General features: G+C 39.7%; 3 protein-coding genes across 3 annotated transcripts in view; 1 reads left to right on the top strand and 2 right to left on the bottom strand.

The window, feature by feature from the left end:
- SEMA4D (semaphorin 4D) overlaps positions 1–13,587 on the top strand; it is a 20,929-nt gene extending 7,342 nt beyond the window's left edge. Inside the window, exons 4-14 of the mRNA XM_054397439.1 lie at positions 1–57; positions 777–870; positions 2,197–2,310; positions 3,168–3,319; positions 5,014–5,189; positions 5,293–5,449; positions 6,299–6,521; positions 6,970–7,085; positions 11,122–11,294; positions 11,519–11,562; positions 12,671–13,587. The exon at positions 1–57 is cut by the window's left edge and continues 42 nt beyond it. Coding sequence (XP_054253414.1) covers positions 1–57; positions 777–870; positions 2,197–2,310; positions 3,168–3,319; positions 5,014–5,189; positions 5,293–5,449; positions 6,299–6,521; positions 6,970–7,085; positions 11,122–11,294; positions 11,519–11,562; positions 12,671–13,587 — 2,223 coding nt within the window. The remainder of the gene's footprint in view (positions 58–776; positions 871–2,196; positions 2,311–3,167; positions 3,320–5,013; positions 5,190–5,292; positions 5,450–6,298; positions 6,522–6,969; positions 7,086–11,121; positions 11,295–11,518; positions 11,563–12,670) is intronic.
- An 18,158-nt stretch (positions 13,588–31,745) lies between these two features.
- SECISBP2 (SECIS binding protein 2) lies at positions 31,746–56,649 on the bottom strand. The gene is made up of 15 exons (XM_054397454.1): positions 56,536–56,649; positions 55,916–56,139; positions 54,855–54,942; positions 52,512–52,636; positions 51,505–51,663; positions 47,394–47,495; positions 45,534–45,653; positions 40,725–40,857; positions 38,527–38,696; positions 36,989–37,127; positions 36,424–36,553; positions 35,282–35,502; positions 34,374–34,528; positions 33,732–33,930; positions 31,746–32,936 (listed from the first exon to the last, which is right to left on the bottom strand). The coding sequence occupies exons 1-15, from the start codon at positions 56,588–56,590 to the stop codon at positions 32,827–32,829; spliced, it is 2,130 nt and encodes a 709-aa protein (XP_054253429.1). The 5' UTR covers positions 56,591–56,649; the 3' UTR covers positions 31,746–32,826.
- Positions 56,650–63,159: 6,510 nt separating this feature from the next.
- CKS2 (CDC28 protein kinase regulatory subunit 2) lies at positions 63,160–66,326 on the bottom strand. Its single transcript, XM_054397913.1, has 3 exons — positions 66,219–66,326; positions 64,759–64,886; positions 63,160–63,618 (listed from the first exon to the last, which is right to left on the bottom strand). The coding sequence occupies exons 1-3, from the start codon at positions 66,275–66,277 to the stop codon at positions 63,566–63,568; spliced, it is 240 nt and encodes a 79-aa protein (XP_054253888.1). The 5' UTR covers positions 66,278–66,326; the 3' UTR covers positions 63,160–63,565.
- Between the last annotated feature and the right edge of the window lie 5,426 nt (positions 66,327–71,752).

Below are 71,752 nucleotides of genomic sequence, written 5' to 3'. Positions count from 1 at the left end.
GATACTTTTCTGTACGTGTGTGGAACTAACGCATTTCAGCCAGCATGTGACTACCTGGTAAGAATGTACATATGTTTTGACCTAGCAACAACTGTTTCTTAAAAGAAGCTCATTAAAACAATGAGTTTATTGCCACCGTGAAACACAATTGTAATTTCAGTGATGGGTTATATAGCATTTGAAGCATTTACATTGTCCCAGAGCAAAAATGAGTATGGAAGTAAACTGTTGTGTTCCTTTTTCAAAGCTTATTGAATTAGTAATTGATCTTGTTTAACTAAAAAGATTTACCTTTTCTTAGCTTTCGTGATTATGTAATATGCATTATATAAAAATAATTGCTAAAATTGAAATTACATTCTTTGCAACTTCCATCTGCTATAGAATCTCCCTGAAATTTCTTACATTTCTGTCTCTGCTTGCCTCTGCTCCTGGCTTTGTCACAGATTCTTTCATATAGCAATTAACTTTTCTACCGTTCCTGCTATCTGGGTTTTCTGGGTGCTCTTTCCTGAGGTCTGTCTGGATTTGGCTTTTTGTATTCCTTTATTTTCTGTTCCCACCCCCACAAATCACGAGATCACATTTCCTCTGTCTGTTGGACTTGATAAGATTTTCTGAAAGCACATTAGCTTACTAAAAAGTACTTTGATACTTGAAGCTGATGATATAGTCCATTACTTAGTGTTATTTTTTCCAGTTGCCTTTGCATGAGTCAAGTGACTGAAAGAAAAATTTCTAACATTTTTTGTGGTTTTCAACTTAACTTTTTGCAGAACTTAATTTCATTTGAACTTGGAGGTAAAAATGAAGATGGTAAGGGCAGATGTCCATTTGATCCTGCTCAAAGCTACACATCTGTTATGGTTGGTGAGTTCAGGCTTTACACACCTTATTATAATGTATAAAAATATTTAACCTTTTCTGTTCTCATTCTCCAGTTGCTCAGTATCAAAATGGTGAATTACATCCATATTTTTTGCATCTTTACTGTTTATGTGGATAGGCATTAAAATACGTAGTTAGTCAACCTCAGCATATTTCTTAAGAGGAGACATCAAAACTCTAAGTTGTTTTGGAATCGACTTTTGAAATACTAATTTTTAAACTACATTTTTGGGTGTTTAACCTATTTAGCCTTTGTAGATTCAGCTACTGTCACTTCAGAAAATACAGCAATGTCCTGGGTTCAACTAACATTTTCACAAAGGGGGAAGGGCCACAGCCCTTCCAAACCAAACCAGCCAAGGGGATATTTGATGCCATACTGAACTCATTCCCAGTGTATAAATGGGGAGCTGGCACACACAGTTTGAGCCTGTGGAGCGAGCGGGGCAGGCGGTAGTGGTAGGTTCTGGGTGGTGAGCAGTTGCATTTTATGTCTCTAGTTATATGCATTGTTTTATTAGTATTATTGTCATTACTGTTGTTTCTTCTGTCTTTGTGCTGTTCCATTAAACTCTCCTTATCTCAGCCACTGGAGTTCTACCTTTTTCTCCTGTTTCCCTTTCCCCATCTCATGGGATGGAGTTGGGGGAGGAATGAGCAAGCAGCCATGTGGTGCTTAGTTGCTGGCTGGGCCTAAACCACATGACGCAAGTAGAATTTTTTAGCTATCCTGAAGACATCTGAGAGACAGATTAGGGGAGTGAGCTGTTTATTGCAGTTGTATTATCCCAAGGTTAGACACCACTGAATCTTGATCTGGTGAAACCAGAGTTCATGGTTGTATGGTGTCACAAGATCATAAAAGAGATGCTCAGAGTAACAGGAAACAGGAAGTGAGAACAAACACCCCATGTGCTCCTTCCTAAATTATTGAGTTTGAATAATGATGGCATAGCAAAACAGTAAAACAGTTACATCCAAAATTTCTGTAGCATTTCTGAAAGAAAAATTGCCTGTTTGTACATGAAATGTTGATTTACATGTTAAGTGCTGAAGTACCACAAAAAGAATACTGGTTTTTGCTAGTTTCTTGTGTGAAAGCAGTAATAAACCAAAGTATGGAAGTGTCAGACTTCTGAATGGTCAGCAGAAATACAAACAAAGAAGACACGTCTGGAATGATTTAGAGGAAATCCTTATTTATCTTTCCTGTGGGAAGTTTAAGCTTACATAGTTTGAAATATTTATGTATCCTTTTTTGGTATCCAGTGCATAAGAAAGTCTGAAATATTTGGTTTTATGTTAAAGATGAGGAGCTTTATTCTGGTACTTCTTACAATTTCTTGGGAAGCGAACCGATCGTTTCACGGCATTCTCACCAGAGTCCTCTGAGAACAGAGTATGCAATACCTTGGCTTAATGGTAAGTGGGCACAAGATCTGGCCCAACCCTTCCTTTTTCAGTGCCACAGACAGTGTAAGTGTCTTACCTGGGACATTAGGCAATTGTCTAATGTGTGCCATCAGGAGATTGTGTTGATATTTCAGAATTTTTATCAGCATTGGCAGTAAAACCAGCTACAAATCATACAAGGTTCAACTTGGCGTGGGGGGCCTAGATTTTATTTTTTATCTACTTGTTCACCCTTGCAATAATTCAGCATTAGTTAGATACAGTAAGGAAGAGAATGGTTTTGGTCTCCTAATGGATTTTCAAATTGACCTGATGATGGGTCCTTGTGCTTTCAGTTCCTGAATTTCAAAATTCTCTAAATTTTGTGAATGCTTGCTGGTTTTTGGCATTCTGCCAAAAAATTACCAAAATTATGAAATTAGCACATACTGACAACTGCATTGTGTCTGAAAAAATGTGGGGCACTAAGTTTTGTAATACATGTTGTAACGATACTGTCATTTTTAGTGTTTCCGCTAATACCTGAAATGAAGAAGAGGCAGATACAGGAATGTACCTTTCCCAGCCTATTAGAAAACCACATTTGACTGTGGACTGAAGAATGTTTAAATAATGAAATATTAGATCATGGACATCTGTTGGGTATCTTGGTACTTTCACATAGGGTTTGTGGGTTCAGTAGTTTTCTCTGGTTTTATAGAAATGCTACTGATTATGAAGAGCAAACTATGTGGGCAGGTCAGTGACTGGAAAGCAGGTAAATGCAGTTTGAGGTTTGGGCTAAAGAGAACTTCTAGAGAGGTTTTGAGGGAATCAAAATCAGTAGCCTCATATATAATTAAAAGTTCTTCTCTTTGTGTCTGTAGAGCCAAATTTTGTTTTTGCTGATGTGATAAGAGCAGAACAAAACAGCACAGACGGAGAAGATGACAAGATATACTTCTTTTTCACTGAGGTGTCTGTGGAGTATGAATTTGTTGGAAAACTGATGATTCCAAGAATTGCTAGAGTGTGCAAGGTGAGACAGTTAAGTTTAGTTTTACTAATTGAACTAGAATTCTCTGTGTGTGTGTATGTTGAAAAGCATTTATTATTGTAGACTAAGAATTTATTATTGTAGACTAATAAATGTGGACTAGTGAGTGGTTGATCTTAGTGAATCTTAGTGAATCATCAGTTCATCAGAACTGAGAAAGCATAATTTTACTTTAGGAACAAATGCTTGATTTAATTTTGCATAGTGGTAAAATTTAAGTACACCTGAAAGTTCTTCCCACCTTTGGTAGAAAAACCCAGCAACCACATAAGCCAGTAACAGAAAAAGTGTCTCCCCTGGCTTTTCTTTTTATTTTTTTTAAAGAACTCTTAAGTACAACTTCCTGGGAAGAACTGACTTTGGAGCTGGGCAGATAGAGTATTTGTCAATTAACTTTCAATTTGCTGTATAGAAACAGAACTGTAGCTATGTCCACAGCAGAATAGCTCTTGACTGTGGTATAGCAGATGGGAGTTCCCTGAAGCTGTTAGATCCATGAGAGCTTCAAGGAAAATGATCACCAGCAGCCTGATTCTGTCACTCATGCTGTGTTTAAATCTCAGTGTGTTAGGCTGCTTTACGTACGTACTCAGGAGTTTTCATTTAAAAATCTTGCTGATGAAAGAGGTGGGGTTTTTTTCCAGTTAAAAAATGTTGATTTGACAAACTTCTAAAGTGGAACATATCAGTTCCCTGAGGATTTTTCCTTTCAGCGCAACAGGAAATGTTGATGAGACTGAAATGTTTTATTTTGACTTAACTGTTTTGTATTTCAATGTGGAAGTCAAAACATCAATAACAAGATAGTGCCCCCTGTGATATTTCCAGTAAACAAGCAGCTGGAAGCAGGTTTACATGGGACTTCTTACTATGTCCCACTGACAGCTAGTGCACCCATTAAAGGGGCAGCATTGTACAAAATGATAGCCTTACAGCTGCTGTTTGTTTGAAATAGGAATCAGTGACAAGTTGCAAATCTATAAGCATTTGTACTTAGCTATTGTGATTGGATAATAATTGGGAAATATGTATAATGTTCAGATATGCCCTGGTTTTGAAAGAAAGTAACAGAGCTATAGCTTGAGTACCAAATACTTTGAAAGATTTTTAGTCAATATATATTTAATTATTTAAGTCTTGATACTTAAAGTCCTTAATAAAAATGGTAACTGATTGCAGGATTAAGCCATTGATGAATTTCTTCTAATGAAATTATTAACATCAAGCAAGTTTAAGTGTATAGTGCAACATTAGAATTTAAATCATTATTTAGACGTCACAAAAAAAAAAAACGTTACTTATTTCTCTGAAGGGACAATGCAATACTTCCATGCTTATTTTACTTTCTCTCACAACTTTTTCCTAAGAGTGCGTTGCCCATCTCAATTTTTTAAGTGCTGCTGAAATACAGTCTTTTGTAGGTTTTATATCTCATTTTACCTCTGTGTTGGTAGAAGCCATTCTGCATTTTTTGTTGAATCGACTAATTTTCTTGTGGCTTTTTTACTTTACTGTTGGTAAATATGTTAACTTTAATTGCTATTGCTGTTGATTAAGTGTTATAAAATAGTAAAGCTCAGTAATTTCATACTTCATAGCCATGGTTTTTAATGCAAAAATGCTGCTGAGTTTCCTCACAAACCCCTTTACTTTTATTTTTATTTTTTTTGATAAAGAGGGATCAAGGAGGATTAAGGACCTTGCAGAAAAAGTGGACTTCCTTTCTCAAGGCCAGACTGATTTGTACCATTCCTGATAAGAATTTAATTTTCAATATTGTCAATGATGTTTTTATTCTCAAGTCTCCAACTCTGAAGGAACCAGTGATATATGGAGTCTTCACCCCACAGCTGTAAGTGTGGTGTAGCCTTTCTCTAGATTAAATACTTTTCATCTAAATTGGTTTACTTCAAGAAGCAATAATTAATCCTTTTTCTTTCTTACTGAACTTTCAGGAATAATGTGGGGTTGTCAGCAGTATGTGCATACAATCTGTCTACTGTAGAAGAGGTTTTCTCAAAAGGAAAGTATATGCAGAGTGCTACAGTAGAACAGTCTCATACAAAGTGGGTACGGTACAATGGGGAAATTCCTAATCCACGACCTGGTGCAGTAAGTTTCTGTAATCTTGGATCTAATGGCTAGTCATTGTTTCAGTGCTTAGGAGTAAAGAAAATGGAAAATATTAGATAACCTACTAAAGCTTAATTTTAGTCTGCCCTAATCTGGATAGTTTTTGTTGTAAAGATTTTATAGAAGAACATTCTAGTGAATTATTCTGAACTTTGTATTTAGGAATCAAAGTGGGATTTTTGATTTATAATTGAGCTATTTGCTGGTTTTGTATTTTCATTTCATTATCTTGTTATTAATTTTGTAGCGGTGAAGTAGATGTCAGTATGCATGAGGCAACATGTAATACTTTTTAGTTCAGGTGAACAGAAGTACAGCAATCATGGCATTGTCTCAGTAGATTGAGCAGGTTAATCTTGGAAGGTGTCTGTGCCTATGACAGGGGGCTGTAACTAGATGATCTTTGAGGTTCTTTCCAACTCAAACCATTGAATGATTCTATCGTGCGCTGCAGTGCAAACTAAAATGTTCATAGTGCAGGGTCTCTTTCACATTTTTCTTAATTTGTCATGTTCTCTACAGTTATCTTGTTGCTGCTGCTGGATGAGGTAACAGTTAAAAAGCAGTTAAGAGCATGACAGTCCAGAAAGACTATCTTTCCTGAAATGTATTTTGGGCCCAAACAAAGGTAGTCCAAAACTCACAGTGCATCACAGAAGTCAAAGTGCTACAAGACCTGAGGGACATTCCTTGGCAGAATTGAGTAAAATGTAAAGGTGTTCTTACAAGCCATAATGCAGAAAATAAAACGCATATAGGTGATGTTAATTGTCTCTAGTTTGTGTAAATAAATGATGTAATTTGTTTGTTTGTTGCTCCCCCCACTAGTGTATAAACAATGAAGCCAGAGCCTCAAACTATGCGAGTTCCCTGAATTTACCAGACAAAACATTGCAGTTTGTTAAAGATCATCCTTTAATGGATGACTCAGTGACTCCAGTGGGAGACAGACCACGACTAGTGAAACGAGATGTGAAGTATACTCAGATTGTAGTAGACAGAGTCAGAGCACTCAATGGGACCATATACGATATTATGTTCATCAGCACAGGTGAGTTATGCAGAACTTTTTTTTTTCCTTAAGGCACTGATTCTCTAGGCCTGAAGTATGTTCTAATAAATTCTTGAGATTTCCATATTTCAGTGCTTTGATACCAGCTGCTGTTTTCATTTAAAATGAAGGGCCATGATGATTAAGTGGAGAACCTTAAATGCTTTGAAAAAGTATTGTGGGAAAAAGCCCTAAACTGCAATGGGTGCAGCAAAGTCCCACAAAATAATCCCTAAGTGGAAGTGGTAATTATTTGTCCCAAAATGTTACTTCTTGCTCAGAGGCTCCTTATGATGGCAGGCTTAACAGTTGCAATTGACACAGAGTTGTGTGAAGTCTTCAGATGAACAGCAAGCAGATTATTGAGACAATTTACAGCAATTGTCCAATTTTTTCCTTCTTTCCTATTTCAAGAATCTTACTTAAATATGTTGCTTTGTTGTTTCAGATCGAGGAGCCTTGCACAAAGCCATCAGTTATGAAAATGGAATGCATATCATTGAAGAAACACAGCTTTTTCCAAATTTTGAGCCAGTCCAAACTCTCTTACTTTCATCCAAAAAAGTAAGCGCTATAAACGTCACAGTATTCATCTCATTTTGCTGTCTCACGGAGCATTCTAGTACCACTTTGCAGTGACAAAAGAGGACTGTCACTGTGCACAGAGCCAGGTGCTGTGCCATGTATTGCCTGCTGCATTTCAGTTTGTGTGGCAAGCTACTGAATGTATTGAGAAGGTGGGGGTAGCACTGGTCTTCACTGCAGGTCTTCATTTGGATTCCATGTGCTGCAGCTGAAAGGTGTTTGAAGAGACCAAATTCCAGGTTAGGAGTCATGTAAAAATCCTGACCCCTTGTGGACATTGCAAATCCGTGAGGAAAAAACCCTCGGGCAGACATGATGTATCTGTTCAGAGGAAGGACACCTAAGAAAGCAGTCTTGTCTAGCAGAGACACCAACAATTCTGTAACTAATTGGTTTCTGCTGCCCCAAATCTCACAGGCTCCTGCTTGCTAGATGTGTTGTGAGAACAGTTTCGTTGGTGTGGCTAGGACTGAGGATCTGTGGTGATGTTCCATCTGCCCAGCAGGGCACAGTATGGGATGCAAGGGACGCAAGACTTGCCACAGGCTCCAAACCCAAAAGTTATTCTATGCTATTAAACAGTCACTTGGTTTAGTCCTGGAGTGGTTTTGTGACAGTGGGAGGGTAATCATTATGGGTACTTTGTACACCACTTAGGCTTCTGGCCCTATTTACTCAGCCCTGTGCATCTGTGAATGTCTATGAAATTATTACACTGGCTTGTAGAATCAAACCCCTCAACTAGTGAAGTTTCATCAGAGTTTCTTAAGGCAAGAATGACCCTTTTGAAATATATGGTAGTAGTATCGGCATTCCATAGCTACCTAGTGATATATAAGTGCTCTGGAGGTAGAGATCTAGGGCTACTGCCAAGATACCTTAGAAACAGCTTTTATTTTTGTGTGGTGTTTAATAAAACTTTGTATGCCAATATGGTCAACTCAGCTGAAGAGAGAGTTATGCTGTAATTCTTTGAAGCTCATCTTGTGCACTTATTAGTTTTTCATGCTTACAATAGAAAGAAGCCTTGAAGATAGAGTGTACTTTTGACAAACAAAAACTAGTGATTAAAAACTTCCATGCTCAGATTTCAGGGAAGATGTTTGTACTGTTTTTGTATGATGACTAGCAACTTCCTATATGTATGTGTGTGTGTATTGTATGTTTGTATATAACTGATTGAAAGGTTTTTCTGCTTTATCTGCAAAGAAAACTTCAAATGCCTTGCTTTGGCAGGTTTCAGCACTTGCCCTGTGAGAGAAGATAATGACAGCCAACTCTCCTAATAAATATGCTAATGTCCATTCTTCTAATTGTGGGATCATTCATACACTGGCTTAATTATGATTCCCTTATTTCTGGAGAGTGAAAGGGAAGGGATAGGCACTGCAGCATAATACCAGAGACACACTATGCTCTAGCAGTTTGAGCATCCTCTTGTTTGCCAAGGTTAGTGTAGAAATAGTGGTACTGAATTTATTTGCTCTGATTCTAGGTGCCACATTCTCAGTTCCTCAAGAGTATCCTGAAAGGGGGCAGTGCAAGACATGCCATAGAAGCCACGTAGGAAATGCAGTGTCTTTTCACATAGAAACTTCTCTCAAAGCTTAGGATTGAAACACAACTCTTCTTCCTGTGGGACACTGTAGAGACTAACAGCTTAAATCTTCTGTGACAGAAAATTTCCATGTTGCTAGAAAAGCTTTTGATACAAAGTGAACACTGAAAATTAAAGCAGTGCAGTCTTTTACATTCCCATAAAAGCAGTGATTATTTTCAGCAGTGAGGAGGTGGAGGTTGGGTCATGCCAGAGTTATGAGACTTGTCTAGTTTCAGTACCACTCAAGCAGGGATTACGTTGCGCTCCAGTGTGAAAACACAAGTATCTACATCCTTGGACGTTGATAGTAGAAATCACAGTCAGTTGCTAGTCAAATCCTTCATAGACCTGGTATTGGCATGTATGTAACAGTATCCTATAGTAATGGATTAACCACAAGTGGATGATGGCTTTTTACACTGATGGTGGGTTTCAGATCTCTCTGGAGTCAAGTGTCCTTTCTGAACACACGGTTGCTGTAGTCTACAGGCCCTGCCCGTATTTCTTCACCTGTTTGGATTGTGGTGAGCAGAGTCAGATAAGCCTACAGTAAGTCTTCGTAACACCCACTTGACTGAAATGTGCTTGGAGTTTTTTGCAATGGTCTGCTCAGCTCACTGGATGTTCTCTGAACTCATGGATGTGCCAGCTAGGAACCATGCTGAGAGATCCATCGTGCTGTGTTGCATTGTTTTTTTGGATGCTACCTAGCAGAGTGCTAAAGAGAAGAGCAGCACTCAGTGCATCAAGGGATCTTTCCAGCAGAATGGGAAGTTTTTCCTAGGAGGTTGTATGTCTCCAACACTGCAGACCTCCTTCTGTGAGCACTGCAGCATATTCCAGCACTAACTTAAGCTAAATTTCAGGATGAAATTTGCATTTGACTGTATGTCTTTGAAGCTTGATTCTTTTTCACAGTCTGTCTTCCCAACAGTGCTAGCAGATTCTTTTTTAACCAGTTTTGCCTTCTATCTTCCAGTGTGAAGAGTTTCCCTGAAAGCTATCTGCAAAATTCATGAGATGAATTTGTGATTGGTCTTATAGGCTCTTCTAGAGAGTGCTGTTATTCAGAATGCATCATTTGTTGGCTTGAGACAGACTTCTTTCATGATCATTGCATTAAAAAGCCTAACCTGTTCAGAGTTCTCATGACAAAGCCTCCTTACTTTCTTAGTGAAACAGTGCCAGCAAACCCCAAACCTAAGTTCAGCCCTTAGATGCCTTGGTTGTTGTCTTATTGAGACTGTTTCTGATGCCAAGAGCGAAAGTCTTGCACCACAAATACGAGGTCTCTGGAGAATGTTTCTCAACTAGAAGTCTTTCTTGGCAGTCTGCCTGTTACTTTGGGGCCAAGTTGATTCTCCAGGAGTCATGCTGTCTCACTGCAGACATGACCCCTGTGTACATTTCTGCAAATTGAGATCCATGTGGCTGCAGTTCAGGAAGAACCACTCTGTGCTTGGATGTGACTCTTTGCCCTTGACAGCTATGGTAGGTTGCTGATAAATTTACTTGCTTTTCTGCTCAGGATGAGGCCAGCCAGTGACCAAGATGGGCTGTGCTGTTCAGCTTTGTATGCATGGCCTCTTGAAAGGACTAGAGGGTCAGCCGCTGGCAATTTTTTGGGTTGCAGCACAGGCCCCTTTCTTTAGTCTTTGCATAATAATGTATAAATTCACTGTGTACCTTTAGACATTGGTTTCCTTCAGCTTTGAAACAGGTGAGTAAAATAAGACAGCTGCCTGCCTTTTATTAGAAGGATGTTTGGGATGAGAGCAGTCTTTTTCCTGCCATGCTCAGAGTAAGAATTGTTTGGGATCCCCAGCAGCAGTGGGTCAAACAGCCCCCCTCTTCCTAGGTGTCATGCCAGTGCCATTTCTATCCGGTGCTTCTCCTCTTAGTAACAAGTAGGCAACTGCTTTTGACTCTTGTAAGGCTGGTGCTCATGTGGCTTCAGAGTCCCTGCTATGAAAAGAACTTGAAGGCAGCAGGGCTACTTTGAGTTAACCAGGAGCAGATTCTATATATGGCAAGCCTTGACTGTTCTGGCTTGCACATGCCTGCTGCAGTCCTGTCATCAGCACAGGCTTGCCTTACCTTGTACAAGATTGTCAGTGCATTTGTATTTGTGGAACGAGCCATCGTTAGAATTGGTTAATTTCCATTCTCATAAACTGTATCTATTTCAGGGTTTTGTTCTTCTGTCATTTTGCACTTCCAGCATTGCTGAATATTTTCAGGATAAGTTTCCTTTCCTTTCTAGAACTGAAAGCTTATTCCCCTCATGCTCCAGTTTTTGCAAGCATGTCTGTAGGTATACAACTATTTGTGTTCAACTTTTGAATGTTGTGGATTGTATTGTACAGATCTGAGAAAGTGATTGGCTGTTGTTTGTTTGTTTGGGGTTTTTTTTAGGGCAGAAGATACCTCTATGCTGGTTCGAATTCTGGTGTGGTTCAGTCTCCGCTGGCATTCTGTGACAAGTATGCCACTTGTGTTGACTGTATTTTAGCAAGGGATCCTTATTGTGCTTGGAAACCCCTAGAAGCTTCCTGCATTGATATTTTTAAAGAAAGTGAAATTGAAAGGTAATGGTACCCTTTGATTACCTCTTACAGTTACAGTCAGTATTGCATCAGTCTTGCCCCCTACAGATAACTGACATTTTCTTAAACTTGAATGCTTTCAAATACAGGCTTTTTCCTATCCATCTCTGTCTGCTTGTGCAGTTTAGCTAAGATGAATCTTACCTAGTATGAGAAGATGGGCAGCCTGTAGGAAGTAGTTGTAACACTTGGACTTCCTTTTACAGGAACTGGATTCAGAACATAGGTGGAGATGCGTCGTCTTGTTCTGGTGAGTTAATCCTTGAAGAGCAATTTCATGTGTTCAGGTGGAGTAGTGAAAGAGTTAATGTTTAGTTTGGCTTGGGTTTTGCAGTTATCTGGGCATTCACCTTTAGTTTAAAACGTACAAGATACTGCTTTTGAAGCATCTGTACAGCTTGCATGTTGTCTTACAATGTCTGTGTTTGTGTCCATTTCAGTGTGCAGTGCACAAAGCCCTGAAATGAACAGGGGCACCTCAACAGCCCTCAACAGTGAATGAATGCAGTATTTACCATAAGTACTTAGAGTGCAGAGGCTGTGATACAGCATTTGACTGTATACTGTGAACCTTGTTAAGGGTATGGTTATTGCTGCTCGATCAGGTGAAGTGATCCTAAAAATGCTTGGTTTATGGTGAGAGGGGGACTCAGAACATGATACAGAGCAGCTGAAGTGCCCTCCATAGTGCTTTAAGGCAAGTAACCACAAATCCTTTCTTTATGGTATGTGCTGCTGCCACCAGATCAAGGAGATCTTAAAGAGCAGTTGTGTTACAGAAGATTTGTATTGCAATAAACAAACCTCTGAAGAGTTTGATTTACTTTGTTTTTGTTTCTAATCCAAGCAGGACATGGACACCATAAGAGTTTTGCTTGTTGTTTTTTTTGTCCATTTACAGTGTTGCACTGAGTGTGACATAAGTGCTGGTATTTTTTTAGAAAGGCCTTTAAGTTCAGGAGCACTTCATTCCAGTTATATGTATATTGTGTAGTTGCCGAGTTCCTTAAAATAGATTAGTTGCATACAAAGTGGTACTAAATTCAGCATTTTTTCTCCAAAGACTTGCCTCAGATGCACACTCTGTTTAGAATCACAAAGGTCTCTTCTTTATCTAGAAGCGGAAGCTGTCTTAGAGTTTAAGGTGCCCTTTTAGTCTGTCTTGATATCCTGCAGGCATCTGTAGCTTGGTATTTGGCTGAGATTTTTGCATGCTGTCTTCTTGGCCTTGTGAGGTAATCTGAATGCCATTGTCTTTACTTTTCCATTAAGACCATAGCACAGTCTTGTGAAACTGTACCGATCAGAGGAAATGGGAATCATTGCTGATGTTCTGCACATTTATTTTGATGTTCCAGATAAAGTAAGCGAGAATTCCCTACAGCATACTTTCAAGCATGGGAGCACAGCAGAACTCAAGTGTTCTCAAAAATCCAATCTGGCACAGGTAGTTTGGAAGTTCAAAGACGATGTGTTGAGAGTGGAGAGTCCCAAGTACCGTCTGCTGGAAAAGGCACTGCTCATCTTCAATTTATCAGAAGGAGACAGTGGTGTTTATCAATGTTTGTCAGAAGAAAAAGTGAAGAATAAGAAATTCTCTCAAGTGTTGGCCAAACATGTTTTGGAACTGAAAAAGATCCAGCATACCACGGTGGGCCCCACTGCAGCAGCTGCGTCAACAGAAGGTAATAGTGATGTGCCAAAAGTGTCAGCACTATCAACCGAGGGGTCTACTGCTTACACTTCAACTACTCACGTGGTACCAGTAACAACAGCAAGAATAGTAACAAAGCCTGTTGGCTCTGTCCTAACAAGTGCTGCCTCTAACACAGAGCTCTTCAATTCAATTCCTGATGCGGTCCCAGAAAAGACGATGTTCCTCAAGTCAAATGATAACTTCCTGTTGATGTTTCTCTTCCTCTTCTTTTTTATTCTTTTCTTGTGCCTGCTCTCCTACAACTGTTACAAAGGGTACTTGCCAGGGCAGTGCTTGAAATTTCGCTCTGTCATGCTGCTTGGTAAGAAGAAAACAAAGTCAGATTTTTCTGATTGTGAGCAAAGTGTGAAGGAGACGCTGGTGGAGCAGGGCAGCGTCAGCCACCAGAGTGGGGAGCAGCCAAAGCCGGCCCATGACACTGGCTATGAGACTGAGCCTGACTGTGGGAACAGCCAGCTGCAGTCTGCAGATTTGCAGGCGTCCCGAGAGACCAAGGACAAGCCCTTTGATGTCAAGTGTGAGCTCAAGTATGCCGACTCAGACGCAGAGGGGGACTGAAGGACCCAATCATCCATTTCAGTGGTGAAAATCAGCTGTGGTCCTGTGGCTGGCTAATTGAGCACAGACACTGTGTGTGTGACAGCTGAGCCATAGTGGGGATACATGCTTATGCTGTACAGCAAGCCAATTTGCATTCAGATCTCACAAGATGAGAGAAGTGGTGTTCTTGTCTGCAGACCATAGTATCTTGTGTTTTCTGTCTTTTTGGTTTTCTTTTTAAATGGCCAGTTTCAGATAACCATTTGTTTGTTCTACATTTTCCGCTCACCAAGCACTTCACTCTAGCGAACAGTTACCTGCTTTTTCTTCAGCCCTGTTCTTCCATAGGATAAGAGTAACTTTATAATTCAGTTGGCTTTAAAAAGTACTTCAGTCTACACATATTTTTAGCTGCCAATAAAAAAAAAAAAAGACCTAGTTTCATTTTAATTCCAAATTGGAAATTTAGTTTATCAGATTGGTAAATTATAGACTTTTGTCCAGATGGGACATTTTTTTTTTTTCTTTGCTTCTAGTGATTAGTTTTATGCTTTGTGTTTGGAACACTAGGTCTCTTTAGTTGGCTAAAGTTAATTTTTTTTAACTGCCTTTTAAGTAAGATTTTGAGGTATAATGGGGATAGCACTGGCTTGATTTGTGTAAGACTCTCAGGGATAATCTTGTGTAAAGGTTTTTTTCTTTGCTGCTTTCTAGAAATTTAGGTACGACAGTATCAGTACAAAACATGGAGTAACTGGGGAAGAAGGAGGAAATAATAATGCTTTTCTTTTTTTGCAAACTTTCTTTTTTGTTGGCCTTTGTTTCCTCCCATTAAGCAGCAAGCTGAACATAGTCATATTGTATTTTCTATACAGAACTGGATTTTTTTTTTTCTTAGTTTTCTTTCTGCATTTTGTTTTGTTTGATGAAATGGTACAGGCAAGTAACCGTCAGCAGTCACATGGAGAGGAGTTTTCTGCACTGTTGAAACATAACAGGAATCAAGAAGAATGAACTACAATACTTCAGCTAGTGATTCGTTGGAATGGACTGTTAGGATACAGCCTGATGAGAAAAACTTGCCTTTCAAATTTTCGGTTTTTCTTTCAGTTCAGAAATAATTCAGCCTCTTTTTGTGACAAATCTTTGCAGTGTCACCCTTTCTGGATGACAACTTCCAATCTCCTATGCAACTGGAGACTGAAACTGGAGCTGCTCAAACAATCAGTTGTTTGAACTGTTCATGTGAATCATGGCTGCAAACGTGAAAATGTGCATTTGTTCTCGGCTTGGTTCACAGCAGCACTGTTTGTCTGTAAAAGCATTTTGTGCGGTACAGTCTGGAAGAATTGTTCCTCTCACTGCATCTTTCTGTAATTATTGCTAGGAGTAGAATACATTTTAACAGTAAATAGCAGTACACCTGGGCTGCTTCTCTGTTGGACTTTCACGCAAACATAATGTAGACCATCTTAGTGTAAACAGTTTATATTTTATAAGATTCAGTTTGGTTTTATTTTTCTATTTTTAATTATGTACATATTAATAGAATAAATATTAAAATAAATTGTATTAAAACTTTACTTTCTTGAACTCAACACAGTGACACCACTTTGCATATTGCAAGCACTAATGTTCCTTGTGGTTTCCTTAAGGGAAGAAAACAAAAACTTCTGTAGTGAATTTGAAGCAGATTCTCTCCTCAGCTCTAGGTGAATGAGTTACAACTCAGGGGGGAGGATTTGGAAGGGTGAAAAAAGAAACATGGGTGAAGGAGGAAAGTGCTCCTGTCTAGGGGTGTAAGGGCACTTCCTCTTACTACTCTTCCAAAATTCATTTGTCTTTTTGCATTGTTTCTTCAGTGTGAGATGTATTTCTTACAACTTTTTTCCTTAGTACCCTCTTTTTTTTTTTTTTTTTTTTTTTTTTCTGTCCTCTTCTGTCACACAGCCTCACCTCCTATACCTTTCCCTCCTACTGGTACCTCCTTTTTGTCCTGTGTGGGAAGTGATTCACCTCCTTCACCCACCAGTACCCAGCCTGATGTTTGGTCTAGCACAGACCCTGTAAAGGTCATGTTGTTGCCACCTTTCCTAAGTGACCAGGCACAGCATGTTACTATCCGGGAATCCTTTCGCCTCTTCTGCCAAGCCACAGGTAAGTTGGAGGACCATGGAATAAGACAGTATTTTCTGCATTAAAGATTTATATATGTTGTCACATACTGCATATGGTGTATTTGTTAATAAAAAAGACCATTTCAAGATGATCAGCCTACTGTTACCAAAAATCTGGCACTGCAAATGCTGCATTGTAAGGTGCAGGCTCTGACTAGCAGCCTACTTTAGTATCTAAATTGATTTTAGTAGGATCACTTGCATGCTGAGTCACTGAATCATGATGAGATGTGGATGTTTAGCAGGTAGGTGTTTTTGCTGTCAGTATGTATGCAGCTGAAAAATCTGCTTCACCGAATTTAGTGTTGAGTTGTACAGAAGGAGAAACCTATTTTTTCTGTAGAAATGCAGCATCTGTCCTGTCAGATTTTGTTTGGATAGAAATTGTTTGTTTAAGATAAGTGAGATTCCATAGAGCTAAACAGGTCTTAAAATGTAACTGTATTTCTTAAAAGAGATTAGAGATGGAGGTTAGTTTGTAGAAGTAGCATTGTTTCATACTGGTCTGTGGAATCAGATCAAAATGCAAAGATCTTTATCCAAGTAGACCTAATGGGCATGATTAATATTTCTGTGGTTAAAAACCAAACAGCAGGATCGTGGTTCTTTCATCAAATAGAATTATAGAGTCATTTAGGTTGGAAAAGACCTTTCAGCAATAATTTGTTCACTGTTGCTATAGACAGTTGAGAAACTTGTTTTCTGACATGAAAAAAAAGGAGTAATGATTGTACTGCAGATCTGGAATTTATTTTAAAGTAATTTTTTTTTTTTGTCCAGCAATATTTTTTTAGCATGATACTCATGCGGATATTTAAAAAAATGTCAGTAATTGTAATTGCCTTGCCAGTGAACATAGGAACAGCAGTGTCCTGAAGTCAGCCTGTGGAATGCACTCCTGAGCAGGTAGGGACAAATAGAGGAAGAAACTGTAACAAGAATCAGAGATCAAAGAGATGCAATGGGCAAGATGAGCCAGCTGTGGATACATCTCTGACTTGTCTTGGAAAGCAGTGAGGGAACAGACTTTGTGTTACAGGGGGCAGTTTTACTGCCTTTGGAAAACAAGACATCTGGTTGGTGCACCCTTCTTTACCCAGAGTTACAACTTTATTCTGTTGACTCGGGAGAAAAAATCACAACACACAAACCAGCATGCCAAACTGATGTAGATCTCTTTGCATCTTCCTGAGACCTGTATGTGAGGATGTATAAATTCATTCTGACTCAGAAAAAGATTTTACTAGGGTAAGCTCTCTGTTTGGAATTTCCGCAAATTCTTTTAGTGCTTCTTGATATTTCCTTATATAAACATAGCTGTAACGGAACTTCATTTTGCCCAGCCATGAATATAAGGTAAAATGTGTTTTCAAGGAGCAGAAGGGTTAAATGGTAATGTCAGTGCTAAATGCTGTACCTGGTTTCCTGCATAAAGGAGGCGGTATCAGCAAATGTATGATGCAGATACGTTGACTGCCTCATCATCCAGTCAAAAACCTGAGGCTAAGTTTCTTAATGTTTTGAGAAAGTACTGACTCTTCTTTTTTAAAATTGTTTTTAATTAATTTCTTTTTTAATTGTAAAAGTCTGTTTCAAGCTGTCTGGAAACTTAGCAGATGTTGGTGAGTTCTCTTACCCATCTCTTAGTCGTCCCACATGTTTTAACCTGAAAGCTTGCCCAAGGGCAGTATTTTACAACCTTGTAACTGACTCGTTTCAATATTAACTTAAAGTGGGTACAGCACAAAACAGCCACTTTGCACAACCGTTTTTCCTGGAAAATGAGTGTTTCAAGAAGGGAGTGCTCCTGCCTTTCTGGAAGAGGAAGGAATACATCTCCTTTCACTAAATGCTGTAATAAAATATGTATTTTATATGTAATATTTTGGGTGGTGGTATCTTCAGGCACTGCCAGAACTTACTTAGGAAGTATATTTACAGGTTCTGTTATTCACTTGTTGGGTATTACATTCCACATGTGAAGGCAGTTAAACAATTGAAACACAGATCTGAGAATTTCCAACACAGCGATCTAAACTGGAAATAAAGGTGCCGTGATCTGTGGCTTCCTACAAGGGGGATTCTGTAGCAAATTAGCCACGTACTCATGGCTTGCTCCTTTGTCCAGTGTCTTCCCAGACACCCAAGCAGCTCTTGGCTCAGGGAGGGCTAAGGGGCCTCTCTCCTCTTGTGACCAGTTCACAGTCTGGAGCTTTTCCTTGGCGTGGGCTGAGGAGCCTCTCACATGCGCTCCATTGCCAGGCTGTAGCCTTTCCTTGGCTCTTTTGGGATTTTCCTCTTTCTGTCTCTGTTGCAGGGCTCTCAGCGTCTTGGTTGCCTTGGTCGAGGTGCAAGGCCCAGGTGTGGTTTGCCTGTTAGGATGGGCTCTTCAGCTGCAATTCAGGCAGCATTTGGCTCTTGTTGCTGTCTGGGGGAGAACAAGGCAAATGCCTACTTCTCATCTGGTTTAAATACTGTCCCAAGACAATTAATGCCTGTTGGGACCAGAGAAACCTGGTAGCTGAACCTGTAGAATGGGGCATATCCAAACATGGCCACGGGCACACAGAGTTCACAGCAGTGTTAATTACATGTGCTACACATTACCTGGACCATCTGGACCCCAGGAAGTGTACAAGTCTGCGTGTTCACAGGTGCTTAACCCATTCTCTGGGTTAGGGCATGTTTTGGAGCTTGACCTGCTTCAGGACAATTGCCTACCAGTTTCACTGTCTACTTTCTTGAAGAGTCTCACATCTTCACACTTCTCCAAAGACCTGTTTGCTAGGTATGCAGTGACAAATGTTAGGTTGCCCATGTTCTTTCTCAAAGAGAACTTTTTCCCGTTACAGAATTTTTAATCGCTTTAAAGACATTTGAGGCAGGCCTCAAATAAATCAAACAAAATACCATCTAGTGCAGGTGAGAGGCCCGATGTTGATGATGTATGCACCAGCTTTATAGTTTTTCTGGTATGCTCTGTTGAATTTAGGTATAGTAGAAAAAGATTTCCTCTAGCAGTTTTAGTTCTGCTTAAAGGTGTTTTACTGACACTTCTTCCCCCACCTGTAGTGTGTCCTTGACCTCAGCTTCATGGATGAGTGACATACTAGCATATCCTGAGTATGCTGAGCAACAATTTAAATACATTTATAATCAGAAACAAAGACAAAATGCCACATTCTGTATGTTTTTCCAGAGCAATTTAGACTTAGTGTTAAGCATCCTAACCTCCTACTTCAGTTCATCTGAAACTGGAGATGTACAGAATGATTTTTTTTTTTCAGTCTCATTAAAATAACCTTGGGAGTGTGAACTAAGTTCCGCAAATCCAGCAATATGCTTTAAAGGGAGGAGTTTTTATTTTGTGGAACTATTGAGATGGGGATCTGATAACACCTGTATACAATGCCTGTTCCCTTTCATATGTTATTTTAAAGGGACTGCAAGAAAGCTTCCCTCATCCACAGGGCAAAAGACCCCTCCCTTGCAAGAATCAGAATCGCAAGTGTTCTCACTGGTTTGGGTGAAGCTTGAGGTTACTCCCAGAGGCATGTGGAAGGCTGGGGGAAATACAAGGTAGTGTACTTCACCAAGTGCTGCTGCTGCCCAAGTAAAATTCTAGACAAAGTGCCTGCAGAGTGAGTCCAAACCAGACCTTGCCCAAGTCTCTGTCCACGTGTCTGAGAGTTCACTGTACTGGTGTCACCAAGTACTCGTGCAGCACTTCTCATCAGTAAAGCTCAGAAGTCCCTACACCCCAAGGTGTTTCTGATTTGCCTCTGGGAAGAGGAGCTTATCTGTCAGGTATTGACTTATCTATGTAAATGAGTAAAATTGCTCTCTGGAAGTGGCTTTGTAAGTCATTTGTGGGTGAGTTTTTCTGTATTAATTTCATCACCCATGATGCCCTGGAGTGGCCTGGCTGGTTGACCTGATGGAAAGCATTAAGAGCTTAGTAAGGAGGGGCATGGAGGTGTGCAGCACCCAGGGCAAAATGAATCTATGTAGGAAAGAGCTCTGTGCCAGACAACAGAAGTTTTTTTAGGAGTACAAATCACAGTGTTCAAATTGCTGAATGTCAGTGTCTTAAAATGTGTGTTTACTTCAGTTGTTAGTTTGTTCTACTTTTACACACAGATCTCAAATAACAATCTTCCATGGACATAGACTTGTGTTGCAGTTTTCAAACTTTATTTTTTATTTCCCCTTTGCATTTTGTGACCTGTTCTATAGAATAATCCCCAGAACATCTCCTCTTCCTGCCTTTGTTAGTGAGTTTCTTGAAAATTATGTCTGTGGACAGATACATCATCATTGTTTGAAACTTGAAAATGGTCTAACTGGTAGCCTAGAAAGAAGCAGCTCTCCATCCCCCAGTGAAATCCTTTGCACAAATATTTTAAAACTTTCTAGAATATTTTACATTTTCATTTGGTGCCTTTTAAGATCTACAAGGCGATACTTTGTTGATGCAATATCCTTGACTTTAATCAGTATGGTTGCTTAGTAATCCATGGTTGCTTCATCTTTGTCCTCATACAAGTATACTAAGTTTGTACCTTGATAAACAGTTCCATATCCCACTCTCCACAGACACAGACTTCTGTTGTTTTATCTCACACTATCAGCCTATGACTTGTTTCAGCATCTTTGGCTACCATAATCTGATAGTAGGTATTAATTTGTAATATTTTTTAGTTTTGCATCACTTCCTTCAGTGATTCCTGCACTGACTGACTGTTTATCACTTAAGAGAGACCTTAGTATGATATAACTATACCTTTTTGATGATTTCTGAAATGGCACCTTTTTTTTTTTTTTTTTTTTAACCTGAGATGCATCTAGAAGACAGGATTAAAAAAAAAAAAAAAAAAGGTTGTTCCTTTAATATATTAGTAGAAAATGACTTGGAAATCTTGACTGAAGGTTATAGTATCAAGTAAATGTTTCAGACCTATTTTGCCTAAAAATCACAGATGTTAAAAGTGTCCTTGTTGCTTTAGACTGCAATATCCTAGGGCTGCAATTATTTTACTAGAAAGTTGGCTTTTTTTCTTCTTCTTATCCCTTCCTCCCCCCTCACACACAGGGCCTGTTGTGGTCTTCTTACATCAAACTGCATGCAAAAAACAACAGCATCAAGCACTCTGTGTTAGTGTTATCCTGGATTTGATGGCTTCCTCCACAGAGAATTCTATAAGATAAAATTGAAGGTTAATTTGTGTAAGAACTTTGACATGGATGATGCATTCTAGCATCAACACCACATTTTGAAAAAATTAAGTAGGAATTTCTTTTGCTGTTCAGTTTTATATGTAAGCTAAGAAATACATGGAAAGGTGTGCAGGAAGAACGCCTTTTTCTTAAGCACTATTTTCTTGTAAGGCCTAGAATAAGCTTGGTGTAAACATAATTTAAGCATAAGATGTATCAACTTAAAAAATGGCAGAGTAAGAAGAGGGAGCAGAACCAAAAGTGTCTTATTAATTCATCCTCAAAGGATTCCTATTTTTTTCCCTTGCTCAGTGGAATCTTGCACAGTGTGCAGCTGCCTGCAGACTTGTGCAATGAATAACGCGCTGTGGAGGTAACCTCTTCTGTGACTTGATAATTTATAAATGCTTAACACATGAGACACTGTCTTTCTCCTTGTGAGGAGATCAGTTCAGTTAGGACAGTAGTTGCAAGCTGCAAATAACTCTTACTATTGTAATGTACTCGAAACATTTCAAACTGCATGCATGTTGCTGTATACCCCCTATATGCCTGTTACCGCTCCTTGGTAAATCTTATCACCTGCTTCATATGCCAGCAGAGGGCTCACTGCATGGTTTTAAAAGCTTTTGATTGGTATCTGCAGTTTGAATAAGCCACCATTTTGAGAAAAAAATTTGTCAGTAAGTCTTTTGAGACTAAGGAAAGCAGCTAGTGCATCTATGAAGGAGTACCTCTGTGATGCAGCAGCTTTGCTGCTTGGTTGCTTAGCTCAGCATTTCACTTTACTGGTGCTGCAGGAGCCATTTGCAGAGACAAACTGATTTGGCCAAAAAGCACACATTATTTACATTTGAATTTAATTTCTAGGTTGTTACGAGGACGCAAGAAAAAGCGGTACTGCAGAATCCTTGGCAGCCTTTATGATACCTCTATGTACATATAAAAGGAGATGCTTGCTTTACGTTGGGGTCTTTGAGATCCAAATGTAGTTTCAGAATTACTTTCAGCACATGTTTCCTCAGGAAAGAGATTCCCTTTAGTGTGTATTTGCTTCTATGTACCATTTGTCTACAAGCCTTTACATGACTTTGTAGCTTAGCCTTTCTTTTTTAGCAGTTCAACATAAGTATTTAAACTGTTCTCTTCTTGATGATTTGCAGCTCTGATTCAGTAATGTCTTGGCTTGGAGCTGTGCAAAAGTTCTAACTCCCAGTTCTGCCTACTGAGATGTGATGGGTTTGAACTGGTGTCAAGAGTCTTTGAAACATAAAACACAACTTTATGCTCTTTTCCTCAGACCTTCTTGATACCCCTACCACCTGATTTGCAAACTCATTACTTGTACACTTAATTTTCTTGCCTTCCCCACAAGAAAGAGAACCTGTAGACTTGGAATAATTAATCTTTCATTATCATGGCTGATTAGCCAAGTACTGATTTGGAACATAACTGTCAGCTTTTTAACTATTTCAGAAGAAATACCAGAGCTGTTGTGTTGTGTACACTGTTCCCTCAGAGGAGATGAACATCTCATTTCCATCTCTTTCAGTTACCCTTCTGCTGGATCTGTCTAGCAAACAAAGGAGTAAAAGCAGTGGCTTTTACTGTGGGGAGAGGAGGAGTGATTTCTGGAAAGCATGTTATTCCCTAAAGTACATTTTCCAATTTTCATTGCTTTATTTTAATAATTAACATGGTAGCCTTGTTAACTGATAGGGGGGCCAAAACCAAGTAAACAAACTCCAACTGGAAACATATTCCCCCCTTCGCCCACCCCCCCATCAGTCCCTAGTTCTGGCTTGCTAGTGCTTCAATCAATCATTCTTCACAGGTGACTATCAGGGTTCCAGGTGCAAAACCCTTTTCTTAGACCCCACCCCCCCCACCCCCCCACCCCAAATATCTGTCTTCTTGCTAGGAAGTGTGGATAGTTATGAATTGCATTTTCATCTCACAGGGAAGTCAGCCATTTTCCCAATCTGCTTTTAAATTCCATTCTGAGGAGGCAGATGCTGTGCCCTGCTTTCATCTGCATGTGCTGTGCTCCTCTGGTGACTAACTACTTCACCTTCTGTGTGGTTTTCATTTAAAAGGAAGCATTTCCTGCCCTCAGTCTGCCTTGACAAGGCTGCATCAACTTGCGGTGTTGATGGTACACAAATGGACTAGTAATCTAATAATGGCACCGTGTTTCGAAGGAGTGTATCATGCATTATTCAATATTAATTATTTGGTATACAAAGTAACATTCTTTATTGGAATTCAGGACTCTCTTTTTGTTGGCTTTTGTAAGTGTTGGGCTTTTTTTTTTTCTTTTAATTGTCATCAAGCTATTTCTGTTTTAACTAGAATATATTGCCCCTACTTAAAACAACAACCAACCACCAATAGCAAAATTATAACCCATTCCAATTATCTGATACAGGCTATCTACCTTGTACACTACTTTCAGAAATATGCAAAGATGCCTATCTCATATATTTACAAGCAAGTGGAGAACGATTTTTATTTTTCCTCACTTTTCCAAGCTGTTACCCTCCTGACTGCCTTAAATTTCATTCATGCACTGGGTGGTTGCTAGTAATTTTGCATATTAATGATTGACTAACCTTTTCCTGTGCTAACTTTGATCTCTGACGTAAAATAATCTTTCAGCACCCATATTATACTGTCTTTTTATAACTTAATCCCTGCTGTGGAATGACAGCTTTCTGTATGATATGATCTTGGTTTTCTGAAATCTGGGATATTTAGTTCAGTAGCACAGCTTACAGCTTTGGCTTGTAAACTAGGTAGCAAAGTATTAAATCCAAATGCTTTGTCCACACACACACACACACACACACACGCGCCATTTTTTTTTTAATACCTGCTGCACATTACCAGCTTTGGAGGGGATTTTTTTAATATGCATTGTGAATATAGGCAGTTTTCCCTGAAACTTCCTGTTAAATGTAGATAGCCTCTGGTAGGAGCTTTTTGTCTAGAAATCCCTGGAAAAAAGCTGTTACCCTGCTACAATTTCTCTGTGTAATACCTGTCAGTTGTCTTCACTGGATTTCAATTTGCTGCCAGCTTTCAGAGATTAGCTTAGCTAGGGAAAGCTTTAAGAGGGTTAGGCTTGCTGATGGCTTCTGCTTTGTTTTACCCAAGTCACCTCCTACCATGAAGTATTTCTCTGAATAATTCATAGGGAAGTTTTATTATCCTTTAAGAACCACATTAAAAACTCAGAAAAACAGTGTGCTAAACTAGCAGCACTGGGGTAGCAATTCTGTTTCATTATACAGCTTTGCTGGGTCTACACAGCTCTGCAAGTTGCATTTGACAAAAGGAGATAGCTTGGCTGGTACTCCCTCTTGCTCCCCAACCCCAGCCTTATCTCAGTGAGCTCTACTTAATCCATAATCTCTTGCTTTTAAATTAGCATCTCCAAGCTTTCTTGAAAGCCATGTATCTATTAGGATTTGATGAGTGTATTGCAAACACTTAATTGTTGGTTTGACAGGACACATCAGCACGCTGCTCTGAAGCTGTAGCTGTTTACTTAAATGCTTTTAAGTCTGGATTGATGTATTTATGGATGGATTTTAACCCAAGATCAAATTTACACCAACAGTTCAGTAAACACAGTTACACTGTGGGTGTAAGTTTACAAGCAGCTGCAGTGGTTTAAGTTTTTCGTAGTCTTCAGCTGCTGAAATTTGTCTTTGTGGAAAATCTTGAGGCAAAATCATCTGGCTGCTGAACACATGGTTTGTCCAGACCTGCCTGACTTCATGTAGGCCAGAGAACCTATTCTGTCACTGCAAACTACCTGGGCAGTGCCATTTCACTCAAAGTGCTGAAAGCAAAGGCATAGAAAATGGAATCTCTATGAAGCAGTACCAAGCACTTTCACAGACACTGGAAATGATGCAAGGCTTATGCAGAGAAAAGGAGTAGTTCAGAGAGGGCAGCAAGACTTTGTTTTTGGTAATTGTTAACCTCTCTCCCTGTAAAACTATTAATGTGGTGAAGTTGATTATTTATAATAATGTATTTACTGTGATTGAAGCACTGTTTTCAAAGTTAACTGAAATACCTTTTGTTGTTGCTTAAACATAGTTACTGCTTATCTATACAGATGTGCTGTTGAATTGTCTGCCTCAATAGTTTTTAATGACTTTTTAAAAATCTTTCAAGCATTCCTAAAATGGATGGCAAAGTAAGTAGAGCAAATGTGTGAAAAATATTAATTTCTAAGTTTCCACTAGATGTGTTATTAATTTGTATTATAGTAACAGTAGCAAATGCAGAGCATATAGTTCATACACCTCTAATCCATTATATGGACACCTGAATTTATCTCATTGTAGAGGTGTAGAAAACCTGTATTTAACAAATGTGACTCAAAGTTTTTGCAGGTGAAAACCTTTTATAGTGGTGTGGTTTGTTTTGATGTTGGTTTGTTGTTGTTTTTATTGCTAAAGCAGAGACAGTAGTGGCAGTGTGCCTGAAAATTGGGCATAAGCTGTAGTGAAACATGATTAGTAAAGAACCTGACGAGTGCCTGAACCTAGACTTTGCTGTGGACTAGCTTGTATGAGTGGGGATGAATGTTATCTCTGTAGGGATTTTGAGTGCTTTGGAAAACAAAAATGGGTAAAACTGCCCCATTGCAACTTCTTAAGGGGGCAACCTTAAACAACACAGCTTGCAAAATCGCTGTATTTGTTTTTTGGGTGAAGCAGGTGTAAAACCAGAGCTTTTGGCAGATTTCAGAACAACTGTGAACTCCATCATGAGAAAACAGAGCAGGCTCTCCCAATGTTAACATCTGAAGTTACTTTAGGGAAGTGTCCTTCACTGAACATGCCACTTCCTACCTGGCCCTAAAATGGCATTTTCCAAGCTCTCAGTTGTATGTAGTGGCCCTATATTCCTATGTGTTAGGGGTTGAACGGCTGCATATAAAACTTCTGAGCTTCTAGCTATTAGCTTTACAGTGCTAGAGCTGTAACTCTTCTACACTTGGAAAAGTTCATCCTGAGGTTTGTACCACTGCATTCCCTCCTCTCACTGACCTTCAGCTGAGGTCAAGTTGGTCTTCTCCAAGACGGCTGAGCTTTGCAAACACCATCACTAAATTTTGCTTCTTTATTAATGCTGTGACAGAATTATTATGGCATCTATTACAGATTATAATCCAGTGTGTCTTTCAAAAGGGGTTTCTACTCTTCAAAGCTGATTTTTCTGCTGTGCTTGTGTTTACTCACTGTTCCTCCCATTTGTCCAAATTCCAGCTTCAGCATTAGTCTACTGAAATAACTTGTCCCTAGCTCCAGACATCTCTTTATTTTAGCAACAAGTAACCTATCTACTGTTAATTGTAGAACATTCACCGAAAAAAATGATGGGTTTTTAAAGAAGTAACTGCATGTTAGGCTGTTTTCAGTTCAGTATATGCTTACCTTCTCCACTCAGAGGTGTTGTCAATCCTTGTTCAGATTGTGCCATTTCTATTTCTCCCCTTTCCCTCAGATATAAACTCTAACATGCTTTAACTAAATGAATGTTCTCTATCATTCACTCTTAAATAATTTCTGTATCTGTAGTTTGTTAGTTGTATTTCCAAAGGAGTTGAGAATGTAACACTACATGCTGACGAAGCACATAATTACTTTTTTTTGTTGTGTGCATGTTGTTCTTACTTGCATGATAGCTGTAATTTATTTTCAAGACATTAACCTCAAATCAAACCTTTTTTCTATTGAAAAATGCCAAATTGGTTTACAATCAAAAATGCTTATAGTAAAAGCTGAATTCTATAGTAAGTTACTTGTTTCCTAAAGGTGTATTTGCAAAAGTACTTTTTTGACCCCAAATTCCTGTCTACATCTTCTCTTTCCAAGGCTACTCTGGATCCTAGGCCTCAAGAGAAAAATAGGTATGTTTTAAACATCAGAATTACTGCAAAGTTCTTAGCTTGGCCCAGATGCTTTTCTTTGAAATGAAAAGGCTCCAAAACAGCAAAGCAGACTTCAGTCAACCTTGGTAAAATGTTCTGGGAACAGCTGTTCGTCCTCTGGGCTACTGTCAATCTCTGATTTATTCAAAATCTGCCCTTGCAGGTTAAGACAAATAATAGTAACAAGGCTAAAAGATTAGACTGCTCTTTGTTGTTGGTCCAAGCTTCTTCCAAGTTCTGTCTTGCCTAACTGCCTGCTGTGACTAATGGTTCTGTGCTTTTTCCAATTTTGCTTCTTTCATTATTAGTTCCAGCATCTTTTGACACACTGAGTTCTTGAACTTTTCCAAGGTATGTCTCAGGTTTCAGCTTTGTAACAGAAGCTAACTTGATCAGCAGTAGGCAATATGGTCTACCTCTAGAGGATATCGTATAGGCAGATAGCACCAATGTTCATCATCTACTTAATCATGTCTGTGGATAAGTGCCACACCCCCATGCCCCACCCTTGTGAGAATCCAGACAGAACTCCTGTATCCATACGGACTCATTTGCAACTCTGGCTAAATTAGTAGTGCTAGCTCCTTTTTATTGCAGCAGGTTTTTGCTTCTTAGAGTTTCAGCTGAAGAAACCTAGGAAACATTACAGACAAACATGTTTTTGAGACTAATACTGAAGTCTTCTGTTTTTGTTTTCTTTTCAAAGACTTATCTTGTATTTTCTTACAAAATAATCTGACTCATGTTTTTACAGGTCCAGATGACTCCTATTTTGTCTGGAGGAAGAATGAACAGAAGATGAAGGCATGCATCACTGAGCAATCTCATATGCTGTTTAATGGCAGAGTGCATGTTCTGAGTTGGGTGAAAGATTCAGTATCAGAAAATACAGAATACAAATGTTCATTCATCTCAAAAGTGGGGAACACAATGTCCAAAGTGCTGATCACAGTGGAAGATGAAGGTAGGCTGATTTTGAACATATGCCATGTTTGGCCTGACCCTGGTATCAGTAAAGCTCTGTAATTTTCACCCATAAAACATGTGCATTATCTGAAGATGGTAACTCTTCCTTACTGTGTTAGCAACCACTTCAGCTCTTTATGAAAAGTTTTGCAGCTGTAAAAACCCCTCCTCCTTCCACCCCTAGCCTGCAAATTAGCAGTTATGATCTAGACATTAAACAAAAACAGCTGAAGTAATGGACATGAAGTGGGATTCAGATGAGTACTAAGGTAAAAAAAAAAAAACAAAACTGTACTCTGCCAGAACTCTACAGGGTAACAGAAAAATTAAATTACAAGGCAGATAGGAAAGAGAAACCACCACCACCCAGGACTTTTAAAAATCAGGTAATTTGTAAACCATCTCTAGTTGGCCAAGGTCAGTTTTTACCTCTTCACTTGAACACTAACTGGGCAGGAGGTCAGTCAAGTAACTTCACCAGCTGTACAAGATCTTTTGGGTACCCACAACTGACTGATGCAACTTAAGCATTATTTGCAACTAGCTTTCAACAACTTACCCAAGCCTGGGCAAGGCCTTAGTAGTCTTCGAAAACATAGCAGGAACAATGAAGATAAGAGTATGAATTCTCTTGGAATTATAAAGTAAATATTAATTAGCTGGTTAATAACAAATATTAATTTGTCAAGAAGAGCTCAACCCTTCTTTTTTCAGTAATATAGAAAAGCAAAAGATGTCTTGCCATCACTGCAATTACTCTGAAGTCTGTCTTGGAAGCAGACTAAAGAGAATCTCAATGAACCTAGTGCAACTGTAAAAGAAAAGGAAACAGTAACTGTGCTCCAGGACCATTATATGTAACTGTAGCTAGTGTCCCAAAGGATAAATAGAAAATATTACAGCTGTGTCATCACCAGTGTTACATTCTGCAAGAAAAACTGACAGGCAGAATTAGAATTTTATCAAGATGCAATACAATAGCCCTTCTTAAGATCTCAGTGGAATGAAGACTACCTACCTACATAGTATTACTAAAAAAAAAATTGGGAAATTACAAACTAGACATAGTCAACTGAATCCTGTAATTCTCTATCCCCTCCCCCAGCTTGGTATGATCTAACTGAATCACCTCTAACTTTTAGGTTGCATTTTCTAGGTTTTGAATCACAGATAAAGGCACTGAGTCTGTTTAATCTAGAGGCTCTGAAGCTTGCTATAGAGAAGAGACATGACCACTAGTAGATAATTTATTTCCAAACAGCATGAGAGGAAGCAGAGCAAGATGAAGGACAGGAGGGTGCCTTTTGTTCCTTCTACCTAAATCCTCCACGTGAACAACTGAATAGGTATCAACTTAATTCATCATTACAGTTGTGTAATCATCCCAATTTTCAGATAGCGTTGGTCAGAATGGATGGACCAAAGAATTTTATAACTGGAGAAGTGCCATCAGTGAGCATGACAAAATGATGCAAAACTGGAGGAAAACATGGGTAAGAATTTTTGGAAAAGGTATTTCCCAGATTGCTTTTGGTAACTTTTGGATGTGATGCACGCTTGTTGCACATGGACCGGTTAGTACGGGCAAGCTTTATCCCTGTTTTAATTTTAAAGGCAGTATTAACACATCTTTCTGAACTTCGTTTTAGGAGAGCTGTAACAAGAAAAACAGCCTCTAATGGACAGAACACCAAACAGGCTAGAAGGACAAATGTATGCAAGTTACAGTAATCCCATATTTCTATTAATATCATAGTATTCAAGGAGTTAGTTGTGTGTGCTAGCACTGGCATTGAAACTGACATTCAGGAGAAATACCTGAAGCTTGAGGTGGATATCCTTACTGCATCAAAGAACAACCACGTTACGTGCTACAAGAGGCCACCCATTTGATGCTGGAAACATCTCTGGTTTTCTGATGCCAGTTATTTCATCTTAATGAAGAGCAAAAGTGGTCTCAGTAAGACTTGTGCTGCTCAAACAATGTAATATAATGTATGGCTTCTGTTGTGAATTCATTAAACAAACCAGTTAATTTCAGACTTGAGGATCTTGGCATGTGATTTAGAGAATGAGATGTGGATCACATTTATTACAGGCACTTTGACTCAGCCATTTGTTTTCTTTTAATGTGTTTACCCTTTATACTGTGTTCCCATTGTTTTGGAAAGCATTTCTTTCTGGTGTCAGCAAGTTCATTTATTTAAACATTTCTTTTGGTAATGAAGATTCTGTACTAAATAAAGAACTCCTGACTAATGCTTAAAATACAGACAGATTACAAAGCACCTGAGTTAAAGCAGACTTCAGTTTTTGCAAGTTCTCCTACATTTGAGGTATTTTTAAAATTCTATTGAATTTCTGCTATTTTAAAAAAATTCTGTTGAATCAATTTTGAGACTATTCCTAATGAATAATGTGCAGACTAAAACTGTGAGTTCATACTCAATACACAGTGAAATTTTTTACTGTATTGCTGTTTAGATTTTTGTTCTGTGTCTAATAAAGTCTAAGGCATAAAATCAAGTTTTCTATTTTTCTCAACGATTTTCAACAATGTGAAAAGATTGTTGGAGATCAACAAGAGTTGCCAACTAAAAAAATCTCTATAACTTGAGTCCACAGGGATAACTGCTCCTAGCAATAGCAAGAAGCTTCATATTTATCCTGAAGTTATTGTCCAACTGGTAAGATTCAAATTACACTATTTCCCACACAGGAAAAAAAAAAAAAAAAATCATTCTCCTCACTCTAAGGCTTTCCTGAATGGGTGTCTCTGTTTTTGGTATCAGGCCTATGTGGTCAGATGTGCCAGGTGAGAATTTGTATACATAAACTATTTTCCCCATTTTTCACATTGAAAGCAAGTCATAAAGTAATGCACCAACATTCAGAGTGAACTTTTTCCCCCATTGTGCTGCTCTTTATGACTAAGGGACAATTAGAAAAAGACTTCCCCTGAATTTCCTCTCCTGTTTCTTCAACAGAGAGTTTAGTTCTGTGGTGCTGTGTGGGAAGGTAAGGCTTTTGTAAGATTGAGGTCAGAGTTTAAGATGAACATGGTTGAGCTCTGCCTTGTCTCTGCAGTGAAGCAGTGCAAGTAGAAAGATTGCTGTATTTTTTGTTTAGCTCAACCGTGTGACAAAACATGTAACAGAAGGAGTGAACACAGCTGTGACCCCTTCTGGTGATTTTGGATTTTGCTGTGCTTTAAGAACAGGAAGTTATCGCCCTAAGATTTTGAACAACCTGTAATTTTTCCAAAGCAACTTTTCGTGCTCTTCTACAATAAAACAAAACAGTAAATATGGTCAGAAAAAGCTGTTAATCTGATCCTCACCAACTGGTCCCCATTCCATACAGTGACTGGGTTTAGCAGTTTCAGAGTTTTTAGATACGTATCGAAGTGGTACAACTACAAATAAATCACAACTTACCTCCAGGGTGTTGGCCAAACCCATTGTTAATCATTGGGATCTTTCACCCTCTATTCTGATATTAGAAGTGACCATGCATTTCAGCTTTAGGCTGGCTTCTCTCACTAACATTCTTCCTCAAAAGACATTTCAAGTATCATTAAATGCCCACCAAGGAGATTATTTAAATCACAAACATACTTTATAGACTCAATATATTGGTAACAGATTTTATACCTTTTACATTCTACAAAATTGTTTGAATTTAAAAATTATTTAAAGATTTTACATAACTTCTAACTTCACAAGGCAGCTACTTTCCAAAGTATTGCACCACTAATGTTAAATGGGGTGAAGCTCTTACAGACACATTTCAGATATGCTGGCAGCAGCACATGGCAGCTGTATCATCTTCCAGAACAGATGACATAAGTTACATGTGCATCTTCAAATTACTTTCTTTAGGTTTGTCATTATGTCTGCAACTTGTAAACATTGGCATTTGTATAGGACATCCCCTCTAAAGTGCTCCACCACCATTATGAGCACATTCTAGTTTTAAAATATAATTTCTTGAGAGATATAAATTTAATTTCCTGTAAGATAATTTTTTCCCTACTGTAGGTACAAACTGAGTTGATCAAAACCTCTTTTTTAATCTATCTATCTATATATCTATATCTATATCTCTCCCTCTACTGACACAGCCCCAAACTGAAGGAATGAGGAGTCTGTCACCATGGAGAAGATACATATACAATAGCAGGCTAGCACATTTACTGTCCTTCAGTATCTTCAAACTTCAAAGCAGGACCCACAATAAACTAGTCTCACTAGCAGCAGAAACATACAACTGTACACTTAATTAACTTTATAAAATGTCTAAGCAGAGCATTTTTACTATAGGAATTCTAGATCTTTAGAGTCTATGCTCTCTCCTTTACCCCTGCTGTAGGATCCCAGAAGAATAAAATTACACAAAGAATAGCTAACTGGAAACATTGCTATCATGGCCTTCCTTTAACAGATTTAATCAAGCTGTCTGCCCAAAATTAATTTTTTGCTAACTGAAAGTGACATTGATGGCAGCCTGCCCACCTGAAAAAACTAAAACGAAACCCGCAATTGAAAACCAGTAACTTTTCTAACTCTTAAACAAGAGTCAGAAAATAGAAAGCAACTCCTCACAAGGCCAAACCTGGCTCACAGATTCACCTGCCACATAAAACTGTATTTCTAGTAAGTTCTTTTGGTATATTTTACCATTAACAAATCAATGAAGCAAGCCAAGCCAGTTTGAGTGGTTCATGGCCAAGACAGTGTCATCAGCCAAATACACAGAACGTAAGAGAGCATGAGCCAGTGCCTCATGTGCTTCAGTGTGTATTTTGCTTAAAGGGATTCAGGACAGGTTAGTTAACTTAGCTGACTTCAGATACTTCTTAAATTATTTTGCTACCTTCTTCCTAGCAATCTCCTTAAAATAAATAATTTAACAATTAGAAGGCCCATACAATGGGATCTGGGTTTACTGATGCTCTTCTGAATTCACTATCACCATGCCAGCAGCTGCATTCTTCTCCAGTTCCAGTGCATATGGATTATACTCTTCTTCAAGTTTTCTCTTCCAGATTTTAACTAGAGAATATTAGAATAAAAACAAACAAACAGAAAAAACCAAAAGAAAACAAAACCACAACAAACAGGTTACTGCATAATACTTGAATTAAAACTTAAAATGAAGTCACGCTGACTTTCTGAGATAGGGTGGCACATGGGCATGCTTCACGTACACCATGCAACACCAGATGAAAAGTGAAAGAACGATTAAGGAGTGATGGGATCCACTGAAGTCCTTGCGTCCAGCCCTCTGCTCAAGCAAAGCTGACACTAAAGGTGGACCCACCTTTTAAAAAATTCAGATGTTTTCAAAAATGTCAAAGTTTTAAATTGTCTGGTATCTACGTTAACTGTTGCTCTCTAGTGACTCTATGAGCAGAGCTGGAGGAACAAGTGTCTTGAAGTGGAAGGCCTTTATAAAACAAGAATGCTTTGGGACAGGAAGACTATCTCAAACAAGCTTCAATACAAAAATTATGTCCACCACACTAGAGTATGCACTTCTACAAAAAGATTTAAAGGATATTTTAGCAAATAGAAATAATAAGGAACTCTGATAAACCTCGTTGGACAAAGCAATGAGTACTGCCTGCTACCACTGGATTTCATAGAGGAATTTTCTCTAAGACTTTTTCAGCAAGACCTGACCTCAGGTTTATAAAGTAATGGGGGTGTAATGAAATCACTGAAAAGCAGGATTTTCCCCCTGTCTAATCACTGAGGTGTCAGGTATCCTTTGTTTCAGTGACGATCGCAGAAATAAAGAGCACTTTGGATGAGAATTGAACCAAATCCAAGTCAGTAAATACTCACTGTAATTTGGTACATCTTCATCAGAGTCCTTGGAAGATGTTCTACCAGTTTCTGATGAGCCATTTTTTTCACATTCAGTGGTTAAGATGCTGGGTTGGGTTTCTCTTGGTCCTTCAGTTTCTTCCCCTAAGGCTGCTATCATATCTTTGTACGCCTTCCTGGCCTCTGTTGTCAGTTGCACCATTCTATGAAAATGGTCCTATGGAAATATAAAATATTAGTAGAGGTTAAATCACACAGATTTAACACCTCCATGAAAATCTGTAACAAATCCAGAACATGTATGTTCATATAGAGAAGTTGAACAGTTAAGTATGTATAAAGATATGAAAACCCAAACCATTTATAAAACCACCAATTCTCTTGAAAAAAAATATTTTGGGAAGCGATCTAGATGGACAGGGTGTCAGGAAGAGATGGTCAAACTAGTTTATTGAACAATGGTGAGTGGCTGTACTTCTTTTAAAATCAGTTTCATCACATAGGGCACTGACCTTGGATAAAGAGTCTAAGTATACAAAAGCATAACAAACAAAACCTTGAAGTCAGTTTTGGTGGGGTTTTTTGGGGTTTTTTTTGTTTTTCTCTTACAGGTACAAAGTAAAGGTAAACAAACAAACAGCCATACATATTTCAGCTTACCTGAGCCCCATCATAGCTAAAAATTCCCACCACACTCACAGGCACTGCTTTGTTCACACAGCGGCCTAGGGACTTGCGATTAAGGGCAAAAACAAAGGGGATATTCTGTTCACAGGCACAGTCAATAATGTGGTGTAGAGTCTCATCCAATCCACCTGGAGCAGACAACATAATTAGCAATGAATTACAGTATTCAAGCTAATTAGAACTAAAGGATGGTACTGTAAAAAGATGGCCAAGAACAGCCGACGATTATGGGTGCATTTTGAAATTATAAGAGTTTATAAAAAAAATCCCCATGGATCTCAATACTGCATTATATACCAATTTTTGAAAGAGAATTTGACATTTTGTTCTTAATTCTTCATTAGCAGTATCCTTTTACTGCTACTATTCTGTGTTTTGTGTGTACTACAGTCTAAACTAGTATAAAAAGCCCAGCTGCTAAGAAATTATTTAACAGTTAATAGACAGTAATGACAATAATTAAAAAAAATTAAAAAAACAGTCACTGACAGCTTCTTGTCATTCTGGGGCCTAAAAGAGACTGGTACAGCTGGATTTCTTGTAGTGGTACAGCTGGCATTAGTAATTTTTGTCTCTTCTCATCTGTCAGTGCAATCCTTTGTGCAGCTGCACTGCAAATCAATAACTAAACAGATCCTAGTTTCACCAACTTTCCCCACCGAAGGTATGTCTTGACTCAGCTGATACTTCAGCTGCACAACAGGAAACAATCTGAAGGAGAGTGTCTTTAACTAGGCTACTTCAAAGGCTACTCAAGGAAATTCTTCCAGTAGTAAAAATAATACTGCTGCCAGTATACTGAGTCTGCTTGTAGTAATTTTTTTACATTTCTTTTATTAAACACAAACATTATAAAAAACAAAACAAAAAAAATTATTTACCCTTTGACTGAATCTTTTCACAGTTGGGAGAAATGATGACACACTTCAGTTTTTTCAGCTTCAGATGTTTCAAAACTTCTCTAAGACCCATGACAAGCCTGCGTTTTATTTTGGCCTTTACTGGATCTTTCTGATACAAGCGATCTTGGAAACGAACCAGTTCTTTTAAAAGATCTGTCACACAACTGTCAACTTCTTTACTAAGTACCTGACTGCAGTAACTGAAAAAGAGAATTAATTAGATGTTAAAACCCATAAAATTACAAATATGTAACACATGGATATGCAGTATGTAAAATATAAACAGTTCTACCTCATGTCTCTGTCTTTGCCCTCCCACTTTCCCCCCCCACTATTTCCACTCCAAACACACTTGCTATACACAGGAAAACAAAAATGTAAAAATGTACTTACTTTCTTTGTGCCTGGCTGAGAACTTACAGAAAATTGTTACCTGTGGTATCTAGCTCCCCATCAAATTATAATAAAAATATGTAACAAATGTACAATAAACCTATATATATATACACACACTTTATACCAATAAGTATAGATGTACATTTTCCTATTGAAGCATTTTTCTCAGGCATTTGCTTCATATAAATCAAAGTAAGAGCAGATTTATTTCTTCATAAGGAAACACATATGTGCACCTCTTTAAACAAAACTAAGTGTTTGCATATAAGCCAAAGATCTTCCTTTTATTTCTCTGCCTAGACAAAACAAGAAAATGTCACCTGGCTCTACATTTCATCCATTTGGTCTGGAAGCAGAAAACCAAAAGACACACTAAAAATAATTCAAGTGTACTCCTTTTCCTCTTAAATATCATACTGGTGTTCCATTTATTTAAAATAGGTACACTTCAACAGCAGCTTCTTTTCCTTCATCAGCCTCTAATGAATTTCTGGTCTTTTTTCATTCAAGGAAGATGCATTTTGAAATAAGAACTACTACAACGTAGAAACTATTTATATGGATATAATTTCTCTGTTTGTGTCAGCTTAACAGAAAAAAACATATTAAAAAAAACCAGATCCCTCAGTCTGAACTGCAGCATTATACAAAGTGAGCCGAAGTATCTTGCTTGGAAAATGTCATAAGTGGTACTGTGGGAAAACAGACATTAGTGCAATACTTACTCTCTAAAGTTCCTGCTATGGATTTTTGGAAGGTTGGAGGTCAGCTGCTTTGAAGCCATAGACATTTCTGCAGATTCCTTGATCCTTGTGTGCTCCAGAATCCCTTCAGCAACTTGAGTTACAGGAACAGCTATCATGTAAATAAAGACATTTCATTGAAAAGATAGACTAAGAGCCACTGCAAAGAGAACTTGTCAAGTATTTCTTTAAGAGCTGTTACTTCAGTATTACAACAGTCTGTGGTAGTAGGGGCACAGGTCATACTTTTTTTTCACTCTTAATTTTTATTAATGTTTATCTTTTTAAAAAAGATTGACAGAGAGATGCAGGGACTCACATTTTGACACTAAATCCAACAGGCATAGAAGTATGAAATAGTAATCAGAATCCAAATTACTCAACTACTTTGACTGTCAGATTTGGCACACTTTAAACTCTAGTTAACCCCAAAACAAATCCTGGAAACAGTTCTTATTTGGCAGTCTTTGGTACAGTTTTTTGAAAGCACTAAGTGCGCTCACTCTCAAATCTCCATACTGTATTATAACCTTCTCTTGAAAGATACCTGCTTGACTACCCTGCGTAAATGTTTCATCTTCAGTAATATTTTCTGTAGAGTGACAAGTAGTATCTTCATTTTTCAGTAGTGCTGTCTGTTCTAACAGATGCTGCTGTTTTCGTTGTTCTCTTTCTTTGAGAATAATCTAAAAAAAAAAAAAAACAAAATCTATTCAATGTCAGACAGATCATAGAGCAGTTTCTCTTACCAAGGACTTTTCCCTTGATTAACAGTGTCTGTGTGAAGAAAATAATTACTGGGATTAACTACAAGGGAAGAGCTAAAGTTAAAGCAAGAAACTGCTTCAACACAGAGAAGCACATGAAAAGGTCTCCCTCATTAACTATCTTCTTCAGACCATCAATTCATAGCAGTTAAGTCAAACACTCAAGTACATATATATATATGCATATGTGTGTATATATGTATTTTACACACACATGCACAGTTACTCTTCCCCCCTTATTAAAAATCTTGAGTCACTGTCTGTGTATTTGCAGGTTGAAGAGAAAAAATTACCACAGACAGCTAAGCTGTATGATACATGGAAGGGAGGAAGGAGAGGGAGCAGAGAGAGCATATATGCTGGATCCAAACATGCTACTGTAGGAGAAAGCAATAATCATTTCCTGAAACTCACCTTCCTTCTCTGCTTTCACAGCTGCTAAAAGAATATTATATATATATGACCACCAGTTCTGCTAATGTGTCCAAAATTTTTAATTAATTACACCACAGAATCTAATGCCAAAGTAAATGTATCTGTTTGCATTTGTCACAGATGAATGAAGAATAAAAATAAGCTTCCTACCATGCTCAGAACACAGACTTTACAGACAAAGCAATCTTTGTCTTCTCAAGATGAAAACAGCCAGAAAATACACTAATTAGTATCACCTCCCAGAGTTTTCTGTGTATGTTGTTTGCATTGTAGGGTTCTCAAATTCAATTAAACAGCAGAGAAATGACAACTACACTACCTTTGCTAGACCAAAAAGTGACCTAACAATAGAGGGGCTTCTCAAAATCCTCTGTATAGAAGACATGACAAGAAGCAGCATGAATGGGCAAGGAGGGAAGAAGATACAAAGAGAAATCACCATTTGTAAGTAAATAAAAATTTCATTTTAAATCATTCCACAATGATTGAACACTAGCTGCTGCAGAACCAGCTCAAGTTCTGGCTTCAAAGAGGACAGAAACATTAAATACGACCTTAGTTCAAACCATTCTCCCTAATCTTGTATATAAGCATACCTTGTCCAAACCAATAAAGATTTCTTTTGGTGTTCACCAAAAGCATGAACACGTTTGTAGTGACACTTCTTCAGCTATCTTTGGCAGGATTTGTATATGCTACTTAGCAACACTCCCCTCTTTTCCCTGCCCCCACCCATTTTTTTAAACATGGAAATTTAAAGTTGAGTTTAGACAAGTGGACACTGAGATGCAGATCTCCAGACCAGAAGGTTTAACAGACTCACAGATTAATACTGAAGTTACATTATCCTATATTGTACTACTTAAGGTAAAAATATGAGCACCTTTTTAAGAGGTGTCGGTCTCTTTGCTTTAGGGACTTCTCTCTGTTTCCCTTTCTTTACCAAAGGAGCGCTGGAATCCAAAGGGTTATGAGGCATCTTTCCTTGGTTTAACCGGTGACTTTTTGTGGCTGTAGCAGGTTCTTTAGAAAGCAATGGCATGGCACCACCAACTGAGATAAAAAACAGTGTGCATCAAACAACTATAACAAGTACCTAAACTAGCATCCAATGCAAGTTTAATGACTGAATTACAACTAGTATGCACATTGTTTTGCTACTCTTTACAGGCAATCCTGTGGCTTAAAGCAATGTTATGTAACAAAGACTGACATGTCATCTACCCTTATTATGTAAGTAGAATCACAATCTCTGTCCCTGAACTCTCAAAAGCACAATGTGGCAAAACACTACACTCCAAGCTATGTGCACAACCACACCATGGTGTCTCAGAAAACCCCCAGAAATCTGTGTTTCATGGTAATAGCTTTCTTTACTCCACTTCTGTACTGCATTAAGATACATATATTGAGTTGCAGTATTACATATTTGAAATTTAATTTTGTACATAATTTGGAGCAATCATTCCTACCTACACCTTGATGAAGTTGGATGAAGCTCATTTGCAGATTGGGTGATGACTAATGCAAAGCTGCAGCTAAGTCTCTTCTGCTTAACCAGCACAGTGCTCAGGAGACATCTGCTTGCATTTTGCAGAGGGTTTAGAGCACAGAAACTTTAAATGACTTGCCAAGTCACTGAATCTAGACCTCATAGACCACAAACTCTCATCCTGAAAACTACTCTGTCTTTCAATTCACTATCAGGAGGAATTACTGTATCCTGTGAAAACACTTGGTCAAACTTCAGTTACCTGCAATATAAACCAGGTCACATTAGCAAGTCAATGAAGAGGATGATCTAAGCATCAGTGGAAGATGCTTGATGCGTTTGTGCTTCAAGCAACCTCTCTCCCCTAAAAAACACCCAAAGCCTGTAACAGCTTGTCTTAAGCCATCTTCATTTAATGCTACCAAAGTGCTTATATGATAATTCCCCCAACACCACTGAATGTTGAAAAAAGTATGAAGCTGAGGTAACATCTGCCTTATACTTCCAGGATATGAACATGACACATCAATTTGATGTCTGCAGCAGATTCAGACACAAGCAATTTAATATTAGAAAATGGGTACTGTGACCCATACCTTTGTGCTCCATCAGTCCATGCACTGTATAATTTTAGAGAAAGAAAAACTACTTGTTAGCACCTCTGCACTACTGAGTTTGACTGTCTCAAAATGGAAAAGCAACAACTGCAGAAAAAGAATCTTTAAAAGAATCTTAGAAGTTCTCTCAGTGAAGGAAAAATCTCATAGATGCTTGCTATTTTGAGCTTTTTATTTAAAAGCTCAGCTGTCAAATATTGTGAGGTGCATTCTCTCTGAAAAAGACCCAACTCATTAATTAAAAAAAAAAAAACTATTTAGTGAAACGGGAGAAATGTTATCAGCATTAAATTCTAGCAAACATTGTGCTTCCTTTTGCGAAATACACAAACTTAGCCAAGACTACATTTTGACCCACAATGAAAAAGCATTGAGCTGTTTGTGTCCTCCTCCTCGTTATGCATCCAAAAGTTCTGAAAGATTTTCTCTGCCACCAAGATCTAGGATTTTGTTAATAGCAGTTATTCCACAATTACCAGGCATCGCAGAATTCATCCTCTGGCTTAGGCTGGTTGAGTCTCATAAAACCCCCCTGTCTGCAAAGAAGCTCTTCCACTCAAGCTCAGCTCTAGGATTTCTAGTATCAGAGGAGCTTAATAAAGCCTTTGTTACTGTGAAGCCTCTTCTTGTAGGTGCAGATCACAGAAACACATGAACTTAACACCAAAACCTCTGCAAACATAAGCATTTTTCAAAGGTAAATTTCAATCACCTCTTCTGATTCTATGGAAGGTATTTTTTAATGAATCACAGTCCTGAAGAATTTTCTTTCTTCAGGTCTTCTCCAAAGAATTCTGACTGTCATGCTTTTAAACTTTTTTTCTTTTTCTAAAGAACCTGCATTTTCTTTTCTCTCTGGTGAACTGTGCTCCTGTCTACATATTCAGAGATCAGAAATCAGGTCAAATTTAACATTTGAATACTTAAAAACAACTCAAGTTGAAAGAAAGGGGATTTCATCATAACCAGTACCTGAAAGCACCACAGGCTTAGAAGACTGTTTTGACTTCTCTGTTTGCTGTTTCTGCTCCAAGACTGCCAGCATGTCACCTAGATCCAATTGCACAGGAATCTGACTCTTCTTACCACTGCTCCTGGGTGTTTCCTGAACAAGTGCAGTACTGATTAGCAACACTCTCCATTTCAGAATATAAAGACTGTTATTGTGTATAGTGTGTCACACCCTCCCACATCTTCATCCCCAGTGCTCTCAATTTGATTCAATGGGAAGCATTTTGATCTTAAAACACCCAGCAACTTCAATGTAAAAAAATTAAAAATCTGAAACACTTCAGAGTAACTCCTGAATAGCTACTGGAATGAAGAATAAAAGTCTAAAATGTCTAATAAGGGACATGCTTTATGTCAGAATCCCACTCTAGTCAGACTGCCACCTATCTTGGAAAAAGAAATAAAAGGCTTAAAATTGAAAGTTTTGCTAAAAGTACAGAACTACTACTCTGTATATCTTGCAGGATATGTGATTGCAATACACCTGTATCATTGTCTTCAATGCCTTATTAAAAAGGCAGGTCATCATCTTTAAGCACCAACTCATGAGCAGTAACCCTTCTATTTGCTTTGAAAAGAAAGCAAAAGCCGTATCCCACTCTTGGCATCATCTTTAATGATTCAGAAAACAAAGCCCTAGTCAAAGACTATCAAAGGGCAAACTATGAAGGCAGAATATGCTAAGAAAATGACTCACAGATCTTGTACTTTCAGAAGCCTTATGCTAGTCCTATTCTGTTACAATAGGTTTAACAAATATGAATGACCTCCTCCTGAGACTCAGATCTCAACTTGTATCAGAGCTATGCTAGAACCTGCTGACCAACATGGAACTACTTGCTGACCTCACTGTTGCTCTGTATCTCTCCTTCTTGCCTCAAGCTAAGTGGATGTCCTTCACTCCTTGTAATATCTAACAGAACCACTTTTAAAAGGTTCTCAGCACCTTAAGACAATCAGTTTAGTCTGGATTTATGTCATGATCAAATTAGACAGGAGAAATTCCTGGTATCTGAAACTCATACACATTAGTGAAAACCAAGTATTTTTCACTAAACACTGTATCTCAAACTGGGGGATAGCAGTTGCTACAGCGCTCTTAATCCAAGTGCTTTTATCTGAGAGGATCTTGTAACTTATGACAAAGTAGACAAATAGCAGATAAGCTTGGGTTTAATCACAGAATCACAGAATTGTTAGGGTTGGAAGGGACCTCAAGGATCACCCAGTTCCACCTCCACATGACATGGGCAGGAACACCTCACACTAGATCAGGTTGCTCAGAGCCACATCCAGTCTGGCCTTAAAAACCTCCAGGGATGGGGCTTCTACCACCTCCCTGGCAACCTGTTCCAGTGTCTCACCACCTTCATGGTGAAGAATTTCTTCCTAACATCCAATCTCAATCTACCCATTTCTATTTTTGTTCCATAGTCCTATCATTACCTGACACCTTAAGAAGTCCCTCCCCAGCTTTCTTGTAGGCCCCATTCAGATACTGGAAGGCCACAATAAGGTCTCCTCGGAACCTTCTCTTCTCCAGACTGAACAGCCCCAACTCTTTCAGTCTGTCCTCATAGGAGAGGTGCTCCAGCCCTCCGGTCATCCTCGTGGCCTTTTTTTATTAGGGGCTCCAGAACTGGATGCAGAACTCCCCGTGGGGTCTCACCAGAGTGGAGCAGAGGGGGAGAATCACCTCCCTTGACCTGCTGGCTAAGCTTCTCTTGATGCAGCCCAGGATGTGATTGGCTTTCTGGGCTGCAAGTGCACACTGGTGGCTCACGTTGAGCTTTTCATCCACCAGCAGCCCCAAGTTCTTTTCTTCAGGGCTGTTCTCAAGCCAGTCACTGCCCAGCCTGTATCAGTACTCGGGATTGCCCTGACCCAGATGCAGGCCTGTCAAGGTCCCTCTGGATGCCATCCCTTCCCTCCAGCCTGTCTGCTGCACCACACAGATTGGTGTCTTCAGCAAACTTGCTGAGGGTGCATTCAATGCCACTCTCCATGTCACCAACAAAGATGTTGAATAAGACTGGTCCCAGCACTGATCCCTGAGGGACTCCACTTCTCACTGGCCTCCACTTGGACAATGACCCATTGACAGCCACTCTTCGGGCATGGCCATCAAGCCAGCTCTTTATCCACTTGAATGGTCCATCCATCAAACTCAGACTGTACCAGCTTGGAGACCAGGATGTGGTGCAGGACAGTGTCTAAGGCTTTGCTCAGGTCCAGGTAAATGATGTCAGCTGCTCAGCCTTCATCTGTTAATGTTGTGACCTGTTCATAGAAGGCCACCAGGTTTGTCAGGCAGGATTTGCCCTTGGTGAAGCTGTGCTGATTGCACCCAATCACCTCTTCATTATTCTTCTGCCTCAGCAGTGCCTCCAGGAGGATCTGCTCCATGATCTCAATGGGCACATAGGTGAGACTGACCAGCCTATAGCTCCCTGGGTCATCCTTCTCTCCCTTGTTGAAAATGGGAGTTATGTTTCCCCTTTTCCAGTCAGTGGGGACTTCCCCAGACTGCCACAACTTTTGGAATATAATAGAGAGTGATTATCAACCTCATCTACCAGTTCCCTCAGCATCCATGGGTGTATCTCATTGGGTCTCATGGACTTGAACACTTTCAGGTTCTTCAGATGGTCACAAACCTGATCTTCACTCATAATGGGCAGTTCCTTCTTCCAGTCCCTGCCACTATCTTCCATTATTCTGGGAGTGTGGTTGGAGCCCTTGGCAGTGAAGACTGAGGTGAAGAAGTCATTGAGAACCTCAGCCTTCTCCATGTCACTTGTCACCAGCTCCCCTGATTCCTGAGGGGGCTCACACCTTCCCTAGTATTCTTTTTACCATTAGTATACCTATAAAAAAATTTTACTCTTCCCCTTGATCTCCCTGGTTAGATTTAATTCTAATGGAGCTTTAGCTTTTCTAACCAAGTCTCTTGCTGCTCAGGCACCTTCCTGATACGCTCCCATTCTAGCTGTCCTTTCCTCCACTCCTTGTGTGACAGCATGTCCAGGAGCTCCTTGCTCATCCAGACAGGTCTCCTAGCATTCTTTCCTGCTTTCCTCTTTCTGGGTATACTTTGCTCCTGGGCACGGAGAAGGTGATCCTTGAACACTGACCTGGGCCCCTCTTTCCTCTAGGGCTTTGTACCACAATACTTCGGCCAGCAAATCCCTGAAGCGATCAAACTCTGCATGCCTAAAGTCCAGGGTTGTAAGCTTGGGATATGTCCTCCTAGTTGCCCTGAGGATCTTAAATTCTGTTGCTTCATGACCACTGCAGTCAAGGTTATCCCTGAGCTTCACATTGGTCACCAGCCCTTCTCTGTTGATGAGAACAAGGTCACCATAGAATCTTTCTTGTTGGTTCCTCTACCATTTGGTAGTCACCAGGAACATCCTGGAATGCTGGTGCCTAGCTATGTCGTCCCTCCAGCAGATGTCAGGGTGGTTGAAATCCCCCATGAGGACCAGGACTTGTGAACATGAAGCTACTTCTATTTGCCTGTGGAGGGCCTCATCTGCTTGGTTCTGCTGGTCAGGTAGCCTGTAGCAGACCCCTACAGTAACATCACCTTCCCCTGTCTTCCATTTAATCTTCACCCATATACTCTCATCCTTTCCCAGGTGGAGCTCCACTGATTCCAGCTGGTCACTGATATAGAGAGCAACACCTCCTCCCCTGCATTTCAGTCATGGGAATCATCCCTCCAAGTTTCAGTAATAGCCACTATGCCATAGCATCCTAGCAGCACAGTGGCCCTTAACTCATTCTGTTTGTTGCCCAAGCTGCATGCATTAGCCACTTCAGCTGGGCTGGCCATGTCACCCTTTTAGGTGAATCCCCCTTGATTCTCTTGGGGTGTCCCAGTGCTTCGTCCTTGGCTTGTCTCAGGGCAACAAGTTGAGAGCCCTTGCTAGGACTCCATCCCTCTGCCTCTGGTGAGCTGCCCTAATGTTTGTCACAGGCAAGCATGAGACTAACAACCTCTTCCCCCTTCAAATCTAGTTTAAAGCCCTATCAATGAGCCCTGCCAACTCCTGCCCTAGAATCCTTTTCCTCCTCTGGGACAGGTGCATCCCATTGGTTGCTTGCAGCTCTGGTGCCCTGTAAATTGTGCTGTGATCATAAAATCCAAACCCCTATCGATGATACCAGTCCTGGAGCCACCTGACCTGTTGGCTCTTCCTAAATGTTCCCTCATCCATCGTCGATGTCAGAGGGAGGAAGGAGAACACAATTTGAGCTCCTGATCCCTTTAGCAGTTGCCTCATTGTCCTGAAGTCTCTTTTAATTGACTGTGAGCCTCTCACTGCTGCTGCATCACTACCCACCTGAAAAACCAGAAGTGGGTAATAGTCTGAAGGACTCACAAGGGTGGGAAGTCTACCTACGACATCCTTTACCTAGGTACAGCAGATCTCTCTATGAAGTGGGTTTGGTCTGCATATCAGGCCCTCTACTTCCCTCAGCAGGGAGTCACCTACAACAACGACCCTCCCGTTTTTCCTTTCCGGGTCAGTTTTTATGGCCGGCCTGAGGCAAGTCAGCCTTGGTGGTACTTTCGGCCTTGGTGAGCTCTCATCCTTCCTCACCACCTCCACTAGAGCCTCACACCTGTTCTGCTAGGCAGTGTGCTTCTTAAAGGAGCACATTTGCTCCATTTGTATAATTTGTTTTGCTGAGTAGTCTTCTATTTAAATATGCTAATTTCCATTGTCATTCTGACTTCTTTTCAAACATTAACTCATTTACCTGCATTTTCTTTCTTTCTAATGCAGAAGATGAAACTTGCTTCCCTGAGAGTCCGTCCACTTTCGGAGTTCCCTCCAGTGTGGGAGATCGTGTATCCCAAGGCTCTTCAAGGAGATGGATCTTTTAAATTTAGAGACAAAAAGGTGACAAGGAGCAAGGGAAAATATTAAAGACACACAGAAAAGGGTAAACTGAAGATGAAACTAAATTCAAATGCAACATAGACAGTGGGATTGAATGCATTGTCAGCAAGTTTGTGAATGACACATAGCTGGGTAGTACATCAGATAAGACTTCAGAAAAGGGATGCCATCCAGAGAGACCCTGATTGGGCATGAAGACTGGGCTTGCACAAACCTCATGAAGTTCAAGGAGGTCACGTGCAAAGTTCTGGGCCTGGGCTGGGGCAACCCCCAGTATCAGTACAGGCTGTAGGATGAATGGATTGAAGGCAGTCCTGCAGAGAAAGACTTGGGGATACTAGTGGTTGAAAAACTGGCCATGAGCCACAATTATGCACTTGCAGTCCAGAAAGCTAACTTTTTTCTGGGTTGTGTGGAAAAAGAAGCATGGCCAAGAGACCTGATTCTCCTCCTCTAGTCTACTCTTCTGTGTTCCCAGCTGAAGTCCTCTGTGAAGTTCTGAGGTCCCCTGCACAAGAAAGGTACAGACCTGCTAGAGTAGGTCCAGAGGAAGTCCATAAAAATGGTCAGAGAGTGTAACATCTCTTCTACAACCAAAGGCAAACAGATTTGGGGTTGTTCAGCCTGAAGAAGTCTCAAAGAAGACCTTTCTGTGGCCTTCTAAAAGTATGATCATTTATTGGCTGCCATGGCTGCATTCATGATTTCCTTATTTTTTTCAGTTGTGGAAGGAAAACAAAAAAATCAGCAGCTTCAACTTCAAACATTTGTTACAGAGCAGTGGCTTCATAATCGCATCTCTACAACTTACATAAGCTTTGAAAGGTTACATCCCACTTATGCCTACAAAGCTGAAAGGTGTTTGTCAATTGACATGCACTTTCTTCATAACAAATCTGGTCTGAGCAATTACAGTGCATTTTGCTGTTCATTCCTCCCTGTCAACACAATTTAATGCCACAAACAAGGGATTTGGTTCTTTGTGTTCTGTTTTTTTTAACCCTCAAATATTCAGTGAAACAAAACCACAGACAAAAATTTCTAGCAGCAAAACTAGTTTCAAAGAAACTGAAACCTAGAATTTCACCTTTATTATTTGCTTGGCGAGAACAATCATATTTCCAACCCTTGAGATTTATGCTTTGGATTTGTTCCTATATTGAATGAATTTCCAAATTCATCCTTGGGATTTATTTCACTTATGTTGGGGAGGGAAAAAAGGCAATCTTGGATTTATAACGGATGTTAGACTCAAATTCTTACCCTTGCATAGCTGGAGAACACGGTGTTACACTGGTTCAGATGCCCTTGAAATTTGATTATATAAACAAACAGCAAAGGCAGAAATTGAGTCTTACTATTATTTTTATGAAATGCAAAACTTAACTGAAACACTACCTGTAGGAAAATAAAACTACATAAATAATTTTTCTCAGCTAACATTCAGTTGGTGCCTACGTCAGAGTTAGAAGCCCAGAGTTTAGGCAGCAATTCAGAGACCAAAAAAGTACCTCCTTTGAAATGATAAGAATCTACTGAATACACTGAGTAGCTCTTCACTGTCCACACAGTACCTAAAGGTACTGCTACAGACAGAACTCCACATTATAAGCATCTGCATTTAGTCAAACAAATTCCATCTCTAATCTCATCTAAAACTGGCAATCTTTTCTTGCTTATTTTCTTAACATTCACATAGTGTTGTAAGATCACTTACTTCAGGCTGCTTTCTGAAAGCAGGAGTAAATAATGATTTCTTAGATCCTGGCTGGTTTCTCCTGTCAGAAGCAGCTGCCAGATCAGGAAACTCCTCAGCATCCTAAATAATAAAAAAAAAATCAGAATATTATTTTAGTAAGGACTATCAAGTCTATATTCTCAAAATTAATCTTCCTATATTCAAACTATTTTCTCCCTGCTTATCAAATATTCCCTGTAATTTGTTTCACTGCAGAAAAATGTGCACCAACCATCCATGTCGTGACTGCACTGTATAGCACTGCAATGGTTAAGCTACCTATAGGCAGCTGATTCCCTTTGCAGATGAAAGAGCTTTCAAGAGAAAAAGGTCCAACAGCAGCTTGTTATTGCTGTAAGCATAATCAGAGGTAAAAGACTCCTAAAGGAGTGCTTTTCAGGTGATTTAGCAGCTTTGAAAACAAATTCCCTCTTCTTCCAGTACAGTCTCCAGCTGTGTAATTCTGCCTTAAGTCACGTGAGTGGTGAAAACCAAAAAAGGGCAGGGCAAGAGACTAGTAACTCTTGCCTATAGTATGGAAAAAAACAGGTAAATGAGTCAACTGAGTATGCAGGTTTAAACAGCAGTAAATTTCACTAGCAGAGGCTACTTAATTCCAGATCAAACCAGTACAGACAGGCTAGACCTTGCTCTACACCGGACACCTTCACAGTATCACAGTACATTAAAGGTTGGAAGGGACCTCAAGAGATCGAATCCAACCTCCCTACCAGAGCAGGATCACTTAGGGTAGCCCACACAGGAATGCATCCAGGTGGGTTCTGAAAGTCTCCAGAGAATGAGACTCCACAACCTCTCTCAGGAGCCTGTTCCAGTGCTCTGTCACCCTCACTGTAAAGAAGTTTCTCCTCATGTTGAGGTGAAACCTTCTATGTTCAAGCTTGTACCTCTTGTTTCTTGTCTTATTACTGTGCACCACCGAAAAGAGGTTGGCCCCCTCCACTTTACACCCACCGTTCAAATACTGATAGACATTGAGGAGATCCCTTCTCAGTCTTCTCTTCTCAAGAGTAAATAGCCCCAAGGATATCAGTGTATCTTCACTGGGGAGGTGCTCAAGTTCCCTAATCATCCTTGTGGCTCCCCATTAGATTCTCTCCAGCAGGTCTCTGTCTCTCTTGAACTGGTGATCCCAAAACTGGACACAGTATTCCAGGTGTGGTCTCACCAAGGCAGAGCAGACGGGGAGAAGAACCTCCCTGGACCTGCTGGACACACTTTTCTTGATGCATCCCAGGACATCATTTGATCCCAGGATCCCATCGGCTCTCTTGGCCACAGGGGCACATTGTTGTTCCATGGAGAGCTTGCTGTCCCCACTAGGACTCCCAAGGTTTTTCTCCGTGGAGCTGCCTTCCCCTAACCTGTACTGGTGCCTGTTGTTATTCCTCCCCAGATGCAGGACCCTGCACTTGTCATTACTGAACTTCATGAGGTTTGCCTGCACCCAGCTCTCCAGCCAGTCCAGGCCAACCCCCCCAGTTTTGTACCATCAGCAAACTTGCTGAGGGTACTCTAGATCGCCTCATCCAGGTACTGAGTAAAACTGTACCCAATATCGATCCCTGGGGAACACCACTGGCCACAGGCCTCCAAGTCGACTCTGTGCCACTGATGATGACCCTCCGAACTTTGCTGTCAAGCCAGTTTGCAATCCACCTCATGGACCAACCACCTATGCCACATCGCTTGAAGTTTTCTACGAGGATGTTATGGGAAACACTTATAAACCTTATACCCACCATGTCAACCATAATGATCTTGGTCCACCAGCTCGGTTTTCATTCACTTGTTTCTCCTTCCACTTTCTGAGAAGCCACTACTGAGAACATTTAACAATTCTGCAGCCTGGAAGATTTTATGTAAGCAGCCCAAGCTAGGAAGCTGTAGCTTAAGGACAAATACGCTTCGCTAACTACTTTTAAAGAAGCATAGAAGTATGCCAAAAACTGACTGCAAGAAAGGAAAAAATGTTTCACGAACACCTTCAGCTTAGGGACATCTTGAACTAGAGGTAGTACCTTTGTGTTTAAATAGCTCTCACAAGAACAATTTTTATTTCAATCTGTCCAATCACTTCTTAAATTCGAATAAATTTCCAAAACTTGCAATATCCTGATGCAAAATGAATAATTAAAATCTACCACTCCATGTGGTATCTCTTTGTATTTGCTTTTAACTCATCACATGCAAGAACCAGAGAACATCAAACAAAAACAGGACAAAGATCAAATAATTTCCCTTTTATTTCCTTGTCACTTCTGATTGACACTTAAAACAGGTGTTTTACATATTGAGAAGTCCCATTTTTTTCAGTCTTGCCTCCCACAAACTGCTTCATACCTTTTGTTATTTTTGGAGCCTTTTGTCTATCTTTTTACAGTTCAAATACATCTATTTTTTCAGAGAGTGGAGGCAAAGTAAAAAACCAAAACCCACACTACATTTAGATCAGATACATCCTGGATTTCTGCATTGTCATAATGCACTTCTCTATTTTCCTCACAATTCCCAGCACTGTTTATACATTTGGCCAGTAGTACTACCAGCACTGAACTGATTATCAACAGCAGCCTTCGTTCTTTCCCTTCACAGCAAGTATCTAGCTCAGGGCTTATCCTTGTCTTTGGAAAAACAGGATTATTCTTCCCCAAATGCATCTGTTTATGCTCTTTAACAGTCTATAAACGAGTGCTTTTCTCAAGCATTGCTTTTAGTAAGCAATCCAATACCTCGCTCCAGTGAAGCTGCTGCATGTAGCAGAACCTTCCTGTGTGCCCAGAACTTCCGTATGTATATGCTTCCATGCTCTCCTATTTCAAGAGCATCACACAAGTGTGTTTCACTCATTTTTCAAATGGATGAGCACAAAAGCATTCCCAGCAAGCCACCAGGAGAATCTGAAAATGGTCCCTCACTGTTATGTATCCCATTCAATGGTTCTATGCCATTTCTCTCCTTTTTGTTTTTACTCCCATTTCCTTCCTACTCCATAATCCTGCCATTCTCTGTCTGTTTAAATGATAAGCCATTCACAGTTCAGACATTGTATGATAGCATATAGTGAAAATGGGGCTGTTTTCTTGAGGGGAAGAAGTTGGAGATTCTTGATTCCAGTATCTGAAGGGAGCCTACAGGAAAGCCAGAGAGCAACTTTCCATAAGAGCATCTAGTGGCAGGACTAGGGAGAATGGTTTTAAGATGAGGAACAGTAGCTTTAGATTAGATCTTAGGAAAAAATTCTTCAGTATGAAGGTGGTGAGACTTGGAAATAGGTTCCCTGGAGCGGTTGGGAACGCTTCTCCCAATAGGTGTTTAAGTCTAGGATGAGGCCTTGGGCAACCAAGTCTATTTGAGAGGTGTCCCTGCCCTTGGCAGATGGGGGTTGCAGTAGATATCTCTGAGGTCCCTTTCCAACCTAAGCCATTCTATGATTCTATCCATATCTCTAATGAAGAGGTCTGTGAGAAGTTGTATCTTGCGTCATTTCAGGACAATGAACAATATAAAGAAGAGAACATGTAGCCACAATTCTGCTCTGTGTTCCAGAGCAGATTCTGCAGAGCAGAATCCAGCCAGGAAGAATTCTTTATGATGTCATTTCACAAACATGTACACTTGATCAAGCATAATAAATCAAAATCAAAGTATATAGTGCTGTGCAGTACTGGGCTTTCAATAAAGCACCATTAAACCACATACCACACAACAATTCTCTAACATGGGAGACTCTAAAGTCGTCACAATATTGACACAGAAGAACCAAAATACTAACACGAATATTGCAGCTACATGAATTGGAAAAAATACTGGAATTAACAATCGGAATGTAAGCACTGACAACTGTGTTACACAGAAACTGCTTACAGGTATGAGATGGGTGGAACTGTACCCAGTATATTCCCAACTACTCTCTACTAGTGACTCCTGATAAACACCTCAACTGAAACGGATCTGAACCAATATTCTCTATCAATGGAATTTGAACTCAAATTTGTACAAAGCTGTTACTATCTGGTGTTCCAATACACCCATAACACTTAAAAGAACAACTAAAACTTCCCTGTACCTCAATCCTTGGTGGCTCCTGTATTATACTAGCTTCATTTTGAGGTTTTTCTGCATCAATAAGTGACTTGGGTTTTTTCTTCTTTTTCTTCTTTTTTTTCTTCTTTTCCGATGCTTCTTCAGGCTCAGTTTCACTAGCATCATTTTTTGTTTCTGACTGCTGAAAAAAATGTAAGGCAGGACCATTAGAAACCGATTTATTTCATTACCATCTACCAAAATAAAAGCAATTGACCACACTTAAGACAGCTAATGGGCTATTTTAATCAATCCAGTCTAGGATACTAAGGGCACAAGGAAAATTCAAGATTTCTTAGAAATTCGGAGCTCCTGCAAAACCTCATAGTTTGAAGCACTTTGCATGGTTATCACAATATCTCAGAACTGAGATTTCAGTAGGAAATATCCCACATAAGGCAAGAGTTCCGTATTTCGTGCTTCATTCTGGGGATCGGAAATTTGAAAAAAGTCCAGCCTGAAAGTTGGAAATATGTACTGCTGGAGCAGCACTGTAGTTCTGACATCTTGTGCTTTTTCACTACGAGACAAGAAGAATTGCAATACTGACAAGGTAACATTATATTACTTAAAATCATAGAATTGTTCTGGTTGGAAAAAACCTTTAAGACTGTGGAGCCCAAGCACTCATTAAATCTGCCAAGTCTGGTGCCAAACCATGTCCCATAGCACTACATCAATGCATTGTTTAAACACTTCAACCAACCAGGTGATTCAACCACCTCCCTGGAAGCCTATTTCAGTGTTTAATAACCCTTTCAGTGAAGAAGTTTCTTCTAACACCCAATCTAAACCTCCTCTGGTGCAACTTGAGGCCATTTTCTCTCGTCCTACTGAAACCCACCTCGCTACAACCTTCTTTCAGCTGCTTAAAAAGCCACATGAGAAGTGGGTATTGTACTGAGCCTAGGAAAAATGTCAGTCTTTCACATCAAGAGACACAATCGCATAGCGACAGAAATTAGTTTAGACCAGACAATTCTCAAGTACCTTTGCTTCACTATCCTGCTTCCCTTCACTTCTGGAAAGGCCTTCAGATGCTGGTGATGACACAATTTTCTTTGGAGGTTGTGAAAGTACCATGGCCCAAGACACATGTGGCTGAGCAGAGCCATCTGCAGGTGTTCCACAAAATGCCATCGAGGGAAAAAAAGTGACATACTAAGATATTTAAAAAATATTTCTCAAATTTCCAAAAAGATAAGTAATTAATCAAGGACCAGCAGATACAGCTGAGAGCCAAATTCCTTCTGAGAAAGGACTGAAATATGACACACACATTTAATTTCTCCAGTAAGTTTCTAGAACTGCAATTACTCCATGTATGGTCCAGCACTATATAAATATATTTAGCCAAACTGAATTTTAATTGGAAATCTATATTGTGGCATACTGACTATATAATTCTATGCTCATTTTCTAAGATATTTTTCTTTACAATAATGAACCTCTGTGTTCGTATACATATAAACATATGTATATATTTCAGTGTTTATCCCTCTCAGTCATACAGCTTTTCCATACAATGCTACAATAGCATTTCCACTTGGAGGTAATAAGTTTTGAAACTATTCACAACTAATTCGGTAAATATTTCTAATACAGAGAAAATACAGAACAAAATCTGAACTTTTCTTTACAAATGAGAAAAACTTTCACTGAACAACAAAATCGCAAATTTCATTTATGTGGTGAGGTTTTGTTAGTGGGGGGAGGCTGCAAGGGTGGCCTTGCAAGAAACAGACACTGACAGCCTTGGCCAACTCCAAAACAGACCAACAGCCAGACACAACTGAGCCTTTCAGCAACTGTGCCTGTGTGACAACATACTTGTACGGTAAAAACTGAAGCAGGAGCTGTGGGAGCGAGAGGGTAAGAAAAAAACGTGAAAGAAAACTCTGCAGACAACAAGGTCAGTGAAGAAGGTAGAGGAGGTGCTCCAGGCACTGGGAGATTACCCTGAAGATGACTATGCAGGCTGGCCCCTGCACCCCTGCAGAAGAAGTGCATGGGAGGAGATGTTTTTGAACTGATTGCAACCCCCATTCCTCTGAGATGCCTGGGACAGGGAGGAGGTAGAAGAGTCAGGAATGAAGATAAGCCTAGCAAGAAGAGAAGGTGGGGACAAAAAGTGGTTTTAGGGTTTTTTTTTGTTTGTTTCTCACCATCCTATCCCACTTTGAATTGGCAATGAATTAATATTCATCAGGATGGGTCACAGGTGGGCAATCTCCAGTCCTTATCTTGACCCACAAAGTTTTATCCTATTTTCTCCTCCTGTCCTGCTGAGGAGGTAGAGAAAGAGCCCAGGGAGAAAGCAGCACAGCTGGGAGTCTGGCTGCTAGCCAAGATCAACTCACCACAAACCGTTACTTTATTCTGGAAGATAGAAACTGAGGACAGTGTTTAGAGATAAAAGCAACTGCATTATCAGATGACTTTAATGCTGCTGGGATAATTTCATCTTTAGAGCACCCTTCAAGGCACTTCAGCAAATTATTTCCAAATTCTTACTGAAGGACCGAACTGTCAATCCAGTGAAAGGCACAATTCAATGCATACAGCACTTCCACAATTCTGGATGTAAGCATTTCAGTTACATTTAAATATTTACTTGAAACTAGACACTTGATAGTTTGTGGAAATTAAAAAAAAAAAAAAAGAAAAAAGTTGTTCATCCCCAGAAACAGACAACAGGTAAACAAAACAAAAAAACAAAACAAACAATAACCAGCCAAACAAAACCAACACCCCACAACAACAAACAAACTTTAAAAAAATAACGAGACTATTTAAGCACCACAGTTCTCCACAGCTATCCTTCTTTGCTTAACAGACTAGACAGAATTAACGTATGACACAGTAATTTTTTGGTACGTACCAGACTCTACTCTGCCAGTAATTTAAAACAAATTTCTTATCAGGATTGGCCAAGTATTTACCTCTCATTCATTGTTGAAAAAAAAATCTGAAGATTACTTAACAGACTTCCAATAATCAATATGCATTACTTTCTCTCCTCTCAAACAACATGGGAGGAAACTACAGGAACACAGGCCCTTAAGAATCAATGCAACAGAGTAGTAAAATAATCCCAGTTTTGATCTGCTGATGACATCTATAAGCAAGAATGAGTTGCTACTGCTCATCTAATTTGAAAGAAACTGATATAGCTTTATTTTTTTGTTTAGTTTTGTTTTATTTTTCTTACGAGCTTGCTCTTTAATTCCTGTCTTTGCACATCCACTGTTCCTCAGAACAATTCAGTTTTCCAAGCTGAAGAGATGCAAGCTGTTAACATACGAGCAAAAAATCTCTGTCTAAAGCACTTACCTCTACTATCAAGAGAGGTGGGAATTAAGCTGGCTACAGTTTCATCTAAAGTTTTTGATGAAGCTTTGCTTTCTGCAAAAGTATCTTCCTGTAAAATATACAGTCAAGTATCAAGAAAAACAAGATTAAAATCAGTCATCTCCACAGAGCTAAACATAAAAAACCCTCATAAATTAAAAAAAAATCTCAGTCCACGTACAGATAAAGGCATAGGGAATTTCACAGCCTGACTTTTACTGCTCTTCTAAGTGGAACCATCATTTCAACCTTAGGGCATTACAAAACAGAGGCAGCTGTCTTTCCACTGCTGTACAAGCAGGATGACACCTTACTAAGAAAAAATAATAAAATGTTCTAATGTTCCAAGCACATTAAAGTCCATGATCAAACTCAGACTAGCAACGAAAAAAGGAACTTCAGTGATGGCAGAAAGCAGAAAGGTTTCTCCATCACAGTTTTCCCCTCAGAAGCACTGGAAATACTATGCTGTTTGGATTGTTCAAAATTATTGCTTATCTTTAATCACTGTGTAAAACTGTGATTCATTATACATACGACATACCGCTGAATGTGTCAGAAAAGCATTTGTTAACAAACAGGGTACCACAGAACTTGAGAAGAATACAGTTACATCCTTACATCTTAGTATTTTTTTCCTCCTTCTACAAATGCAGTTTCTTATTTTTTTCCTTTGGCACAAAGCAATTAAGTACAATATTCTATTCTAGACTTTTCTTTTTTTTTGCTTTTCAATCTGTCAAAACTATTGGATAAGTAACTGCTCACCTGTTATTTTGAGGTGAGAGAGAAAATAAGCAGTCGTTAAGAAATATCAGGAACATAAGTGCCTGTATAGGCAGGCTAAAAGTCTAGACCATAACACTACCAACCTAAATTCTAACACTACTTTGCTTTCCTCTATCTACTGGCAGCACACACAAGGACAGAAAGTGAGTGAGAAAGGGAGAAAAGAGGAGACAGCACGCACTGACACCACCATCTACAAAAAGAAGCGTAAAACCTCTATTTATGACTTCTCCAACATGAAAGCATCAGCTAACCTCTGTCTTCAACAAAAGAGACATTTGTGATTGCCTAAGGCACATAATGTTACTTCCTGCTGAACATACTGGTCCACTTCTATGCTGTACATTCAATATCTCACTTCTTCCTAAATTGTGTGACTTGCGGAAATCCAGAATACTAGCATCCAATGTGGGTACAGGGAAAGATTCTGGTCTTGGAGTGTGAGCCAACTTCTTGTTTGTAGTTTTACTGAACCTGTCTGAATAAAGCATGGAAAGTTTAAATAATTAGATTTGGTTATGATCATTTCCAGGTATGTTTTATAGTACACACTAACTGACATAATTACGGTATCAAGAACTACTGCTCATAATAAAAACACAACCTGGCGATGATAATCAATGTGTATACACAACACTGAATTGAGAAGTAACTCTAAATTCACATATTCACTTAGAAAACATTTCAGTTTACGTGAATTTGTTCACCAGCAAAAGGACATATGTCATCATCCCTTTTCAAAAGTCACATAATGAATAAATCCTGTTCCTTAATTATTCTAGATTTAGAAATATGGTCAGAAACAGGAGGCTACAGCACAGTCAACCATTATGTGTCTATTTGATCCATTTCTAATCAAACACCACATTTGTACCTGGCTTCATGAAATCTCTGCTGCACAAGGAGGTCTGGAATGAAGTCCTGTTCATAATTCTGACAGAAGAGTCATCTCCATCATGCCTTCTGATGTCCGTTTTTTTCTCACCATCTTTTGATCTCTGTTGCAAGTATTTGTGACATATTAATTTTACTTTTACTTTGCAAAGTGGTCAGGTTTACCTTGAGTTACCAATTAACTACCTCTTCATCTCAAGCCTAACCATCAAGTCAATGCAACATAAAGTTAGTATACCATAAACACAAGTAACAAATAAAGGTAGGAACAGCTGGTTAGAGATTTGTTATTTATCTACCTTGTTAAACGGTTTTAAATCACCCATTTTTGATTTTCTAAAACTGAACTTCTACAAGAGGAGTAAAATCTTTAAAAAGCATTTAAATCTTTTGACTAAACTACGTATAATGCAGAAAACTAGGAAAGTCTGATGTCACAACACCCAAAACATGTGGAGCACACAGAAAGCAAAAAGAAAAGTTACACCTGTACAATCCAAGTAAAAGAAACACATTAACCTGTACTGTGAAGTCCTAAAAGCCTTGTGATTCTCACAAGAAACAGTTTGGCAGAGCTGGGCTGAGGAATCAGTAAATCAGGCAAGGAACAAGCACTCAGCTTGCATCCACACGAAGTATGAACCTAGACAAGTGGCTTATCTTTTTCTCATTATAGAGTGTTGAACAAAATTCAAAGCAACATTATTTTCTTTGGTAGGGAGAAAGGCATTTCCTGACCTCCAAAACCAAGCTGGTAAAGCTTTAGGAGATGTGATTGTATTAAAGCAAAGCCCACACATAAAACAAAGACAGAAAACTGACAAAAAGAGAGTCAAAGAGTAACACAGCTCAGTCCAAGCCTCTACAGAGATTACAGAATTCCTCCCAGAAGCTAAACTAAGCTGCTTAATATTGCATCACCTGTGCCAACACTGAGATAATAATCTTCCCAGACCACCTCAGCGTCTAGTTTTATTCTTAGCAAGAAAACTACTAATTTTACATCTCTAGTCTCTGTATCTTATGTCTAGTAATGCATGCTTAGGACCTAGATCTTGCAACTTCTTCTATATAGGCCTCTCTACACAGGGAAGTTGCGAGGACTCTGCCTAGGAAGTAAGGTCCACCAGAAGGATGCAACTGCAGAACAGATTACTTGAACCAACAAAAGTCTTACAAATCAAAGAGACAGAAGGAAATGAGTTAATAATAATATTTTTTCCCTCCTGTCACTCCTTCTCCCAAGCCCAAACAGTGAAAAAACTAAAGCATAGCTCACAAATTAATGGCCTCTTCCAAAAAGACAGTTTGAAAAACTGTATTAATTTCATCTGTAGATATCTGTAAAATTTTTGAAATTTGAAGTTGGGTCCATTACTAGTACCTTCTTTAAATGCCATTCATTGCAGCTATAAGAACAGAGAGTAATTATTCCTGTTAAAAACAAACCAAAATGAAACAAAACAACCAAACATTTAGAAAGATCAATTTAAAATGAGAATCTAATTTGATTTTTAAAAACACCCAGGTATTTGCTCACCTTTGAAAGATTCTTACTTTCTTGTTTGATTGGATACATTTGCTCAGCAGAGTCACTGACTATTCCCGAACCATTACAGTTTCTGTCTTTACATGCCATATTAACAAGTAGAAGTATAGCTTATTATGGGGTTTAAGACACGAATGAAATACAGTACAGAATTACAAGGTAATTGTTAACTGATCTGCATTTAACCATCACAATTTATGAAAACACAGCGTTGTCTGTGGCCTGCCTTCTTTCTTCACATGTGCATTTGAAGTTTCCTTAAAATTTCCTCCTAAACTTTGTGCAGAAACTATATGCCAAGATCCAAATCTGATTACAGAGAAAGGAAATTTCAATTTAAAAAGTTGTGATTAGTGGCCAATGGGTATACAATGAAAAACAGAGAAACTTTGCCTATCAAACAGAGAAACCTCAAATAACAGGATTCTTACTGCCTGTTGCAATTTTGTCTGTAGTCAAAACAACTCTTACAATCATAGTTTACAGAGAAGAAAACTAGCAAATAAGAGTCAAAACAACAATAGCTCAGTCTCAACAAACTTTCAACAGAATATAGCTCCTGTCTGCTGGTCTGGTTTCATCTGAGTTTTGGGATTTTTTTGGGGGGGGGAAGGAATAGATGTGGTTCTTTAGTCCCAAACGCTAACTGAATGAACAATAATGTTCTTTTTTTTCTAATGTACAGATGAGACTATACTCACCTCAAAGTTAAATTTCTATTACAAATCCAAATGGGTTGAAAATACTGACATTTCCTTCATGATCAAATGAAGGCCTACAATAAATGTGTTTGCTAAGACTTTAACTGAATTTATTAGGACACACCAGTAACCTCACAGAAATTGCAAAGTTAATGTAATGAAATGCTTAGAGTTCTGAGAAGCAATGAGAGAACTATGTGCCATCACAAGATTCTTACAAGTCTCGATTATTTCCTACCCTACTATCTAGGCTTTTTTCTTGCTAGCTCCAATGTTAACAATCCTTTTTTTGTAAGCTCACCATTTCTTTCAGGGCTTACTGGAAACCTCTAGCCCTCTTAGTAAAACTGCTTTTCTGAGACTGCACAGGCTGTGGAGAGGAGATCCAGGAGAAATCCATACATCATTTAAATGTTTTACAGCATGAGAAACTCTTAGAGGATCCTTCTCTTCATTTTATGCAACTATATTTACTCCAGCCTTGTCATAACACAATCATTCTTTCACTCAAGAACTGGATTCAGTTCCTTCCAAAGTACAAAGAGACAGACTAGTCATTACAGACCAAAGAATTCTCCTTAATACTTGATAACAATTCAGGCCATTGGGAGCAAGAGACAAGGTACCAGATGTAAGCTCAAATAACATAAATGAAGAAACTTAAATCAGGAAGACAAAGACTTCAGAAAGAAGTTTCTTCAATTAGACTATTAATGTATCAGACCTCTGACTCCTATTTAAGAAACTCAATATGCCAAACCCAATGGTTAAAATCCCCCAAAAAATAGGATTCAGAAAATGCATGTAATTATCCAAAGATGGTTCCTGAACAAAAACGTGTAGCATATAGTCAAGTACGCAGGAAAACCACATGCTTCTAAGGGCTCTGACTATGCCAGTTACTGCCATGTTTTGGAACAACTGGTTTGACTTCTGCTGACAACTTGATGCCTTGAGAAATGAAAAATAGTCATCCTTTTGAGCTTAACTGTCATACGAAAGCATTAGTTTGCTTTCTTCTGAGAAAACATGTCAAACAAAACTCACCAATAGGAAATGGAGAAGCAAATGAAAGAAAAAAATTCTACGAGAAATGTGATTGCTCTGGAAAGCAATTTCCTCTAAATCCGTATTTATTATGAAATACAAAAGTCAGTTAGCAAAAGGACAGATACTTGCTTAAGATGCAGTAAACACTAATATATGAATTTTCAGTTCAGATTTGAAAAAATGTAAGCTAAAACTGCATATTAACTCTACTGTAAAATCAAACTCTGGATGATTAAACAATAATGGTTCTGTGTATGTTTGCATCAAACATTCTGCCTGAAATGAACACTGAACTATGTAGTCTCCACATTTCTCACACAACTCAGATCTATCAAGACAAATTTTCCTTTTGTTCTGAATTACTATTGAGTTAAAGAGGGTATGTATATATGGAAGCACAGTGAAATATGACTCAAGGTATTTATGGCCATTACAGTGTTACACAGCTTTACTCACCCTAATACATGCTAGAGCTGATTGTATATTCTGGGGTGAGTGACACACCTCACGAAAAAAAAATTTTCCACTTGTCAAAGCCAGTTTCAATAACCAAATTACACAGAAGACTTTTTAAAAATATTTGAACAGTAATTTTACTGTTTGAGCACATAAACTGGACACCCTGCATCTTCCAGAGGCTCAGTAGCCAGCAGTCACCCTGTATCATAAACACTGAAGTAGTTCTGACAGTTCAAATTACAAATGCCTAAATACAAACTCCTCTGAATTTACCATGCTGATCCAAATATCCATTGAAACAGTGATATAGGAATAGTTAAGTACAATAATAACTACAAAAAATATACACTTGGGAGATAATTAACATAAAGCATTCTGGAGTAATTATTGAGACACCTTACTAAACACATCGTTGTGTACCATAGGAAGCAACTGGATGTTAAGCTAATGACTAACTTTTAGGGCCTCTGAGCCTGACCAGGATATAAGTCCGTGTGCAATTGCTTGAACTTCTGCAGCCATCTTTTTTAACGCGACTGGGATGTCTACCTGTTCGTGCAGCAGACTATCCAATCCCCGCATTGAGCTGTGGCTTTCCTACTTAAGACCAATAAAGGCGCCATCTGGGGTTCCCCCTCCTAAGTGGTGGTACAACGTGACTCACCGCGCACGAACCTAACGCTGCCCCTCGCTTGCTGCTCCGAACTAACAGCTGATGCAAGGGGCGGTGCGATACACCTGTCCGGCGCCGCGGAGGCCGGTAGGTCACGGAGCGTCAGCTCTGCCTGAGCGGGCAGACCCTGCCTTCCGGTTGCCGCGAGGGATAAAGGCAGCTCGCCGCGGGCCCCAAGGCGCTGCGCAGCGGGACAGGCTACCCGTCGCTCCCACGCTGGGCGGCGGCTCTGTATGGCCGTTATGCAACAGGCGGGGAGGAGTTGGAGAGGGAGCTGGGAAGTACGAGCCCTCTGCCGCCCTTACCTCACCGCCTCGGCCCGAGCCCGACCACCTCTCCGTGGACATGGCGTAGACGACCCGCGACCCCCTCCCGCAGCGCGGCTGGCTTCCCAGACACCCCGCGCGTAGGGCCGCGGCGCGCCACGATGACGTCAACGCCGGGCAGTGGCGGATACAACCCGCCCCCGTGGCCCAGACTCCCGAAGTCGGGGCGGGATCGGAGCAGCAACGTCTGCTAGCCAGAGGCGTCAGGGAGCGCGCCAAGCTGTCTGCCAGGCGCGATCCTGGTGAGCAGCTAAGGGAAGAGGTATAGAGCATCCAAAGCTTGATCCCAGCCAAGCCGGCCTCCCGCCACGTGCACATCATTGTCCTCCAACGGAAGAGATACGAAAAAAAAGCATGCACTTGCAGGTGGCAGTACGCAAAACTCTTTAAGCACTACTAGTAGCAGTGGGACACGAAGACACCATCCAGGCCTCGCATGTTAAAAAGCTCTGGGGAACCTGGCTTTAGCTCAACGAGATTCCTTACTGATTTAAAGTGGGGCACTGCACTACAAGGAGGCACACAAAGGGGCAAAAGCGTAAGGTTTTACACCTCAGCACTACGAGCCTATTACAGACCATTACACCAGCACTGACATCGACATCTCCAGCAACTTTAGAAGAACAATGAAGGTTATTTTCCTCAAATTTGGCAGCTTACCCCTGTCATTGTAATGACCTAATCACAAGCAGACATTACACACAAGTATTTTAAAAGCGTGTTTTTACTACATGTAGATATTCCTTGCTTCATTGGCTTTCCAAGACCTACACAGTGTAATGATAGCTTGTTTGAAATTAAAGATACAACCACTAGTACTATACAGTTACTCAAAAATAACTGAAGCATCTTTGGAAGAAATTTGACCTATGGCTACTAGGACAGAGTCCCAAGAGGCTATGGCCACCATTTTGATGCAATTTAGTACTTGTCAGATCAAGTCCATGCAATAGCTTGCCCTTGCTGGTGCAGCTTCCTAAACCAGTTTCACTGTATAAGCCCCGGCCTTTCATACAGCAAGGAAACTGTGCCCATACTGTCCTACAACCAGCAGGTGCTTTTGTTGGATGAAAAGCACTCGGTTTACTTTGACAAAACTTCTAAACGCCTCCTGCCTACATAAAGACTAGTCAGGCTAGCTTCCTGGGGCAAAAAAACCAACCAACCAAGCAAAGACAAGAAGTGCAGGCTGAAACTTCGGATTGAAAAGTTTACAGATAAGCTAGTACTACCAAAGTAAATCGAACAAGCATAAAAATACCCTTAGTAAATATTAAGGTCTATTTAGGGTAAGTTCACACCAAGTCATCACTGAACATCCCATGTTAGAAGGGATCTAACACAAGCATCAAGCCCAATTGTTGACTCCGCACAGTGCAGCCTCGAACTGTATCTCTACATGTTATCCAAACTGCTTGAATACTGACTGATTTGAAGCTATTACCACTCCCCAGTGAGCTTGTTTTGGTGCTTGAGCTCCCTCTTGGTCAAAAATTTTCCTACTATCTATTACAAACTTCCCCTGATGCAGCATTAGACCATTCCCTTCCATCACTGCACACATCATTGGTAGGATGACAAGCAGTCATTGCAGAACAATCAATTCTGTTATAACCTACATCAACTACACAGTCCCGTAATTTGAGCAGGTCAGATGCTAGTTAGCACTACCTACCACTGCCAGCTTTGCTGATTACCTGCAGTTCCCAGTTCAAACCAGGGTTATGAACTTCAGCCTTTAAAGTAAAATAACTTAGAAGAAAAACACAATAGGGTGACTAAGTCAATTTGTTTCTGAAGCATGTTAGACAAAAATGGTTTTGTCTAGTGAATTAGACTACTAGGCACTTAGGTCTTATAGAACATTAAAAATAGTTTATTTCTTTATCGTTACTACTAAAGAGGGAAGCCATTGCATCTGAACAAGCTAAACTTCAGAAAAGCAGAGTGCAAAAGTTAAAGACAGGTAACAAGTAATCAACCAGTCAGAACATAAGTAAGCTTCAATAGCGTTAACTGGAAAGTCAAATAAGCACTTAAATCAACAGTAAAGATGATAATTTCACCCTTTGAACGCCATAGCAGCCTGCTTAGAATTGCATTTGACTGAGCTTTGTTGCTGTGAATAATACAGCTCATGCACAGGTATGGATGTCTGTTTTGTACATTTTAAAGTATTCAGTGAATACTACCAACATATACACACTCATATACATAGTTCCAGAAGATTTAAGAGGTTTAGAGACAAGGCATCATTTCTGCTCATCCTTTGGAAGAGGTCTTCTGAAGAGAAGAATATGTGGTTCTGTGGAAAGAAATGGAACAATCTGTCAGTCTGTCTCCCAAGTCTTGATTACAGGGATTTAAGAACTCTTGAACAACAGTTGAAGCTTCCTGTCAAACAATGAGGTTAAAAAGGCCACAAATATGGTCCCAGATGTAGTATTAACAGACCAACTTTGCAATAACCTTACAACAGTCAAACAAGTGCCTTTGAAAGTTTTGTACCAAATTATGGCAGTGTGATAAGCTAAAGATACTTACAGGGAAGAAGTACTGGGGCAAAAAAAAGCAAACTATTTTTAGATAATATTGGTACTCTCTCTACATCAGGCTACTGTTACAAATTAACAACCTAACAATGCTTTCCTTGTTAGTGTTTGAACATCACAATGTCAACAATCAATACCACACTGTATTCAGCAGCTTATATATTGATCTGACTTAATTGTAAAGTCCTCCAAAAAAGCCTGAAGTGTCAAACAGAAAGCTAAACGCCTGAAGGTTAATTTTTATATCTGTTTCTTCAGAATCTTGGAACTCCATGCTGCTGCAACTCATCTACCACCAGTTACTTTTTTTAGTCAGGCCCATCAACTGTAAGTTACCTTGAATGATGGCTTTCAGCACATCCTAGCTGGAACAGTTTTTAGAGTTTTACACTCCATTAATTGAAAGAGTAGTTTTAAGTGCTGCTTTTAGTAAACTGTATAGCTAGAGCTCAAACTGAACTTTAGAGCATTAATACAGCACCTTGTCTACATGGGCATCTATTAAGTTTTTGTAGAAAAAATAGTTGAGTCAGCTCTATGATTTAAAGTTATGCTGCTACATAAAGTTTGGTTCAGTCATTCAGATACTAATATTACTACTCCAGAGCTCACAAGAAGCCCATTTCTATAAGCAGAGATGGGCACAGTTCCCACTCTGGCTTGTTTCATCTGCTGATGTATCACATATACCAAGGACAAGGCTGCAAAGAGGTGAAGGTTATTACATTGCCTTTGTTAATAATGCTTAAAATAGCAAGGACGCAAAAGATCAAGTCTGAAAATTTCACACTGATTCCACATCATAAGCAGTAATGTAGTACACACTTCTGCTGAGCAACAGGCTATTGATATTTTAGATTTTTGGTCATCTAATTCTGTTCAGATATGCTTACCTGGCTCATGGATCATATAGTGAACCCAGCCAAGACTCTGCTGAATACCAAGTCCTCTCCACTCCTTTTCAGACATTAGATGGGATTTTGGCACTTGCTTTGAAAGTTCTTTTGGCAGCATCACATGTCTGTGGAGGTTTAATTATTAAACATGAGCTCCATACTCCACAAAATTTGCCTAGGGTGGTGATACCGCTACTTTGACTGTGAGGCGTCTGTCCTAGATACTGTTTTAAAACCACTTTGTCTACTAAACTTCTGTAATGCAGCTATGTATTCAAATAGTCAACCTTCTTTCTAGAAGGGATTGATTTTCCTGTATGCTCTAATCACCTTAGTTGTACAGAAGCATGTGTTTTGGCAACTGGCCATTATATCAGCTATTTGAAAAATAACTTTGGACTTTTAGAACGATTAAGTCACTCTTGTTGCCATTTTGTAACGAGAACCGTATTTTCTGCAGAAGCTACAATGATGCTTTAGAAGGAATATTAACACTTAAAAGTCTGGTCTGTCAAAAGAGAAACGTTCAGCCTGCTCTTCACATTTGCAAGTTTTTCTATCACTTAATCAAAAGCAAAGCATTCAAGTCTTGGTTTTGAAATTTTAAAGAGTCAGGTACTCAAAGGGACACTTAAATCTCTACACGATTAAAAGCCCACTGATTTGTAGTAGTGCATACAAGTAACGTTACAAAACTGAACTTGCAACAGCATCAGTTATTATACAAAACTTCGAAAGCCAGCAGATAGAGCACCGTCTCGAAGACTTTTACGAACCTTATTTATTAGTACTATATTTTCACATGGCCTAGGAGCTGCTTTCAAAGCTAATTCGTTAATAAGAATTCATCCTTCATCCACATTCAGAGCTCTAGCTGCGCTACTACTCTCACCCGTGTAGAGCATTTTGAACACAAGGGTTTGGAGTTCCTCGCACGCTAGACGGCCCCGACCTTCCTCGCCCAACCCGACGCAGTCAGCGCCGGCGCCATTAGAAGGGCGGCGAAAGTGGGCCGTCCTCCCGGGCCTCGTTAGCGGTGTAGCCGACTGTGCTATCCAAGACTACCTCTATCACTGCTGCTCCGCCGCGGAAGCGCAGCACGCTTCGCTCTCCGCCTCAGCTACTGCCCTCAGCGCTCGCTGGCTGGGGCTGGCACTGCCGGCTCACGAAACTGTGGCCATGAAAGCGCCATCCAAGACCCGCAGCTGAAACGCCCGACCCTCCACCCAGCGAGTCGAAAGCTACACAAAAGCCCACTATGAAGTGAAGCACAACTCCTCCCCGCAGACTTTAAGTCCCTCTGGCCCACAGAAGCCAGTCACGCCACTAGCAGACCTTAATCCCTGAAAGCATCGCACGAGCCCCAGGAGAGGCGCCTGCTCAAGCGGGCCAGCTCCAAACCGGCTGGTAGGAGCCACTTCCTTAATCCCCCAGCTGGCCCTCCCACAGCTTCATACCGGTACTCGTATTGTTCGTCAAAGTACTTGTCAGAATAACAGATCTGATTGTTGGCCATGGCGAGAAGGCGGCGAGAAGGCGGCGACAGACAGAGGAAGGGACAGAAGCAACAGCACGAAGAGAACTAACCGTCCGCTTCCGCGCCCCCTCCTTTTGAATCTTAACAGCTCAATTCTTATTGGCGTTGTCGAGCCAGCCAATGGCGTGCCGCTCAGCCACGCTCGCCGAGCTGCCGCGTGACTCTAACGCTCGTCCTTCTGCCAATCCCCGAAAGCTGCAGGGGAGCGTTACGTAAGGCGGGGCAGGGCGGTTCTGAGCGAAGCGGTGGGAGAGCGTCAGGCGCAGGGCGCGGTGATTGGCCCACCGCGGCTGTACAGTTCCAGCGGTTTCTAGACCGTAGGGTCCGCGCGGGTTTGTGCGTGAGGCGGCTGGGCCGTTAGCGGACGGTGGCCGTGGGCTGTTCGGCGGGGGCCATGCGGTAGAGGCGGCTGTAGTGCTGCGTGGCGAGAGGGCTGCTCATGGCAAGCAGTGGTGGGGAGCCCTTCCGACCTCTTAATAGAGCTTCACGTTTAAATTAAGCTGTGTCCTGTGCTTTGATGCCACTTGTGTACTGCATACTCAGGGGCTGGTGCGGTTTGTAAAGTCGCGGCATGCCGGACTACGGCTGTGGGATCTGCAGTGTTTTAACGGTCACTCAGTGCAAGCAGAGAAAAAGCATGGGATACAGGTATATTAAGAGCTGTGTGTGGTCTCTGGGCAGGATTTCAGCTTGAATTCTTACCCGGAAAAATGGCACAGCACGTATTGTCACGCTAAAACAAATAGCAGCTTGTTAAGATCTGCCAAGTGGTCCTGTAGTTCTAGGATATGAATGTTAATTTTGGCATCAGGCTTCTTCGGTAAGCAAAGACTGAATGTTGTGCTTTCGTGAACTGCAGTGCTACTCGCTGCAGTTGCCCCATGAAATGAAACAAGCAAAGTGAGAATGCCAGAATGATCTCACCCTTGCTTCGTTCTTCACATTCTCTGCCCCGCCCCCAGTTTACTGCCTGCTGCTGTCTCCTCCTTATTGAGCCTCTGACGTAAACACTTGATTTTCCGTTTTCATAATGCTACCAGAAACACAGGTATTGTCTGCCATCATGTAATAAATCTGTCTGAAAATTGCTCTCATCGGGAAGAAAATCAAAGTCATGAGGCACAAGTGCTAACACATACACATGCCCGGCGTTATTCGTTTTAGCAGCTTTGTTTTTACAAGTAACGCAGCGTGATGCCTTAAATGCTTGAAGTTTAAACCAAGCTCATGCTTTAAATCTGTTAAAGAAAGCACTTATAGTCTACCAGTAATGCTTTTCCCTTAACTGGAATGTTTCTTAGGGAACATTGGCACAGGTCGTTTGCAGGCAAAATAAAGTCAGTATTATACTGGTGTAGTTAAATGCATTAAATTCATTAACAAAGATCCTTGGCAGCAATGTCAATTCTAGTATAAGGATACACATAGAAACCACCTGCAAGTTTTTTAAGATAATAGATTATTCAAAACAGAGTTTGTTTTTAAGCTTAGTTCCTGGCAAAACAACTGTTACTTTTTAATATTTAAGACAGAGTACACAACAATTTCTGTTAGTAGTGACATGTTAAAAAGGAAAGACCAAACTAGTATGACTAGGGGCTTTTGCTGGACAGAAAATGTTTCATTTATGTAAGCCTATGTATAAGCTTCCCTTGAGTTCACTCAGAAGTGAAAGCCTGCAGTCCATTTAAAGCGAGTTTTCAATGTATTGCGAATATTCATAACAAATCATAATTTTGGAAAGGATTAAAAGATATACACCCAGTTCTCTGAGATCCCTCAGATTATTTTGAAAGTTCTGGTTTCTCAGGTCTGTGAGAAACAGTTCTGGTAGAACTAATAAAATTCACACAGTGTTTTTTGTAATCCAGGGTTAGGAGGTGTTATTTAGTACTAGAGTGCCATTTCAGCTTCTTCTTTCATCATTTCCCTGACAAGACTTACAGACATTGGTGAAGGAATTGATTTAGGGACCAGAACCCCAGGCACTGTCTTACTGATAGAAGGAGATGCTTTAACCCTGATGGGTGGCAAACCCTGGGAACAGAGCGCAGCTAGAAGGAAAACACAGACAGGTCAGCTCCCTAGAGGCCACTGTGACCTAAGGGAGTTATGCAGGGACCTGATAACAAGAACAAAGCAAAACTTAGGACAGAATTATGGAATCCCTTTATCTCTTGCCTGACGTATGCTTAAGCCTTCTGAAAAATATATGCGTTCGTGTGATACTTTCTCTCTGTAGCCAATCATGAATTTACAACTGTAGTATGGACATACCAATGACCAGTTACAAGCTGTTGAAGGTCTGCAGAAACCTGTGTTCTGATTTTAAAGTAACAGTGTTAAGTTTTGTTAAGAAAGGTATTTCACCATTTCATGAATGCAACTGATATCTATATATTGTTTTTATCATTATTTCTGATTTTAAGGCATTTGGGAATTTATTATTTTAGTGTTTGCAATTGTTGCGTTTCTTTACAATAAGCACGATGGTAATTGACTACCCAAAAAACAAACTTGGTATTTGTAATAAGGTATACTGTTATAGAAAATTACTTTTTCTTATAAGTTTTTTGTGATTGTGTTAAAATATTTTTCCTAATCAATAAGCATGATACCGTGTAAGTGCTACTGGTTTTATGAGTTTATAGGTTAAGGTTTCTCTTTTTTCCTTTTTTCTGGTTCGAACCTCTTTTTTTTTTGAGTTTGCCGGCAAAATTTTAAAAAGCGCTCTATATGGTAAATAAGTTTTCATTTTAAAAAGCGTGCATTATCTTTTTCTGTGGTTTTTTGTACATTATATTGATGGTTTAATTTTTACATAGTTTTTTTTAAAGTTTTTAGGACCTTTTTTGATATTAGCAGAACATAAGATTATTTTAGGAACGTTATAGAGTGTTCTATTGGGTTTTGTGTTTATAAAGGTTTTAAGATAAGGTTATAAGAATATGAAAAGCGACCAAAAAAAAAAAATTCTTTTCTTTTTCTGGTACACAGGTTTTCTCTAGGGAAAACTCAGGGCTAGGAAGGGGATTCACCTTTTCCCACCTACAGGTTTTTCCCGATGCCAGCATGGCAGAACACCAGACTCAAAGGATGGGACAAACAGCAGTGCCCGTGAAGCTGACAATCATCTGACCACTGAGTCTGACCACAGTGCCTGTTTAACTGAGATCAGAAGCACCGATCTGAAGCTGACTGCACGAGTGTCCCCGGAGGAAACATTTCATTTGGGACTGAATGTTTCAATGCCTTAATGTTATGTAATTAGGGAATATGTTTATGTAGATTTATATGTTAACTCACCAGAATGTTATAGTTAAACAGTGGTTACCTAGGAGTAGACAAATAGCCCAGCCTATCTATATGGTAAAATTAATTCATTCTTGCAACTGTGGGGTATCGCTCATGTTCCCTGTATTCCTTATTCCCTCACACAGTACACTGAAGTGACTTTTGCAAAAACTAAAGAGGGGGAATGGCTGGGGCCTCTTCAGAGGCCTGGTTAGACAAAGCTATGTATGTTTTACATTTTAAAATTTAAATTTTTTACAGCTTCCTAATGATTCCCAGGAAACCCCAATGACACGTCATTTTAATTTTTTAACTACCACCAGTGTATTAATAACCTCGGGTGGAGGATATGCTTGTGTCTAAACAGGTTTTGGACTGTATTGGGTCCCAGTGCTTTCATCATCCTTTGGATGCTGACTGCAGCAGCAGCCTTGCAGATCTCAAAGCAACCACAGCAAAATGTGTGGGTCATGCTTGCCAAGGCCATAGGAAGAGACATGCTGTGCCTCTCCGTATCAACGCCTGCCAATCCCTTCAGCACCTGTCTGGTGGGCATATCAGTGAATGGGTAAAAGGATATCACTGAAAAAACTGAACCACTGAACTTGAAAAGATCATTCTACATGTGCTTCCTGGCACACTTAAAAGCTTTCATAGTTTTGGGTGTAAAGGATTTGAAAAGACAAATCTGACTAGCCTCAAGAGATAAGTATGTTAGGATTGGTAAGAATGCGTTACTGTGTTGTGCTTAATTCTACATCAGACAAGGCCACAGATATTCAGGATGTTACCCCAGCAGGGAAGAGGTACAGAAATTATACTGCATGGTGCAATTGAGCTGAATTCATAGAAGTGAAGAGACATTCCCATCCTCGTTATCTGCCTGCAGGTGTTTTCCTTATTTGTGGGGATAGAGCCTGGCCAGCTCTGCCCTCACAAAGCAGAGGAAGACTTTGCAGTCTCGGTCATTTAACCATTTCTGGCTGACTTCGTGGTCTTGCTAAAACAATCATTTATGCTTTTGCTATTTTGCTTTTTTTTATTGCTTTTTTTACCCTGTATATTGCAATGTTTTTAAGGTTTAATTAATCGATCACTCAAGAGAATTCTTATCGTACAACAGGAAGGGGGAAATGATGAGGGAATTGATTTAGGGACCAGAACCCCAGACACTGTCTTACTGATAGAAGGAGATGCTTTAACCTTGATGGGTGGCAAACCCTGGGAACAGAGCGCAGCTAGAAGGAAAACACAGACAGGTCGGCTCCCTAGAGGCCACTGTGACCTAAGGGAGTTATGCAGGGACCTGATAACAAGAACAAAGCAAAACTTAGGACAGAATTATGGAATCCCTTTATCTCTTGCCTGACGTATGCTTAAGCCTTCTGAAAAATATATGTGTTCGTGTGATACTTTCTCTCTGTAGCCAATCATGAATTTACAACTGTAGTATGGACATACCAATGACCAGTTACAAGCTGCCTTGTGATATTATGTTAACCTATATAAAGAAAAAGCTTTGTACAATAAATCGACACTTGGCTTGCATCGGGCCTCGTCCCGTCTCTCACATCACAGCACATTGGTGAATGATAAATAATGCAACAGTACCAGGAACCTGTTAACGCTCTACTGCTGATTTGATATCTTCTTCCTAAAATATATCAGGGATATAATTTGAAAAATTACGATATAAAGTAATAAGCTTGCTAAACGATTATGCTTGTTAAATGGTTAAACTTGATAATAATTTCCAGGCACATGAACTGTTGCATCAGGAGTAGTCAATATGGATTCACCGAGGGGAAGTCATGCTTGACTAACTTGTCAAACTTCTGTGATGAAACTGCCTGGCAGAGCCAGAGAGAGAGTAGTGGTTATTGTCTGCCAAGTCTTGAGGAAGGCTTTTGACATAATCATGCATAACATCCTCAGAGAAAACCTGTTGATGCATGGGGGAGGTGTGCAGACAGTGAGGTGAATGGCTGGATCCAGAGGGTGGTGATTAGTGGCCCAAAACCTAGTTGGAGGCCGGTACGTAGTTGTGCTTTCCAGCAATCAATACTGGATGTGATCCTGTTCAGCATCTTCATTAACGATCTGTGCAATGGGTCAGAGTGTAAAGTTTGCAGACAGCAGAAAACTGTGAGGAGGGACTGA

The sequence above is a fragment of the Indicator indicator genome, chromosome Z, assembly GCF_027791375.1.
Source record: "Indicator indicator isolate 239-I01 chromosome Z, UM_Iind_1.1, whole genome shotgun sequence".
Classification (NCBI taxonomy): domain Eukaryota; kingdom Metazoa; phylum Chordata; class Aves; order Piciformes; family Indicatoridae; genus Indicator; species Indicator indicator.
Note: the sequence above shows the minus strand (reverse complement) of the source record. Positions and strands in the feature narration are given on the sequence as shown.

Bases quoted from the DNA above. Each gene is read 5' to 3' on its own strand.
- SECISBP2 (XM_054397454.1), bottom strand. From the start codon at position 56,590: ATGAACAGGACTTCATTCCAGACCTCCTTGTGCAGCAGAGATTTCATG. The intron at 40,858-45,533 runs GTAAATGAGTTA...GCACTTGTTCAG, and splicing joins TAGAAAGAAAGAAAATGCAG to GAAACACCCAGGAGCAGTGG. The intron at 35,503-36,423 runs GTAAGTATTGCA...TCTCTTTTTCAG, and splicing joins CATAGCAGGAACTTTAGAGA to TTACTGCAGTCAGGTACTTA.
- CKS2 (XM_054397913.1), bottom strand. From the start codon at position 66,277: ATGGCCAACAATCAGATCTGTTATTCTGACAAGTACTTTGACGAACAA. The intron at 64,887-66,218 runs GTATGAAGCTGT...AAACCTCCACAG, and splicing joins GACGAACAATACGAGTACCG to ACATGTGATGCTGCCAAAAG. The intron at 63,619-64,758 runs GTAAGCATATCT...TTCTTTCCACAG, and splicing joins CTATATGATCCATGAGCCAG to AACCACATATTCTTCTCTTC.